At 35.9% G+C, this 72,089-nt stretch overlaps 2 protein-coding genes, 2 non-coding genes and 1 pseudogene across 9 annotated transcripts; 1 reads left to right on the top strand and 4 right to left on the bottom strand.

Annotated features, from left to right (window-relative positions):
• Positions 1 to 25,007: 25,007 nt before the first annotated feature.
• LOC148766447 (uncharacterized) lies at positions 25,008 to 30,543 on the bottom strand. Its single transcript, XM_088827289.1, has 3 exons — positions 30,438 to 30,543; positions 27,587 to 27,692; positions 25,008 to 25,399 (listed from the first exon to the last, which is right to left on the bottom strand). The coding sequence occupies exons 1-3, from the start codon at positions 30,541 to 30,543 to the stop codon at positions 25,027 to 25,029; spliced, it is 585 nt and encodes a 194-aa protein (XP_088683415.1). The 3' UTR covers positions 25,008 to 25,026.
• A 13,369-nt stretch (positions 30,544 to 43,912) lies between these two features.
• Positions 43,913 to 44,012, bottom strand: LOC148766446 (small nucleolar RNA SNORD96 family). Its single transcript, XR_016035153.1, has one exon. It is a non-coding gene; the product is annotated as a small nucleolar RNA SNORD96 family (small nucleolar RNA).
• A 590-nt stretch (positions 44,013 to 44,602) lies between these two features.
• Positions 44,603 to 44,691, bottom strand: LOC148766445 (small nucleolar RNA snoR116). Its single transcript, XR_016035159.1, has one exon. It is a non-coding gene; the product is annotated as a small nucleolar RNA snoR116 (small nucleolar RNA).
• Positions 44,692 to 46,113: 1,422 nt separating this feature from the next.
• Positions 46,114 to 46,722, top strand: LOC148766444 (uncharacterized; annotated as a pseudogene).
• A 7,624-nt stretch (positions 46,723 to 54,346) lies between these two features.
• On the bottom strand, positions 54,347 to 65,818 carry MLH3 (MUTL protein homolog 3). 6 transcript variants are annotated; one of them, XM_012995305.2, is made up of 25 exons: positions 65,530 to 65,818; positions 65,237 to 65,362; positions 64,624 to 64,675; positions 64,318 to 64,365; positions 62,826 to 62,980; positions 62,551 to 62,608; positions 61,653 to 61,710; positions 61,428 to 61,520; positions 61,094 to 61,259; positions 60,996 to 61,011; positions 60,672 to 60,895; positions 60,229 to 60,298; positions 57,980 to 59,386; positions 57,762 to 57,894; positions 57,595 to 57,689; positions 57,303 to 57,376; positions 57,010 to 57,219; positions 56,468 to 56,512; positions 56,345 to 56,398; positions 56,132 to 56,238; positions 55,880 to 55,928; positions 55,173 to 55,232; positions 54,998 to 55,070; positions 54,767 to 54,852; positions 54,347 to 54,685 (listed from the first exon to the last, which is right to left on the bottom strand). In XM_012995305.2, the coding sequence occupies exons 2-25, from the start codon at positions 65,360 to 65,362 to the stop codon at positions 54,533 to 54,535; spliced, it is 3,612 nt and encodes a 1,203-aa protein (XP_012850759.1). In that variant the 5' UTR covers positions 65,530 to 65,818; the 3' UTR covers positions 54,347 to 54,532. The 6 variants fall into 6 exon arrangements, with proteins under 6 accessions (XP_012850759.1, XP_012850762.1, XP_012850761.1 ...); XM_012995308.2 differs by having other exon boundaries at positions 57,010 to 57,201; XM_012995307.2 differs by having other exon boundaries at positions 57,980 to 59,380.
• Between the last annotated feature and the right edge of the window lie 6,271 nt (positions 65,819 to 72,089).

The raw sequence follows: 72,089 nt of genomic DNA, 5'->3' as shown, positions 1-72,089 counted from the left end.
ATTTTTTTGTTTAAATTATGAATGTGTTTGTCATTCTCCTTTTTTTTTTTTGTTTTTTTTTAATCTCAAAAGGCCAAATCTCATTAATGGTTCCTCATCTTCACGTTTAGTCTCACTTTAGTCCCTCATGTCTTAATTGTCTCATTTCCATCCCTCATCTCTATAATCCATCTCATTATCATCCCTTGGTGTATAAACATGTTAACTTTAACGGATTTTTTTTCATAAATTATGACTTTTTTAATAATAAAGTTTGTAATTTAAAAATAATATTTGCAACCAACAAAAATATAACTTTTAAATATATAACTTAAAAAGCTACTATTTTTAGGAAATGTTAATTTATATTAATATAAAACGAATCATTTATTTTGTGAATATACGACTTGAATTTAAAAACATATTTAAATAATTATAATATGTCATCTACATATATTCTCTATCAAGAAATTATTTATATTTTTTCTAATCTTATGTTAATATTTTAAGAACTAATTCAATTATATACGTTTTTTTTAGTATTTTTTAATTTATATATAATTTATTACAAATAATTATGAGAATAGAATATTTCATCCAATAAATAAAAGATTACGTTAAAGTTAACTAAATTATACCCCGAAGGACTATATTGAGATAGATTGTAGAGTTGGAGGATGATAATAAGACAATTGGGATATAAGGGCCTGAAGTGAGACTAAACACTAAGATGAGGGGGCTATTAGTGAGATTTGACCATTTGAAAATCTATAACTTTTTTTGCATCAACTTCCATTATAGTTGTTTATGAGACCTTAATATAATATTTATTTATTGCTAGAAAATGAAATTCACGGATAAGTTCGTATAAATTTGGGTATATGTCCTATTTGAATTGTTTTCGTCGTTTGAATATCAATTATATAGTAATTAGTTAATACGATTAATATTTCATATTCTTACTTGATTAGTAGTATCTACAAATATAAGTATAATATACAAACACAAATTTGTACGAATACTTTAGTACCAATTATATTGAATATAAGTTTAAATATTGTATTAGTTTCAAATATTTATAATTCATTCATGTTGCACTTTAGTATCAACCATAAAATTTTATATTTAAATAATAAATAATTTAGCTTTCGCGCTTCGTTTTGGTATTATTTTCGGAAAGTGAAGGAAAAAAAGTTCATATTAAAATTTTTATCTTAAATTTCTTTGGTAGCAAAAGATGTAACATATAGGTATGCATCATGCTCTTGGAGATGCTCTAAGGGGCAACAATGATATGGTTATACAAAAATTATTCAACTTCTATTTGAAAAAAAAATATTGATTAATATTATTTTAAACTAGTTAAACAATTTTCAATTTTTATATTAAGGTTAAATACACTTTACACCCTTAACGTATACCATATATAACACTTGCCCCTCGAAGTATCATTTGTAACACTTACCCTCTCAAGCACCATTTAATTTGTATTTTAAATTTTAATACCTTAAAATTTTCTCTTTTATTGAGAGGAATAATAAAAAAAAAAAGAATCATTATATTATATTATTCAAAGTATCTAAAAGAAATTAAATATCTATAAAAAATGCAATATTTTAAAATTTAAAAATATTATCTTGCTTTGGGTAATATTTAATAAATAACATTTAATTATTGTTGGAACAATTAATCATAAATTTTAATAAACTCATATATATATATATATATATATATATATATATATATATATATATATATATATATATATATATATATATATATATATATATATATATATATAAATATAATAAGTTAGCTTTAGTTACTTTGTAATTGTATATGATCCAATAATTATTATAATGTTATGTTATTTATTCTACCTATGAAATATAAAATTTTAAATATTCTATTGATTTTTCAATTGATATCTTTGATAAATTATTTTTCAATTATTTCATCCAATGAAAGCAGAAGTATATCAATATTATTATTATGTTTTAAATTTTAAAATATAAAATAATTGATGTTGAGTGGGTAAGTGTTATAAATAATACTTGAAGGGGGTAAGTGTTACCTAGACTATACTTCAGGGATACAAACTGTATTTAACCCGATATACTATTATTGCATAGTCTATTAGTTTATTAATCAAATTAGATCAAGTATATCGTATTTTTTTTTAAATTTCTAAAATATTATAACAAATTTAATTGATTGAACAATATGATCATGGAGGAGCCATCTTTAATTGAGAGTGGACTTCAAACCATTTTAGTTTATTTTTTTACATTATATTAAACTATAACTTTTAGTTTTTTTGTTTTTTTGAAAATAAATGTTCTTTTATTAGGCAGAGCTTGCCAAATTCAACGGAATAAACGATCCACCGTTACATTCGTGCCCATACACTATAGCAATGTTATGTGCTAGCGTATTGCCGTTCGGTTTAATAAAATGAAAAGAAAAATGAGAGAAACAACTAGATAACTGTAAACAATCTTCAATGAGTGCCCCATATGGTGATAAAGATGATTCTCCTTTCCGAAAAACTCAATGACATGGATATGTCAAAAATATAGTGTATATTTCATTGTATTTCTTTATAGGCTTTAGGTTACAATATATAAAGAGATGTACTCCTATTCTAAGACTCAAATTTTTCTATGATTATGTGTTGGGTGCTAAATACCAACACGCAAGTGTACGTATCGCAAACAAGTAGTAAAGTAGACTCGTGAGAGTCGGATGTCGATCCCACAGGGAATACGCAAATTATTTAATCCTAAGTACCAAATCCTAACAATTGTGATTTTTATCCAGCCTACGCAAGGTTGTCAAATTAATTAACTAATAAAATTAAAATAATTAAGAAAACAAGTAATCACGAGAAAAAGTCAATAATAAACGGATCTAGGATTTTATCTTCCCCCTATGCGATAATTCTTCACCCAACTAATCTCCTATTATGCAAGTTACGATTCCCGATTATTAACCCAAGACACGAAATTATTCATAAGCAGCTGTCGCTGCGCTATAAACCTATTATTCATAAAAGATTCACTATATGTCTATGCAAACCTAATATAAATAAAGCATTAAATAACAAGTCTTGCAAACGGCTACCTAAGGTATTATTTGTATGTCTACGATAATACATGCAATCAACACACGCATTCGGTGAAAAACTACTCGAAGGCTCTTCTATCCATGTTCTAATTATTAAAACGATCTGTCAATCAATTCTAACAATAACAAATAGCAACATAAGTTAGCTACGCTCATGCACTAAATAAGATCAAGATAGAAGAAATAATCGAAAAATTAAACTTGCATAAAAGTCGAATAAGAGGTTCGAATCACCACATAGGGTTCCAATAAAATCCTAGAATAAAAACTTAGCTACTCATGTTCGTAATGAAAAGCATAATAAAAATACGAAAAATCATAAAAACAATAAAAGAGGAGAATTATGATGAAGAGTCGTCAAGTCTTCGTCTTCGTTCTTGCTCCTTGATTGCGTGTCGAAAGATAAAAACTAAAAACTAAAATAAAGATGAAAGGTAAAAAGATCCAAGATAGGTCTAATTGTGTGCTTGTGGCCTTTAAATAGGGTGCAAAACTATAATAGGGCGGGTTTCCTTGTATAATTGAGTTCCCTTCACTGCGCCATCACGTCCACCCGGACGGCCGTGTGAGATTTTGAACTAAAATCCGCACGGCCGTGCGGTCTTTAATTCTCCAGATTTCTGATTTTTTCACTTTTGGCCCACTTTTTCTCTGAATTTGCAGTTTTCACCCCAAAAGTTGCCAATTCTTCAATTTGCACCTAAAATACAAATAATAGCCATATTAAGCACCAATTATCGTAAAAACACATCAAAAGCTCCAATTAAAAGGTACAATTAAGTGTATAAATATACACTTAACACACCCCCAAACTTGAACTTTTGCTTGTCCTCAAGTAAAATCAAATAAAATAGCACAAAATAAAACCATACATCTCATTACATAGATCGATGGGTCAACTTCGCGTTTTCAGAACTTGCAATTATGATGACAATTCATAGGTATTCGCAAGCTTAACATTCAACGGCACTTAGTCACTCATTATTACCAAAAACCACAAATCATACAATTGCTTCAAGTATCCAATATTTGCAAGTTAAAGAAAGAAAGAATTTATACTTACATGCATATATTTGACTCCAAATACTCACCAAATTATTCTACTCAACTAATATTGAACAATAAGCTCTTGGGATCATTGGGACTTTGTGGCTTTCAATTGTTAGGCTCTTTGGTCCGAGGTAGGTAATATGGGAATGTGTGGCTAATTTTCTTGAATTGAGGTGATTACGCCAAAATTTGAGAGATAGGCGTTTGAAACAATGAATTCACCTCTAGGGACTTTAATAAACTCGATTCTCCAAAATTCACACGTCAACACTTTTGCCTTGAGGCAATGACTCGAGTTTTCAACACAATTCCTCCACTAGTCCTTATTTCTCCCTTCTAATCTAATCTATTCTTCTTCTTCTTCTTTTTTTTTTTTTTTTTTTTTTTTTTTTTTTTTTTTTTTTTCGAATCGAGGAATTTAGATATATATATATAAAGATGCACATATATATCTATTTCTCTTTTTATCTATTTTTTTTTTTTTTTTTTTCGAAGAAGAAGAAAGATCTTATAAAACATTTCGACCGAAATCCAAGGGATAATTATTCAAAAATCTCCACTTTTCTACCTTCTACATATTGGCTAAAAGAAAGAACACCTTTTTTCTCCGAGGCTCAAATCAAGGTTCTAAGGATAAAAATTTAAAGGTAGGCTTGAAAGGCTCAAACGGTTCAAAGAAGGCCCAAATCATCTCCCAAATCACTTACTACCCAACACTTCGTATCATAGATGTCCTAAGGTGAGATTTAAAACCGAACAAAGCATGATTGAGCACAAATAAATTCCAAATTTAAAATGCAAAACATTCAACCAAAGCAAAGCACAAGGTGTGATTCCTAGCAATAATTCACTTCTACGTTCCGTTGAATCGAAAGCTAAGCAAATACATACTCCTTATCAACATAAAGCAAGTAGTTTCATCATCAAACATTGACCATCTACCATCATCGTAATTCATCGATGCATCGAACAAAATTTTTTTTTTTTTTTTTTTTTTTTTTAAAACGAAAATAATAAAACGGCAATTAAAACAAAAACTAAAGCATGCAGAATAAAAAAAAAAAAAAAATAAAGCACATAAATGAAAACAAGTAGTTAACCACCCCCAAACTTAAAATTCACATTGCCCTCAATGTGATTCGCCCGGAGTTTAAGGATAGAAAACACCTGTTTTTAAGCGTCCGGACCATCGTCGGGTTGCGCTCCAACTCCACCATGTGCAAGAGCATCACCATCATCTTCCTCATCCGAAAGCTCGGGTACCGGCTCAAGGATCGGTGCGGGCAAAGGAGCCGGTTCGGCGCACTCGGGATTGCCGCACGCCAAATGTCGCACTATGGCTTGGAGCATCTTCCCCGACCACCGTTGGAGGGACTCGATCGTGCTCACCTTGTGCTCCACCGTGGCAAGCCGATTTCTCGTGATCACCAACTCGCGCTCCATTCGTCTTTGAAATCGCCGGTCCGAACTTGTGCTTGGACCCTCGGGTGGAGTTATTGGTTGGTTCTCGACTGGTTGCTCGCCATCTTGGATGGGTGCCTTGTATTGCCGGGCCGCAAGGTCATTCATCGGATTCCGAATTGATGTGAAAATGTCCGTCGGTTTGGTTGGGACCTTCGCCTTCTTGCATAAGCCGGTAATGAGGCAAGGGAAATAAAACCCCTTGGAGTTGTTGACCATGGAGGTCCAAAATCGGCCGGATATGATGACGCCAATGTTGATCGGGGTGCCCTTGAGGATGTAGTATGCCAAAGCACACCGTTCGGGGTCCACGCGAGTCCATGAGCGGGTGGGAATGAGGTTGGCACATATGAATGTGAGGCACGCCTTGCCGACTTGGTTGATGCATTTCCACTCTAACTCGTACTTTTCTTCGGTAGATAGTTCGGACCAAATGGGGGGTCCATCGCACAACACCTCGGCGATGTGATCTCGTGTGACTGCAAGTTGCAGTTGCCCCCAATTGAATGGTGTCATGTGTCGGAGGTGATAGAAAGAATTGATGTCGTAGGCATTCCACTCGACCCTCTTGCCTCGAACAGTGCTCACGGTCCGCTCCTCTGTGAGGTGGATATGGTTGTTGGCGTAGAACTCGCGGACCAATGATAGGTTGATTGAACCCTCCGGTTCCAATAGTGCTTGCCACCCTCGTCGTAGGAATTCTTGATGTAACGGGGCAAATTGTGGAAGGGTGATTTCGTAGGCACGCTCCGTCACTAGTTTCTTCCCCTTTTGCTTCTCGAAGCGAGCACTAGCGCCTTCGACACAAAAAGCGTCGTCGTCGGGAGTCGGAATTTGGTCGGTTTTCTTGCCCTTCCCCTTGCCCTTTGAAGTGCTTTCGCCTTTGGAAGTGCCCTCTCCGTCACGTCTTCGTTTCCCCATGACTTGAGAATGTGTGTAGAAGGGATTAGGAGTGGATTGGTGTGCAAAAATTCCCCCAAACTTGACTCGGGCAATTCGTCGAACACCTTGTGGGCGTTCTTGGTGGAATGGGTTTTTGGAGAAATTTGTACCCTTCTTGAAGCCTCCCTGCGCAAATCAACAACAAATCACCAAGATTTCGTAGTATGTGTGTATAGTTTGTGGAATTTCGGTGAAAATTGCCAAAGAAAATCGAAAATTTTGAAAAGAGGGGTTAGGGTTCGAAGTGGGAGAGAAAGAGGGGTTGGATTTGTGAAAATTGGGTTTGGAAAAAACCCTTTTAATCTGCCACGTTTTTCCCTTTCGGACGGCCGTGCGGGATTTTGGCCTAGAATCCGCACGGCCGTGCCAAACGTCGAAATTGGGCAGTGGCCCGTCTTAATTTCGGACGGCCGTGCGAGATTTTAAGTATAAATCCGCACGGCCGCACCAATGTGCGTTTTTGTCCAGTAGCCTCCTCCGTTTCTCGGACGGCCGTGCAAGATTCCAGGTCTTTTTCCGCACGGCCGTGTGACAAGTTTCCATAATTGCATTTAAGGCCCTGAAAAATAAAAACTTCATATTAGTGCCCCTGAAACTTTTTTTTTTTTTTTTTTTTTTTTTTTTTTTTTAATTTAAAAAAAAAACTAACACTAACAAGATAAATAAATAAAAACAAAAATTAAAAGAAAATAAAATAAAAGAACGAAAAACGAAAGCTCGGGTTGCCTCCCGAGAAGCGCTAAGTTTACAGTCTTCAGCCGGACTTTGTCTGCTTCTTTGTTCAAGCTAACGTGACCGAAGTCACTTGGCGATTGAATTCCCCTCCATGATAATGCTTGAGGCGTTGTCCATTGACCTTGAACGATTTTTCGGTCTCGGGGTCCAATACTTCGACTGCGCCATGCGGAAATACGTCGAGTATAGTAAACGGTCCGGACCATCTTGACTTGAGTTTTCCCGGAAACAACTTTAGACGGGAGTTGTAGAGGAGAACCAATTGCCCCTTTTGAAATTCTCGATGCAATATCTTGTTATCGTGCCAACGCTTGGTTTTCTCCTTGTATACACGATTGCTTTCATACGCATTCAATCTCAATTCATCGAGCTCGTTGAGTTGCAGCATTCGTTTCTCCTTGCACGCTTCAATATCGAAATTCAGCTTTTTAATTGCCCAAAACGCATTATGCTCCAATTCAACCGGCAGATGACACGCCTTGCCATAAATCAAACGAAACGGTGTCATCCCAAGTGGAGTTTTGTAAGCCGTACGATATGCCCAAAGTGCATCATCCAATTTTTTCGACCAATCTTTCCGGGTAGGACTCACAACCTTTTCGAGGATGTTTTTGATTTCACGATTCGTTACCTCGGCTTGCCCGTTCGTCTGAGGGTGGTATGCCAACGCGACTTTGTGCTTTACTCCATACTTGGCTAAGAGTGCTTCGAATTGTTTATTGCAAAAGTGAGTGCCTCCATCACTAATAATTGCTCGTGGCGTTCCAAAACGAGTGAAAATCTGTCTTTTTAAGAAAGCACAAACCACTGCAGAATCATTAGTAGGAAAGGCGGCCGCCTCAACCCATTTAGATACGTAATCGACGGCCACTAAGATGTATAAGTTATTGAATGATGGGACAAAAGGTCCCATAAAATCTATCCCCCATACATCAAAGGGCTCTACTTCGATCATTGTATTTAATGGGAGTTCGTGCCTCCTTGAAATATTACCAACTCGCTGGCATCTATCACAACTTGAAACAAAATTATAGCAATCTTTAAACAAAGTTGGCCAAAAGAAACCTGATTGAAGCACCTTTCTCGCCGTGCGCTCTCCTCCATAATGTCCCGCATAATCCGAGCCATGGCAGTGGAAGAGTATATCTCCTTGCTCGCTTTCCGGCACACATCTTCGAATGACTAAATCACTGCATTGTCTAAACAGAAAGGGTTCTTCCCAAAAGTAGAAATTCACATCGTGTAAAAACTTCTTTCGTTGATGAAAAGTGAGCTCGGGTGGTAGTACATGGCTAACTAAATAATTCACAAAATCCGCATACCATGGTACTTCTTGATTATTAATAACAAGCAATTGTTCATCCGGAAAATTTTCATTAATGCAAATTGGATCTTTGACTTCCGTTTCTAGCCTAGATAAGTGATCGGCTACTTGGTTTTCGCTACCCTTACGGTCACGAATTTCCAAGTCGAACTCTTGCAACAATAACACCCACCTAATAAGTCTAGGTTTTGCCTCTTTCTTTTCTATCAAATATTTTAAAGCCGAGTGATCCGTGAAGACAATGACTTTGGTGCCTATAAGATATGATCTAAATTTTTCGAATGCAAAAACAACTGCTAGCAACTCTTTTTCAGTGGTGGTATAATTCAATTGTGCATCGTTGAGAGTTTTACTAGCATAGTAAATTGAATGAAAAATTTTATTCTTTCTTTGACCTAACACGGCACCTACCGCAAAATCGCTGGCATCACACATAAGCTCAAAAGGTTCATTCCAATCGGGCACAACAATAATAGGGGCAGTTACTAACCTTGTTTTCAAGTCGTCGAAGGCCTTGAGGCATTCGTCATTGAAATCGAATTTTATATCCTTCTCCAACAAATTGCACAATGGTTTGGCCACCTTGGAGAAATCTTTGATGAACCGCCTATAGAATCCCGCATGTCCCAAGAAACTTCGAATTCCCTTTACGGAAATTGGTGGCGGTAGTTTCTCAATTGTCTCGATTTTTGCTCGATCGACTTCTAACCCTTTCTTTGACACCTTGTGTCCCAGCACAATCCCCTCTTGCACCATAAAGTGGCACTTTTCCCAGTTGAGCACCAAGTTTGTTTCTTCACACCTGCGAAGAACCTTAGCCAGTATTTGGAGACAAGTGTCATACGTATCACCGAAGACAGAAAAATCATCCATAAAAATTTCAAGACCACATTCAACCATGTCCGTAAAAATTGCCATCATACAACGTTGAAAAGTAGCAGGGGCATTGCACAAACCAAAAGGCATGCGTCTAAAAGCAAAGGTACCAAAAGGACAAGTAAAAGTGGTTTTGTCTTGGTCCTCGGGAGCTATGGCAATTTGGTTATAACCGGAATACCCATCTAAAAAACAATAAAATTCTTGACAAGCTAGCCTATCAAGCATTTGATCAATAAAGGGCAACGGGAAGTGATCTTTTCGAGTGGCTTTATTCAATTTTCTATAATCCATGCAAATTCGCCAACCCGTTACTGTCCTAGAAGGGATTAATTCATTTTTTTCGTTTTTTATAACAGTCATTCCCCCCTTCTTGGGTACACATTGTACTGGACTAACCCACGCACTATCGGAGATAGGAAAAATAATACCTGCGTCTAGCCACTTGATGATTTCTTTCTTCACAACATCCTTCATGATGGGGTTCAATCGCCTCTGTTGTTCCACCGAAGATTTATGGCTCTCCTCCAATATGATCTTGTGCATGCAAAAAGTTGGACTTATGCCCTTGATGTCGGCGATTGTCCATCCAAGTGCCAGCTTATGCTCTCGCAATACCTCCAAAAGTCTCTTTTCCTGTAGACCTGTCAAAGATGAAGAAATAATAACAGGTAAGGTCTCATGAGCTCCAAGATACATATATTTTAAATGAGATGGTAAAACTTTAAGCTCAAGTTTCGGAGGTTCGATCACTGAAGGCTTAAAAGTGACAGATAACGGGATCTCCGTCTCCAAACTCTCAAAGCGTGGTCTTGACAGCGGTTTTGCCGAATCCAACCAACATAATTGTTCCGTCACTTCTTCTTCTTCAACTGATGTTCCTACACACAAAGATGCTTCCAACGGATCCGCAATTAAAGGTTCAACAAAATCAAAATTCAATTGATCTAACACATCAAAAGCAAAGCATTCATCAACCTCTTGAGGGTGTTTCATTGTACGGAAAACATCAAATTTAATCGTTTCATCCCCCAAAGACATAGATAAAATTCCTTTATACACATCAATTATAGTTCTACCCGTTCTCAAAAAAGGTCTTCCCAAAATCAAGGGAATTTCTTTATCTTCTTCCATATCAAGAACTACAAAATCTGCAGGAAAGATGAATTTATCTACTTTAACTAACACATCCTCTACTATTCCCTTTGGGTATATGAGTGATCTATCGGCTAACTGTAACGTCACAGATACCAATTTTATATCTCCTAATCCCAAACTTTGAAAAACCAAGAAAGGCATGAGATTAATACTTGCACCTAAATCTATGAGAGATTTTGCAAAGAACTTACCTCCGATAGCGACTGGAATCGTAAACTTACCCGGGTCTCCAAGCTTTGGTGGAATTGGGCGCGTAAGAATGGCACTGCATTGTTCGGTTAACGCTATCATCTCATGTTCACCGAATTTTCGTTTCTTTGATACCATGTCTTTCAAAAATTTCACCCAATGAGGCATTAGTTCAAGCGCTCGAGTAAAGGAATATTAATATGTAATTCATTCAATTGCTCAAGAAAACTTTTGTAATACGACTCATTTTTCGCCTTTATCTGGCGTTGAGGATAAGGTACCTGAGGGGTCGGCTTAGGAGCAACGACCCTTCATGAGCTAGGCCGCTGAATAATCCATTGTTTTGGAGCATAGTGAGGAGTCCCGCTCGAATTTCAAAATTTTTGGCTTCAATGGGGGGCTGCTGGATGCTTGATTGAAACCCATTGAGCGTTGGAACGGTATACTCATGCAGTGCTCGTTGACGAGGTGGTGGATTAATTAGCAGGCGTTGGTTTTGTTCGTTGATGATTTCTCCTGCCGCGTTCGGTGGACGCCTTTGGTCACCCTCCCCACGATTAGTCTCTTCTTCCATCGTTGCGGGAGTGTTTTGAGCTAACCGTTGATTTCTCCTAGCTTGTCTGAACGTTCGCTCAATTTCAGGATCGAGAGGTAGCAAGCTCGTATCGTGTCCTCTTCGCATAAAAAGTACCTAAAACAAAATAAAAAAAAATAATTAAGTAAAATAAAAAAAATTGGCTGAAGTAAGAACAATTGCTTAAATTTAATATTAGGATAAATAAATAATTTAGCCGTATTCCCCGGCAACGGCGCCAAAAACTTGTTGGGTGCTAAATACCAACACGCAAGTGTACGTATCGCAAACAAGTAGTAAAGTAGACTCGTGAGAGTCGGATGTCGATCCCACAGGGAATACGCAAATTATTTAATCCTAAGTACCAAATCCTAACAATTGTGATTTTTATCCAGCCTACGCAAGGTTGTCAAATTAATTAACTAATAAAATTAAAATAATTAAGAAAACAAGTAATCACGAGAAAAAGTCAATAATAAACGGATCTAGGATTTTATCTTCCCCCTATGCGATAATTCTTCACCCAACTAATCTCCTATTATGCAAGTTACGATTCCCGATTATTAACCCAAGACACGAAATTATTCATAACCAGCTGTCGCTGCGCTATAAACCTATTATTCATAAAAGATTCACTATATGTCTATGCAAACCTAATATAAATAAAGCATTAAATAACAAGTCTTGCAAACGGCTACCTAAGGTATTATCTGTATGTCTACGATAATACATGCAATCAACACACGCATTCGGTGAAAAACTACTCGAAGGCTCTTCTATCCATGTTCTAATTATTAAAACGATCTGTCAATCAATTCTAACAATAACAAATAGCAACATAAGTTAGCTACGCTCATGCACTAAATAAGATCAAGATAGAAGAAATAATCGAAAAATTAAACTTGCATAAAAGTCGAATAAGAGGTTCGAATCACCACATAGGGTTCCAATAAAATCCTAGAATAAAAACTTAGCTACTCATGTTCGTAATGAAAAGCATAATAAAAATACGAAAAATCATAAAAACAATAAAAGAGGAGAACTATGATGAAGAGTCGTCAAGTCTTCGTCTTCGTTCTTGCTCCTTGATTGCGTGTCGAAAGATAAAAACTAAAAACTAAAATAAAGATGAAAGGTAAAAAGATCCAAGATAGGTCTAATTGTGTGCTTGTGGCCTTTAAATAGGGTGCAAAACTATAATAGGGCGGGTTTCCTTGTATAATTGAGTTCCCTTCACTGCGCCATCACGTCCACCCGGACGGCCGTGTGAGATTTTGAACTAAAATCCGCACGGCCGTGCGGTCTTTAATTCTCCAGATTTCTGATTTTTTCACTTTTGGCCCACTTTTTCTCTGAATTTGCAGTTTTCACCCCAAAAGTTGCCAATTCTTCAATTTGCACCTAAAATACAAATAATAGCCATATTAAGCACCAATTATCGTAAAAACACATCAAAAGCTCCAATTAAAAGGTACAATTAAGTGTATAAATATACACTTAACATTATGCTACGTATAAATTATAAAGCAAAGAATATATTTCCTTTCCTCAAATCCTTAACTCGCGCCAACACTCCACCTCAAGTTGATGCATACGGATCCCTCATGCACAACTTGGTCAGTGAGTTGTGAAAAACCTTGCTTGACACGGCCTTAGATAGTATGTCTGCAAGTTGATCTTCAGATTTGACGAAAGGAAGTTGGATAGTATTGGTTTCAAGATTATGTTTGATGAAATGTCGATCTACCTCCACATGTTTGGTACAATCATGTTGAATGGTATTATGCGATATATCTATAGCATCTTTGTTATCACAAAAAAGATTCATTCCGGATATCAGAGCAAAACCAATCTCGGTTATTAGCCAAAGAAATTCACATAACTCCTTAGCAACTCCTCTAAATTCCGCTTATGCGCTAGAGAGTGTCCCTACCTTCTGTTTCTTGCTTCTCCACGTCACAAGATTTCCTCCAACAAATGTGAAGTACCCTGAAGTTGATTTTTTGTCATAAATATCCCCCTACCCCCCCCCCCCCCCCTAAAATCTGCATTTGTATACGATTCTTTGTCAATTGATTTTTATTCTGGATATATCTCAAGTTCATGATTTTGAATAATTGGAGTATTCAGAGGTTTGCAATCCAAAAACTCAACTTCAGAGAGAAGATCCAATATATACTTTCTTTGAGGAAGATGCCTCGGGCTGATCTTGCAACTTTTATTCTAAGAAATTATTTGAGGCCTCCAAGATTTTTCAATTCAAACTCACTTGCTAACTGCTCTTGAAGACGTGTTATTTCTTGAACATCATCACTGGTAATGATCATGTCGTCAACATAAATGATTAGTGTTGTTACTTTGCCTTGTCGTTTTTTTCAAAAACAATGTATGATTTGCATTACTTTGCATATATCCATACTTCTTCATTACCATGTTAAATCGCCCGAACCGTGCCCGTGGTGATTATTTTAGCACGTATAACGCTCGCTTCAACTTGCATACTTCCCTAGTTCTTGAGACCAACGAGTATCCTGGAGGAATATCCATGTAAACTTCTTCCTCAAGATTACCATGAAGGAACGCAGTTTTCACATCAAATTGATGCAAAGACCAGTCTAAATTTTCTGCATTTGATAATAAAACTCTAATAGTATTCAACTTAGCTACTAGAGAAAATGTGTATTGATAATCAATAGCGTAGGTTTGGGTGTACCCATTTCCACAAGCCGCGCTTTATGTCTCTCGATAGATCCATTAGCGTTGTGCTTGATAGAGAATCTCCATTCGCACCCTAAAGTATTTTTCCCTTATGGTAATGGAATTAGGTCCCACGTCTTGTTTTTCTTCAGCACCTCCATTTCCTCTTTGATGGCTTGGGTCCACTTTGTTGACTATATTACTGTGGTTCAGTACAATCTTCTTCTTGTGATGCTACCATTGTGTCAAGTAAGTTTGACCAATTTAGTTATGTCCAGTTCGGTTCTTCAATACTCATCATCTCCCCCTGAAGAGAAGAATGAGGCGGAAACAAAGTTTCGCTCTCCACAAATATGACATCCATAGTAACAAAAGTTCGTTTCGAAATTGGATCAAAACAACGATAACCTTTCTAGTGGAATGCATACCCCAAGAAAATGCATTTGCAAGGGCTGGGATGGAGCTTTGTTCTTTGATTTTTATGGAGATGGACATAAGCGACACATCCAAATACTCGAGGTGGTAACATGAGAAGTGCATGTACCAGGGTAAACTATGAAAGTGTCCGTAATGGAGTTTGAAACTTCAAGTCTTTAGAGGGCATCCGATTGATGATATGTACTGCAGTGGTTACTGCATCAGCCCAAAATTCAATGGATTGGCCCCAATTAGAAGCGCTTTAGCAGTCTCAAGGATATGTCAATTCCAGCATTCAGCGATCCCATTTTGTTGGGGAGTTTGTGGGCATGAAGTTTCATGGATGATGCCATGGTGTTGAATGTACTCCTGAAAGTGTAGACTCATGTATTCCCCACCATTGTCGGATCGCGGGACTTGAAGTTTAGTAGAAAACTGAGTTTAGACCATAGCATAAAATGCCTTAAGCACACGCAAGACTTCATATTTATGTTATAGCAAATATAACCAAGTCATTCACGTACAATCATCCACAAACAAGACAAACCATTTAAAACCAGACACCGTAGTTGTTGGGTTTCGGGCACGCATACGCAGCGGAAAACAAAAATTTAATGTGATTTAAACGACTTTAAAACACACAAGTACATGCCCGATAATATTAATCAATTAATTGCGTACCTTTGCGCTTCCAGCGAAATTAAACAACAACATACATGCTAATTATTTAATCGAATTTAAACCAATTAACATGCTCGCGTTTAAACCAAATAACATGCTCGCAATGATTTAAATCGATTTCACATAATCACATAAAATCATACGAGACAAACATGAATACATATACATAGGTTTAAACGAAATTCAAATCGAAACTAGGGTTTCGATTATTTACCTCTTGAAGCGTGAGGTAGGAGCGTTTAGCAAGTCGAGATTGCTACGGAAACCAATCCGTACAATCGGGGCAGCAGCAAAGCAGCGGCAGCAGCGGCGGATCAGCCACGGCGGCGCGTGAGTTTCACGCGCGGACTTCCGGGGCGGCGCGTGGGGCAGCGTGCGGCTTCGGCTCGTGCGTTGCTCCTCGATTCTTCGATCTACAGTCTTCCTCCTCTCGGATTTCACCTCGTATACTTCGATCTACTAAAACGTGGCACTAGACACGAAGTAGTTAGAATAAAACGGAAGAAAAAGAGAAGGAAAAACAATACCGAAACAATCGGCCAATGAATGGCCGATTCCGGTGAAGCTCCGGCGACGGCGGCGCGGTGGCCGAGGAGAGAGGGCCGAGAGAGAGAGTGTGTGAGCGGCTAGGGTTAGGGTTTTTGTTGTGTGTGTGCAAGACCTATAAATCAAGTATTTATATGTCTTGCATAAAACCCTAACGGGCTTAAGTTGGACCGGGCCCAACAGCTTAAGTCCGTTAGTACTTTCACTTGCTCGTCTCTCTTAATTCAATGACCGAAAAATTGCAACGATTACATTTTCGGAATCATTATAATTTCCTCGTCATTACGAGTGCCATCTTTCATTTTCCAACTTTCCAAAAGTGGAAACCCTAGTTCAGTGCACTTTCTAAATTTGGAAACTTCCCGATTTAGAAAGTTCACTAACACGTTCGCCTATTCTTTTCCTTTTCTTATTCTCATTCATAATTCCAAATTACGAATGTTGGACTCAATCATATTGACTTCCAATCATGCAAAGATAAACTATTTTATCTCTGACCGTTTATTCAAAGATCTCATGTGCACGAGCAGTGTGACCCTCGATGGTTCAGGTGTAAGCTAGCCGTGGGCCCACAACCCATTGTGGTCAAAACTCGTCCCCTTCGAGTTACGATTAAGATGAAGCTCGTTTCACCTCAATCACCCAACGAATCAAGATTGGCGTCTAGCAACTACGCGTCATGATTCCCTAGATACAAATGAAGTGCCTGCAAGAACCTTCAGATATAGTTAACGTACAGTACGGTCCCTTCGATTCATATGTCCCGATCGAACTAGAGGCATTGGTTCATCGAGACCTCTTTATATGTTCGATGACGGTGCGATCGTTCTAAGTCTTGTAATCGTCACGTGCATGACTTAGAGAATCGAATTCTCTAATCATCACTTAGTCAGCTCTGGCCAGAGACTTAGAATGATTACAAACTTTCAGAACACACAGGACATCCAAGACTATTCTAGCGATCGAATCCCCGACTACAATGCACAGACCTCCCACTAGATTTCGGACTGCACGAACACTGGCCCTTGGGATGGTCCTCGGTGGAACTCAGGGACAGGTCACGATACAGCTGGTCCTCTAGTGAAGTCACGGTGATGTCTAGGTCATAAGGACTAATGGTGTACAACTATACCATAGATATCCCTACTCGATTATTGGGAACCACTTAGAGATTTCTAGGGTGAGGGAGTTCAGTGAACTCGTCAACTTACGAGCACCCACTTATGCATGCCGATATCACAATACCGTTTACTGATGAGATGCAGTACACATACACTAAGTGCTAGTCTTAATGGGAAAGGCCGATATCCTCATTAGTGGCGTAACCCTTCGACTAGGAACACGTTTAACAGTTATAATACTTAAGTAAATATCTCACGATCCTAACGATCAATTACTAGTACTTGTAATAACTGTAAGGACTATATCTATGCTTGTGACAAAGGGACAAAGATATAGAATGCCAAGGTCTTTTATCATTAATACGAATAAAGGTTCGTTTATTACCATATTAAATACGAGAGACCACAACCATATGTTGGCTTGTTGGTCACCTACTCTAACAATCTCCCACTTGACCTAAAGCCAACTACCCATGAATCGCAATCCCATCGACTCTCGATGTTTCTCATGGACCGATCTCGGTAAAGGCTTCGTGAAGGGGTCTGCAACGTTCTCTTCCGAGGTGACTCGTGCTACTTTAACTTCACCTCTATCAATGATCTCTCGAATCACATGATACTTTCTCAGAATATGCTTCAACTTCTGATGAGATCTCGGCTAATTAGCTTGCGCCAAGGCTCCGGTGTTATCACAGTACAACGGTACTGGATCACTAGCATTAGGAATGACACCCAACTCTTGGATGAACTTCCTTATCCAAGTCCCATCTTTTGCAGCATCGGACGCTGCAATGTATTCCGCTTCGGTAGTGGAATCAGCCGTCGTGCTCTGCTTGGAACTCTTCCAACACACGGCACCACCATTAAGCGTGAATATAAATCCAGAATTCGACTTTGAGTCGTCTACATCCGATTGAAAACTAGAGTCAGTGGAACCCTCTAATTTCAACTCGGCACCCCCATAGACCAAAAATATATCCTTAGTTCTTCACAAGTACTTGAGGATATCTTTCATGGCTTTCCAGTGAGCCGGGCCGGGGTTAGACTGATATCTGCTTGTGACACTCACAGCATATGCAATATCGGGTCTCGTACATAGCATGCCATACATTATGCTTCTTATGGCAGAAGCATAGGGCGTCCTTTTCATCTCCTCGATTTCACTAGGTGTTTGCGGACACATAGATTTCGATAGACGAACCCCATGGGACATTGGCAAGAATCCTTTCTTGGATTCTTCCATGCTAAACCGTTTCATAACGGTGTCTATGTACAGGCTTTGGGATAGACCAAGCATCTTTCTCGCTCTATCTCTATAGATGCGTATTCCTAATACATAAGATGCTTCTCCCAAATCCTTCATTGAGAAACGTGTGGACAACCATGCTTTCGTTTGCTGCAACATTCCTACGTCATTCCCAATGAGTAGAATGTCATCAACGTAAAGCACTAAAAATATCACTTCCCTCCCACTAACCTTCTTGTATACACAAGGTTCCTCCGGATTCTTCTCAAAATCAAACTCTTTGATAGTTGAGTCGAACCTAATGTTCCAACTTCGGGATGCTTGTTTCAATCCATAAATGGATCGCTGGAGCTTGCAAACCTTTTGCTCACTTCCAGAAGATATGAAGCCTTCCGGTTGCGCCATGTAAATTTCTTCCTCAATATCTCCATTAAGGAAGGCGTTCTTCACATCCATTTGCCATATCTCGTAGTCGTACCACGCAGCTATGGCCAGCAAAATCCTAATGGACTTCAGCATCGCGACTGGCGAAAAGGTTTCATCATAGTCAACGCCTTGCCTTTGATTGTATCCTTTCGCTACCAATCTAGCTTTATAGGTCGACACCTTTCCATCCACTCCAATTTTCTTCTTATAGATCCACTTGCAGCCTATAGGAACAATTCCTTTGGGTGGATCTACCAAGGTCCATACCTTGTTGGAGTACATGGAGTCCATTTCGGATTTCATGGCAGTTAGCCAATGTCCCATGTCCGCATCCGATACGGCCTCATTGTATGTTCTCGGATCTCGTCCAAGATCAACATGATCTTCATCATTTTCGAGGAGGAATAACCTATCCGGCATTTTCCGAACTCTTTCGGATCTACGTACCGTAGGTTCAGGAGGTATATCAGTGGTTTGTTGTATTGGTTCGATTACTTGTTCTTGCGTTTGAACTTCACTTTGTGGTTCTTGAACTACTTCAAGTTCTATCATGTTGCCCTTTCTATCGGATAGAAACTCCCTTTCCAAAAAGGTGGCATTTCTCGAAACAAACGTCTTTGCTTCTTTGACATAGTAGAACTCGTATCCCATCGAGTCTTCGGGATACCCCACAAAATAGCACAAGTCGGATTTACTATCCAACTTATCTCCCACTAATCGCTTCACATAAGCGGGACAACCCCATATCCTAATATGTTTGTAATTGGGTTTCCGGGAATGCCAAAGTTCATAAGGTGTGGATTTAACTGCTTTGGTGTTAACTCTATTCAGCAAATACGCGGCAGTACGGAGTGCATGACCCCACAAGTATGCCGGTAAGTTTGTGAACCCCATCATTGATCGAACCATATCTAATAAAGTTCGATTCCGACGTTCGGATACTCCATTAAGTTGAGGAGTTCCCGGTGGAGTCCATTGGGATTGTATCCCATTCTCTTTTAGATAGTCAATGAACTCGATGCTCAAGTATTCTCCACCACGATCGGATCGCAGCTTCTTAATACTTCGTCCGAGTTGCTTTTCTACTTCATGTCTAAAATCTTTGAACCTTTCAAATGTTTCAGACTTGTACTTCATCAAGTACACATACCCATACCTAGAATAATCGTCGGTAAAGGTGGCGAAGTAGTTATATCCACCCTTCGCACTAACACTTAGTGGACCACATACGTCTGTATGGATCAAATCCAAAAGACCCTCGGCTCGTTCCATTTTCCCTTTGTAGGGTGACTTGGTCATTTTCCCTTTAAGGCAAGATTCACAAGTTTGTAGTGATTTCACGTCCTCCAAAGAGAACAATCCTTCACTAACAAAATCGTTCATCCTTCTTAAAGAGACATGACCTAATCTAGCGTGCCAAAGTTGTGCGGGGTTTTGATCTATCTCCTTACGTTTTGCTGAATTTCGCCTTAGGGGCCCCCACTACCTTCACCCACTTTGAACTTGCTGTTTGGAAAAGGAACTCTTTCATTTTTCTTCTTTTAGGAAGAACTCTTCTTTCTAGAAGTAACAGCAATGAGAACAGACTTCTCTTTCTTAATGGTGGACTCGAAACTGACCAACATGTTCATTAACTAATCCAAGGGAGGATCTAGTTTGTTCATGTTGAAGTTCACTATGAACAATTCATAGGAACTAGGAAGAGACAACAGGATCAAATCCAACGAGAGCTCGGCCGGGAGGGTGACATCGAGATGCACTAGCTTTTCAAGAAGAGTGATCATTTTGAGACAGTGCTCGTGGACTGAAGTCCCTTCGCGCGGTCTCGCTGTGATCAACTCCTTTGTAGCAATGTACCTCGATGCCCTAATATTCTCACTATACATGCTATCGAGATGAGCCTTTATATCGAAAGCATGCATGTGAGACTCATATTTCCTCGCAAGCGCGGGCTCCATGGCGGCTATCATATAGCACCTAGCATGTGTGTCATCTTTCTTCCAAGCTTCATAAGTTTCCTTTTCAGCACCAGTCGATGTGGCAGGTATAGTGGCGGGAAGCCTCTCGTTCAAAACATAGAGACGCCCCTCAACTGTTAGCACAAGCATAAGACTACGCAACCAATCCAGGTAATTAGGGCCATTGAGTTTATTGTCGAGGATTGACATTATGGGATTCTTAGACATGATTATCTGAGAGGTATAGGGAAGAGGATTATTAGAGATTCGCGTTAAATGATTGTTACAATTAAATGTTTGGACTTATGTTATTTAATTGTTCTCCCACTAATTTTATCGAGTTCCACTTCCCTCTAGTAGACAAACGAGAAAACTGATTTTTCTTAATGGGCTTTAGGTCCAATAGACAAATATAACCCGTAGTTAATCTAGCCCGATTATATTTGCCCAAAGGTAGATCACAATCAATCATATCCACAATATGACCCTAAATTAATTTTCCTCACACTTGATAATGACCTAAGTTAATCTCGCGAATATCAAAATCGTCGTGTGTCAAGTCTAACCTACCAATCAAAGATGCTCATAGAACTCGATTATGCCAAACTAATGCAGTCCCTAGTTAATCTAGCCGACCACGTTAATTCAACATAACCCTTTTCTATGGCTACCTTCATCGTTATGTCAATTGAATTACAGCTTACTCTACCATAGCACTCCCCGCTAACACGGCTTACTGCACTATAGTAAAGGGCTACACATAATCCAACCGTTGGCAGAAGGAAAGAAATAACTCAACAGATTGGGTTTTTCTTTATAGCTTGAAATGATTCTTAATTAAATTAAGAATGAGGGATTTTTATTAAAATGTTTTATCTCATCAGAAGGTTTTGGATTGGTCTATGTGATTCCTACATCTATGTTCTCTAAAGGTATATGGAAACGCATATTATCCTAAGAGGAACATACGACCTAACTATATAATTAATTACATTAATTAATTATCGGGTTTTTCAAAATAATTATAGAACCTCAACTAGCATAAATCATTCAAATAATGTTGAGGTACTACTAATTAAGTTGAACTATAATCAATATTATATATGTGTTCTATTAATTGAAATCAATTTAACAATTTAAATTAATTTAATTAATCTAACACCTATTTACTAAAATAGATGATTGTCGATCCAATTATCTAATTGGGATTAATTGAAAATAATTTTCCGAAAATTAAAATCAATTTGTTTTAAGTTTAATTTTAGAAATCTGAATTTTTTATTTTTTTTATTTTCAGTGAAACGGTTCGGCCGACCGGTCTGACCGGTTCGGACCGAAACGGTCCGATTCTGCCCGGTCCAATTGACCCAAATCAGTGGGCCGGGTCAGTCGGACCGAGAACCGGTCTGACCGACCCGAATCCACTAGGATTCGGTCAACTAAATCGCACACAACCATCGAACCGGCCGGTTCGACCGGTTCGATCCGAACAACAAAAACCGACGTTTTTTAAAAAATAATTTCAGATCCGATTTTCCAATTTTAAACAATTTTAAAGCTGGAAAAATTCCAAACAATATTTCAAAAATATTTTAAACTTACGAAAACTCCCAATTACATAATACGACAATCACTACTTCAATAAATCGAACATGCATAAAATCATAGCATATTATACAACGCAATTAATTACGCAACGAGCTCTGATACCACTGTTGGGTTTCGGGCACGCATACGCAGCGGAAAACAAAAATTTAATGTGATTTAAACGACTTTAAAACACACAAGTACATGCCCGATAATATTAATCAATTAATTGCGTACCTTTGCGCTTCCAGCGAAATTAAACAACAACATACATGCTAATTATTTAATCGAATTTAAACCAATTAACATGCTCGCGTTTAAACCAAATAACATGCTCGCAATGATTTAAATCGATTTCACATAATCACATAAAATCATACGAGACAAACATGAATACATATACATAGGTTTAAACGAAATTCAAATCGAAACTAGGGTTTCGATTATTTACCTCTTGAAGCGTGAGGTAGGAGCGTTTAGCAAGTCGAGATTGCTACGGAAACCAATCCGTACAATCGGGGCAGCAGCAAAGCAGCGGCAGCAGCGGCGGATCAGCCACGGCGGCGCGTGAGTTTCACGCGCGGACTTCCGGGGCGGCGCGTGGGGCAGCGTGCGGCTTCGGCTCGTGCGTTGCTCCTCGATTCTTCGATCTACAGTCTTCCTCCTCTCGGATTTCACCTCGTATACTTCGATCTACTAAAACGTGGCACTAGACACGAAGTAGTTAGAATAAAACGGAAGAAAAAGAGAAGGAAAAACAATACCGAAACAATCGGCCAATGAATGGCCGATTCCGGTGAAGCTCCGGCGACGGCGGCGCAGTGGCCGAGGAGAGAGGGCCGAGAGAGAGAGAGTGCGTGAGCGGCTAGGGTTAGGGTTTTTGTTGTGTGTGTGCAAGACCTATAAATCAAGTATTTATATGTCTTGCATAAAACCCTAACGGGCTTAAGTTGGACCGGGCCCAACAGCTTAAGTCCGTTAGTACTTTCACTTGCTCGTCTCTCTTAATTCAATGACCGAAAAATTGCAATGATTACATTTTCGGAATCATTATAATTTCCTCGTCATTACGAGTGCCATCTTTCATTTTCCAACTTTCCAAAAGTGGAAACCCTAGTTCAGTGCACTTTCTAAATTTGGAAACTTCCCGATTTAGAAAGTTCACTAACACGTTCGCCTATTCTTTTCCTTTTCTTATTCTCATTCATAATTCCAAATTACGAATGTTGGACTCAATCATATTGACTTCCAATCATGCAAAGATAAACTATTTTATCTCTGACCGTTTATTCAAAGATCTCATGTGCACGAGCAGTGTGACCCTCGATGGTTCAGGTGTAAGCTAGCCGTGGGCCCACAACCCATTGTGGTCAAAACTCGTCCCCTTCGAGTTACGATTAAGATGAAGCTCGTTTCACCTCAATCACCCAACGAATCAAGATTGGCGTCTAGCAACTACGCGTCATGATTCCCTAGATACAAATGAAGTGCCTGCAAGAACCTTCAGATATAGTTAACGTACAGTACGGTCCCTTCGATTCATATGTCCCGATCGAACTAGAGGCATTGGTTCATCGAGACCTCTTTATATGTTCGATGACGGTGCGATCGTTCTAAGTGTTGTAATCGTCACGTGCATGACTTAGAGAATCGAATTCTCTAATCATCACTTAGTCAGCTCTAGCCAGAGACTTAGAATGATTACAAACTTTCAGAACACACAGGACATCCAAGACTATTCTAGCGATCGAATCCCCGACTACAATGCACAGACCTCCCACTAGATTTCGGACTGCACGAACACTGGCCCTTGGGATGGTCCTCGGTGGAACTCAGGGACAGGTCACGATACAGCTGGTCCTCTAGTGAAGTCACGGTGATGTCTAGGTCATAAGGACTAATGGTGTACAACTATACCATAGATATCCCTACTCGATTATTGGGAACCACTTAGAGATTTCTAGGGTGAGGGAGTTCAGTGAACTCGTCAACTTACGAGCACCCACTTATGCATGCCGATATCACAATACCGTTTACTGATGAGATGCAGTACACATACACTAAGTGCTAGTCTTAATGGGAAAGGCCGATATGCTCATTAGTGGCGTAACCCTTCGACTAGGAACACGTTTAACAGTTATAATACTTAAGTAAATATCTCACGATCCTAACGATCAATTACTAGTACTTGTAATAACTGTAAGGACTATATCTATGCTTGTGACAAAGGGACAAAGATATAGAATGCCAAGGTCTTTTATCATTAATACGAATAAAGGTTCGTTTATTACCATAATAAATACGAGAGACCACAACCATATGTTGGCTTGTTGGTCACCTACTCTAACAGTAGTAACTGGTGACGAACCCCATACATCATTGAATTAAACAAAATGGAGTTCAGTGAAATATAGTTCGGTGACTTTTAGCCAAAATACATGTCTCACATTTTAAAGCATTTATTGGTAATTTGGAGAGCAAATCTGGAAATAATGCCGCATATAAGAAAATGACGGATGACCTAAACGATTGTGCCAATGTCGAGCCTCATTTTCCCAGACATCTCGGTAATGTGTTGCCTGGTGTGCACATACATTAAATTCATCCGTATAATAGAGATCCCTCATCTTAGTACCAAGCCCAATAATCTCATGTGTCACAATGTCCCGAATAAGACAGAATGTGGGGTACATAAGCAGAATACAGTTGAGATCACTCGCTTCTCGACTTACAGAAATAAGCTTGTGTGATAAAGATGGAACAAGTAGTGTATTAAGTAGAGGTAAGGTAGGCAAAAAATTCACTGTGTCCGCGTCCGTGACTGAAGATAGTGTTCCATTTGCATTGGCAATACAAAATCGTCGAGGTAATGATTTGCTCGAGAAATCCGCAACAATTAATGTCAAATGGTCGGTAGGTCCAGAGTCTTGCGACTAAGGATCTGCAGAACTTGAATCAGATGAAGTAGAATAAACAGAACCTTGTTTATCTGCTTCTGGAATATATGGTAATGGAGGTGTGAAAGAAAGATGTGGAGATGCGTTCGCAACAGCAGCACGACCTGTTCCTTCCTCCGATGATCCACCATCTCGTCGTTTCTTGGCTTGGAGGTCATGCCACCAGTCTGGGTAGCCATGTAGTTTAAAACACACCTCCTTTGTGTCCTTTGAATCACCACAGTGAAATAATTTTACACCGTTAGTGCAGGGGTGTGGCTTCGTCTTAATTGGGCGAACAACATTTATGGGACCGAGTTGAAGACCCTTATTGGCGAGAACAGTACCAGGTATAGAAATTTCTGAACCACTATTGTGTTGGGAATCGGACACGTGTACGCAGCGGAAAACAAAAATTTTATGTGAATTAAAAAAATTTAAAACACATAAACAAATGCCCGATAATTGAAAACAATTAATTGCCTTTGCGCTTCCAGCGAAATTAAAAACAACATACATGCGAATTATTTAATCGGAATTAAATCAACTAACATGCTCGCGTTAAATCAAATAATCATGCTCGTAGTAAATTATCAATTTCATGTAATCACATAAAATCATACAATATAATTACTAAACGAACATGCATATTTAATTTAAATAAAACCGAATCGAACGACAATGGATTCAAAACTCTACCTCTTGAAGCGTGAGGTAGGCGCACTAAGCGAAGCTAGATTTCCACGGAAACCAATTCGTGCAATCCGGGAGCATCGGTGGTGAGCGACGGCGACGGCGGCGCGAGCGGCGGTGGCGACGACGCAATCGACGGCGGTGACGATCGTGGGGCAGCTCCTCGATTCTTCGATCTTTCTCCTCTCAGATTTCACCTCGTATACTTCGATCTACTAAAATGTGGCACTAGACACGAAGTAGTTAGAATAAAACGGAAGAAAAGAAAAGAGAAAAAAAAAACTACCTATAGGATCGGCCAAGGAGTGGCCGATTCCGGCGAGTTGGCGGCGACAGCGACGGTGTTGGCCGCAGGGGGGGAGAACGGCCGAGAGAGAGGGAGCGGCTAGGGTTAGTGTGTGAGTTGTGTGTTTGTGCAAGACCTATAAATCAAGTATTTATAGTTTCTCGTATAAAACCCTAACGGGCTTAAGTTGGACCGGGCCCAACAACTTAAGTTCGTTAGTTCTTTTACCCGCTCGTCTCTCTCAATTCAATGATCGGAAAATCGTAACGATTACATTTTCGGAATCATTATAATGTCCTTGTCATTATGAGTGCCAATTCTCAATATCCAACTTTCTAAAAGTGGAAACCTTAATTTAGTGCACTTTCTAAATTTGGATACTTCCCGATTTAGAAAGTTCACTAAGATGTTCGCCTATTCTTTTCGTTTTCTTATTCTCATTCATAATTCCAAATTACGAATGTTGGACCCAATCATATTGACTTCCAATAATGCAAAGATAAAACATTTTTACGTTTGATCGTTCATTCAAACATCTCATGTGCACGAGCAGTGTGACCCTCGATGGTTCAGGTGTAAACTAGCCGTGGGCCCACAACCCTTTGTGGTCAAAACTCGTCCCTTAGAGTTACGATTAAGATGAAGCTCGTTTCACCTTAATCACCCAACGAATCAAGATTGGCTTCTAGCAACTACGCGTCATGATTCCCTAGATACAAATGAAGTGCCTGCAAGAACCTTCAGATATAGTTAACGTACAGTACGGTCCCTTCGATTCATATGTCCCGATCGAACTAGAGGCATTGGTTCATCGAGACCTCTTTATATGTTCGATGACGGTGCGATCGTTCTAAGTGTTGTAATCGTCACGTGCATGACTTAGAGAATCGAATTCTCTAATCATCACTTAGTCAGCTCTGGCCAGAGACTTAGAATGATTACAAACTTTCAGAACACACAGGACATCCAAGACTATTCTAGCGATCGAATCCCCGACTACAATGCACAGACCTCCCACTAGATTTCGGACTGCACGAACACTGGCCCTTGGGATGGTCCTCGGTGGAACTCAGGGACAGGTCACGATACAGCTGGTCCTCTAGTGAAGTCACGGTGATGTCTAGGTCATAAGGACTAATGGTGTACAACTATACCATAGATATCTCTACTCGATTATTGGGAACCACTTAGAGATTTCTAGGGTGAGGGAGTTCAGTGAACTCGTCAACTTACGAGCACCCACTCATGCATGCCGATATCACAATACCGTTTACTGATGAGATGAAGTACACATACACTAAGTGCTAGTCTCTTAATGGGAAATGACGATACCCTCATTGGTGGCGTAACCCTTCGACTAGGAACACGTTTAACAGTTATAACACTAAAGTAAATATCTCACGATCCTAACGATCAATTACTAGTACTTGTAATAACTGTAATGACTATATCTATGCTTGTGACAAAGGAACAAAGATATAGAATGGCAAGGTGTTTTATCATTAATACGAAAAGGTTTGTTTATTACAATAATAAATGAAAAGACCACAGCCACAAGTTGGCTTGTTGGTCACCTACTCTAACATATTGTTTATGACACCTTGACGAGTTGCTTCACGACGAACGTGAGCATATGCTTCCGCGACTGTCGGAAATGTTTCATTTGCAAAACGTCCCCCCGAATCTTGTCAAATCTATCATCGAGCCATCCAAGAAAATATAAACACGTTTTTCTTGAATAATCGTGTTAAATTTATGGATGTCCACTTCGCACTCCATAGGGTTTTGACGTCGAAGATCGATCTCTCACGATAGGCCCTAGAAGATCGTTTTAATAGTTTTCAAGTGACCCCCCTCCTCGCTTAAGGTGGGAAACAAGACGTCGGAGGTCATATACTTGAGACGTGTCACTCCCGTCAAAGTATGTGGTAGTAATTGGATCCCACACTTATTGGGCGTCGAGAAACAAATGAAATTTCCAATTAAAGTGTTATCCATAGAATTAATCAGCCATCCTTTGACTATGGCTTTGTCTGTGCGCCATACGAAAGGATGGATTTGTAGAAGATGGTTGGGGAATATCCTCGTTGATATATCTCAATTTATCCTTACAGGAGATATACATCTTCACCACTTGAGACCAAAGAGCATACTTGGTCCCATCCAATTTTATTCCAATCGGAGCAGCTGAGGGTTCATTAGTCAGAGATGGGGTTTGTACCCTTGTGAAGGCCTCTTCAACTCTTGTTGTAAGGGTCGTAAATATCCAATTCATAAGCACCGGATCGGGGTGCACTTGGGGGTTCTTACATGGGTGGGAAAAAAAACATTGATTTAATTGTGGCGGCTGTGATACCATGTAAAAAACGTAGTGTATATTTCATTGTATTTCTTTACAATCTTTTGGTTACAATATATAGAGAGATGTACTCCTATTCTAAGCACAAATCTCGAGGTCTTAGCAAGCGGTACCCTTGTGTTAAGTCTAATTGTCGGGAAAATCCTTGTGTTAAAAGTATTAGCATTTACCCCCCTACAAAATTTAGTTAACGACATGAAACCCCCTAATCCATGATCGTGCAATGCACTCGCCACTTATGCGACTAGGGGTGTTTTTTCAGCTTGAAAATACATAAATACCCTCTTAATCATAAATTTCAAAAATTATACATTCACCCCAAAATTTTTGCAAGTCCCAAATGAAGTTTTCAAAATTTTTAATTCAGTCCCTCATAGTTTCAATAAAGCCCTCTCTCCCATTGAAACTCAAAACACACAGTAACATTCTTTTTTCCCCTATCCTTTTCTCATCGGCTCCGTTCATGACCGGAAACCACTATTCGGACTTCTCTGTCCTTCATCGCTCCTCCCCTCCCTTCTGTAGCAACCCCAAGTCGCCGACACGGCGACACCGTCGGTTAATGTCATCTAAAAAGTTACCGGGGAAGCGAGGCCATGATTATCTCTAGAAACGAGTCCTTGAAACCCCAAACAGTGGTTAAGATTCTGTTCAATCCTTAGTTCTTTAATTTGACAATTTTTTTTCTCGCCGAAACGTAGAAGAATGGGGAAGAAGTTGCAGAATAAATTTCGTCGATTAATGGCGGAATCAAAGCAGAAGGCTTCAATTGAACAGGAATTTGTCATTGATTTGAACCATTCCTTCGAGCATAGAGGAGAGACAGAGAGAGAGAGAGGCGGCGGAGATGGTGAATGGCTGAGGAGGAGCAGGCTTAGGATGGGAAACGAGAAGATGACTTTTTTTCTTACTTTTTCTTTTTTGGGTTTTATATTTAATATGTTTTTTTTGTTTTTTTTAATTTATATTTGAGTTCTTTTTTATATATTTTTTTAATTTTTTTTATAATTACAAATTAAAGAAATATATAATATTTATAAAAATAAAAATAAATATATTATAAATTTCGTTACAAATAAAGTTTAAAAAATTGTTCGAAAAAATACAAAAAACATTTATAACATGAAATAATTAATATGACATCTTTAAGTTTTATTTATATTTAATACATATTTTATTTCATAAACTTCCAACTAAAAGAACTAAAAATTAAAATTTATTAAAAGATATAAAATAAAAATAATAATTCAGAAATATAAACATAAGAAATTGGTTTTGGGCATATTTTTTTGGGTGGAGATTTTTTTGCTTTATCTTTTTTAGGGGTAGTTTAGTTGTTTCACAACAGTCGGGTTTGATATGGATAAGGGGGCGGTAGGCTAAATACAATCCATCAGAGGGGGGTATATGATATTTTTTTTAATACATGGGCTTTTTCGGCAATTAGACTTTTCACATGGGGTGTGTGCAATTAACTCAATATAATAAAGTTAAATAGCACCTAGCTCCATTTTTGTTTGACCATTTTGCACATGTATGCTTGCGTATTATATAACTAGTATTTCACCGGTACGATGCACGATGTCAAATACAAAACTAATATTAATACTAATGTTGTACTAGTATTGATATTAATACCGATTCTCATATTGATACTAATATTATTATTCATATTGATAATCATACATATTCTCTATTGAATATGTTTGAGTAGTTTAGTAGTTTCACAACAGTCAACGACTTTTATATGGATAAGGGGAGGCTAAATACAGTCCATCATAGGGGGATATATGATAATTTTTTTAATACATGCACTTTTCCGGTAATTAGACTTTTCATAGGGGGTGTGTGCAATTAACTCCACAAATCTCTCTATAATTAAGATATAATTATGCTACATATAAACTATAAAGGAAAGAATATCTTTCATTTTCTCAGATCCTTAACTTACATCAACATGATATTGTCTCCTTCAATCATAATCGATCTCCAACCCTTCGTAGTTGCATAATCCAGTGCATTACTATTGCCCGAGCTTCACCATCAGTAACTTGTGTCCTGCCAAGATACTTCCGTGCTTTCCAGTAAATGAATTTCCATTCCAGTCCCGCACCACCAGCGAGGTTGAGAAATAATCCTTGTCTTCGGGGAAAGCGGCATCGACATTAACCTTCATGACTCCCGTCTGAGATGGAAGCCAGGAGCTCGGGTGCGTTATTTCTCGACCACGGTAGCTGGGCTTTGCGCGTTGCGGAAAGCCTTTGTGAAGGACATGCTCCAGCTAGTCAGCTCGCTCGTCAATGGCAGATTGTCACCATGTACTTCGATGTTTCTATTATTCCATGCTTACCACATGATAATCACCGCGAGTGAAACAAGGTCCGAGCTAAGATGATGTTTGAGATAGTCAAACCAGCACCACATCGATCCACATCTACACAACTGAAAATATTGGAAGGAGGAGCTTCCCAAACCTTACTAAGATCTCTGCATTCATTAACGTGTAATGTAGTCTCACTACTTGTCCACACGGAGGGCATTGAGGAGACTGTATAACTTTCTGACTATAAAGCTCTGCAAAATTAGGTAAGATGTATAAACATGCTCTCGACATGAATAAACGAACATTTGGGGGAATAGGAAGTTGCCAAATCTCTTTCCATTCACTATGTGAGTTCCACTATTCGATTTTGCACCTCTATTTCTCATTAATTATGTCTGCTGCCGCATTGCCAAAGTTAAATGGTAGCCAGTCTGAACAGAAAAATATCCGTTCGTCGTATATTGCCATATCATCTTGTCTTTTGCATATGTACTGCCAGTTGGGACTGCAAGGATCCGATCTCTATCGATTGGTCAAAATGTAGAATTGATCAGCGAAATATTCCAAGAGCGAGTTGGTTGATCAATTATGTCTGACACTTTATAAGGAAAACCATTATAAATCGGTCTTCGTGTGATCACCTTGAAAGAAGTCTCATCCTTAAGCCATTGTTCTTCCCAAATTGAGGTACTAGTCTCGTCTCAAATTCTACTTCGAGTACCTTAAATACGGCATAGCCGTAAGAATACTTCACCAAGTGGCAAAGGGTCGAGTTCCAATGCTCGCCGAATAAAGATCCCCCCTGTGGAACATACTTTTCCTTGAAAACTCGAGTGAATAGAAGATTCGGTTGCATCACCAATCTCCATGCTTGTTTTGCCAAGAGAGCTAGGTTGAAACTGTGCAAGTCACTAAAGCCCATAACCTCAATAGCCTTTGCCTTACACATTTTGTCCCATGACATCCACGCCATTCCACGAGCTTTCCCATCCCCACGCCAAAACCTTTTTATTGTTGATTATAAATTTTGAATAAGTCCTTGAGGAATTAGAAAACAACTCATTATGTACGAAGGAATAGGCTGGAGGATGGATTTAATTAGCACTTCTTTTCCCGCCCTAGACAATTGCTTCTCACCCTAACCTTTGATTCTCGCCCACACTCGATCCCTGAGAAAACTAAAAACCGCCTTTCGCGTTCGGCCCATGGAAGCTGGCATACCAAGGTATTTTTCGTTGCAATCAACGACTTGGAATCCTAAATTATGATGAATATGATTCTTTACCTCCGAAGAAGTTGATGGACTAAAAACCATCGTCGATTTCTCAAAATTAATTTCTTGCCCAGTGGTTCGTGCATATTCGTTCAAAATATGTTTCAGTACACCCGCATCCACCCTGTTAGCTTCACATAAAAAGAGGGTGTCATCTTCAAAACATAGGTTAGTAACTACCGAAGCCAATGGGACGATTTTGACTCCATGTAGTCGTTCCTCACCAGCCGTTCGTTGTACCATGGAAATTAAAGCTTCAGCAAAAATGATGAAAAGATATGGGAAAAAAGGAGTGCCTTGGTGAAGACCTCTTATTGGGTGCACATATCCAAACTGAGTGCCATTAATCAAGAAAGAGTAAGAAACTAATGAAATATATAGCATGATAAGCTCAATATAATTAACAAGTAAGCCAAGTCAAATTAAAGTTAATTTTTTTCAAAATGAGTCATTCGATCCGATCGTTTATTATAATTTTTGTTAGTTCATCCCAATTAAAATAAGTATTGCCATTTTCAGGGCCCTAAGAAAATTAAAAAGATATGAGTCTCTCTTACTTTAATATTATTTAATTTTATTCATTGTATATATGTTTATACATATATCTTATTAGTTAAATGAAAGAATGATTAATTTACTAAAACATCAACAAAATTTCCGTAATGGCGAGAATAAAAATTTATAAATTTCTCACCAATTGGTTTTTAAACATTACATTTCCAACATTTTTTTTTTAAATCTTATATATATATATATATATATATATATATATATATATATATATATATATATATATATATATATATATATATATATATATATATATATATATATATATATATATATATATATATATTATTTTCTGCTAAAATCTTAAAAACCTATTAGGGGAGCAGCCATCAACCTATATGGACTCTAATTTTAAATTTTAGCTCTTTCGTTGAATATTACTAAGGGCTTTTACAGTTAACTATATCAGATTAGTTTTGATTTAGATAAGATTGGATTAATTCTTTACTAATTAGTTAGTTAATAAGATGTTCAATTCAATGGATTGGATCTTGTATAAAATCTTTTAAATTCTGGTACTATACGTGATTTGTCTATAAAATATTTTATATAACAAAATTAACATGTAGGTTGAAGAAAAAATTATATTTTATTTGTTTAGTCCTCCCCTATTAAATTAATTTTAGGGGATGAGTGCTACTAATGTAATGAAATAATAGCATTTATGAGCGGACTTTAATTTTTGTAGCGGATTTGAATATATATGAATTTTGTCAACCTAACGTGTTACTAACCAGTAATATTTAGTGGTAGAACTTTATAGTGGTACTTGAACGAGCTCTTATGACGTTGGACTAAAGTGAATTTACTGATTGATCTCTATATTTAATTTCTGAAATGCTATTCATAGAATAACTTTTACCGGCTTGCAGTGCGACTTTATTTCATTTGTAACTTTTCTTAAGAAAATTCAAAATTCTCTCAAACCCTATCCAAGGTTCTTCGAGTTCTTGCGGATTAAACGAGCAATTCAACAACGATTTAAGGTAAAATTCGAACTCGAAATCATTGATCCAATGTTTTTATAGTAGTATATTAACAAATTTCGTCGAAAATCTATACGTTTTGAGTATTTTGAAAACATTCGAAAGTTTTCGGAAATAAAGTTACATTTCGTGTAGAAACTCACGAAATTAAGGGGCTAATTTCGTGAGTTTTTACACGAAATAATCGTATTTGTTTGTTTTTCTTACGTTTCGTGTACAATTACACGTACACAAGCTTACATTTCGTGAGATTTCTCACGAAATGTAAACTTTTGTTTCGTATAATTGTACACGAAACGTATGTGTTTTGGCTGTTCACTGTCATTTTGTGGACAAGCACACGAAATTAGTGCTTGTATTTCGTATGTTCTTACACGAAATGGAGGCACTAATTTCTTGTGTTTGTCCACGAAATGACAGTGAAATAGCACGGTTCATTTTTTTTTTTTAAGATTTATTTTATTTATTATTATTATTTAGACTGATGTTAATAGTGTTTTATTTAACAGATGGCAGGCAAAGGGAAATCAAGTGCAATTATGCGAGCAGTTCGTGAAGAGGCTGAACATCAAGAGCGCGAGCGCGAGCGCATGACTATGTCTACACGACGTAGGTGAGAGGCTGAGAGAGCTGGTGAAGCCAGATCATCAGTTCCACATCCCGATGTTGGGTCTTCTCGTGCTATGGAGGAGGAGGAAGAGGAGGATGCTGTGGACCCCGTTCACGAGACTGAGGTTGTAGCTCGTGGAGGTCGTAGAGGTCGTGGAGGCCGAGGACGGGGCCGTGGAGGTCGTGGTGGTCGACCTCATACTCGATTCAATCCGGATGTGCTAGATGGTCCATTTCCCGGTGGCCCGCGGGATCCGTCTTTGATACCGAGTTTCAAGTCGCACGTAGCGGCATATATTTGAAGGGGAGAAGTAAGTTAATTACTTGTTTTAATTTTAATATTATAATTTTTGTATCTTCTATTAAAATATTTTTATAGTTGATTAATTAATATGTTTTCTAAATAAATGATTCCAGGAACGTCCGGTTGGACGAGTGGAGTCCCGTATCAACTCCCTGAACCAATTCAACTACGAGAAGATAGCAGCTGCCCTAGAAGGCATAGATGTATCCGTAGACAAGCATTTTCTGCGGATGACCGGTTTGTATCCCCTAGCCCAATGTTATTTACCGGGCCTAGATACTCCGCTGTTGTTTGCATTCGTGGAGCGGTGGCAGCCGGAGACGAACAGCTTCCATATGCCGTGGGGAGAGATGACTATCACTCTCCACGATGTCCAGATGATTCTAGGTGCCAATGTGGAGGGACGGGTGGCCGCGCCTAGGTACGACGAGGTCATCGAGCGGACAAACTGCGTGTATTTGCTGTCCGAGGCCTTAAACCTCGAGTTTGAGGAGATTGACGAGTCATGGAAGCATGGGGGCCCCACATGGAGGATGTTACAGGGACAGTTGTTGATGCCCGACACGCCCATGAGACGCCGAGTTCAGATATACCTGGTGTTTCTCCTCGGATCTATTTTATTCCCCGACAAGACATGTGATCGAGTGAAACTGTGGTATATGCACGTGCTCGAGGATTCAGTGCTTGATCAGGTCGGCACGTATTCGTGGGGTTCGGCCTGTTTGGCCAATCTATACAGAAAGTTGGGTATATGCAGTCGAGCACAGTCGAGGGGCTTGGCGGGTTGCACCACCCTTCTTCAGGTAAATTTTAATATATTTTGAACTTATTTTGTTCATTTTAATATATTTTAATAAATTTTAATATATTTTGTAAATTTTAATATATTTTAATAAATTTTAATATCTTTAAATAAAATATTGCAGTGCTGGATATACGAGTATTTCCCGAGATTCCAGTCGCCGGAGGAGAGCGAGCGCTACCGTGAGTTTCAGCCTCGATGCAAGAGGTGGAACGCGCCGCCAAAAGCGGGCACGCTCGAGCATATTCGAGGTTTACTCGACAATATGACAGCGGATGATGTAAGTCTTTTATATTTATGTATTTATATTTGTAGTTTGTTTAAATATGAATTTTTTGATTTATGTATTTATATTGTTTTATTTTAGGTCGAGTGGCTACCGTATGGTCGGGATATACACGAGAGTATCCCTCGTACGTTGTATCATGGCACGATCCAGTACATGTGGGTCGTAGAGCCGTATATGCCTGATCGTTGCGTCCGACAGTTCGGGTGGGTTCATGATATACCGCGCGGCTTGATTCCATCAATGGAGCCATGTTCACGCGGTCCCAAAGGAGGTACATCGTACAAAGTCAACTACCCATTTCCGGGTGGGATGTGGGACATGGTCCAGGCTCATTCCATTTGTGCCAACGCATACAGGACGGCACGACAACGGGGGAAGTCGACGAGCACTACATGGAGTGGTACACCGATCGGACCCATCCGAAGATCAACAACCCCGACGTAGGCCCGGCTCCAGTGCATCGAGAGAATGTGAGGCCACCAGATCAGTCGGCTTATTACCAGATAGTACGTGCACTGTACCCAATCACCAGGAGCACTGGACAGGACTGGATGCAGCAGTTTGCCGATCTACGTGCCGATCTTGGAGATATTATGCAGCCCGCCGCCCGATATATTGGCATCGACCATGACAACGACAACGACGACGACGATGACGACGACGATCATGAGGTGCAGCCGCCGAGGAGAGCGAGGCGGTAGTTTATCGGTCTTTTTTGCCAGTTATGTATTTTTATGAACTATTTAATTTTAAAGTTTATTTTATTATTATTAGGACTATGCATTTTTATTATTGTTAGGAACTATTTAATGTAATAATTTATTTTTATTTTTATTATAAACTAATTATTTTACTAATTTTTTTTATTATTATTACGAACTATTTAAAATTTACTAGTTTGTTGTTTTGTATTTTAATTCACTAGTTTTATGATTTGAATTTAGAAACTACGTACAACTGAAGCAATTAAAGTACATATTTAAACAACCTTACAAATTTAATCATTCCAAAAACATAGGTTAAACATATAAAATGCAAAACACAACGTTACAAATTTAAATATTCCAAAACATAAGTTTGAATGCAAAATTAAAACAAATACAAATTTAAACATAAGTTAAACTTTCAAATACCCGGCAGATGGTTATGATTACCATTACTCACACTCAATCGCCATAATCCATCCTCCGTTGATTTTTTGCCAATTAACCTGAACGGACAAGAATGTTTCTTTAATAGTACGTGTCGTCCAGATTGATATGTTGCACACGTTAAAACATGATATTTTTCTGATTTACAATGATTAATCAGTCGATGATTATGACTAATTGTTGTGTCTTTTGCCCACATAATTAACGCTTCTCTACTATCACACACAATACCACGTTCAAAGAAGTGACTATGATCGTGAGATTGTTCTCTTAGTTCCTGCATAAATATTTAAAATTAAAAGACAATATTTAAGGGATTTCGTAGAAAAACATACGAAATGTAAGCTACATTTCGTGTAAACACACACGAAATAAGAACTTGCATTTCGTAGTTTTTACCACGAAATGAAAGCTTGAATTTCGTATGATTGTATACGAAACAAACAACAAACGATTTTAATACATATTTCGTATAGTGTTACACGAAATGAAAGCATATATTTCGTGTGTTATAACACGAAATGTGTAAAAAACGTTGGAAACGAACAAAAAACGTGTATTTTCACCTCAAAATCGAAGTCGTTGTCATCCATGTCGATAATACTTGTGCTCTAACTGATATTGGTCGAAAAATTACTAAAATTGATAAATTTTAAGAATAAAAGGTTGAGAGTGTTTGAGAGGGTATTTGGATAAGATTTGGAAAAGTAAAAAAAATGAATATTTTGCACTGCAACTGGTAAAAACCGCACTGACAATAGCAAGCCCCTTTAATTTAAGCAAAATTTACTAAAAAACGCGTCCACGGTTAAAAGGTAGTTAAATTAGTAAAATAAAATAAGAAAAACGTGGAGAGGTAAATTACGAATAAAAACTATTAATTTTATGTATGATAGGAACACTTTTGGTCTTTAGACGTGACCTTTTTTTTTTTGTTTTAAAAAAAAAAATTAGACATGATTTAACTGCTGTATTTTTCTTTTATGTTCTCCAAAAATATGAACAAATATTACTATGCTTCTCAAAAAAGTTACCCAAAATATTGTTCATCGGAACAAAATGAAATTGAGCCTCAAAACGCTTCGAAACATTGTACGAATAACTAACCACATGTACTGCACTGACACCTCTAGATGGTGAAGACTCCTCGTATTCGACACCCTGGACACTCGGAAATGCCTAGACACGGCTCGGCCACCGATGTTGGCCCGTGTTATAATTTCACTAAAAGTAGGCCACTTGTGTCGGGCCGTATCCGCAATTTTAAAAAGTTTGAACACGCTTGTTTTACGTTTTAAAATAAATCCTTAATAAAAATTATGCGATCTCTTTTCATTGTATTATGTAAAACATGTTCCTTTGTCTTCTTTGAGATTCCACCCAAAATTCCAAACCCCTAGCGGCGATGGAGACGGGAAGTGGCTACGTGCGACGGCGACAATGACTAACGACACGAGAAGCAAGGACGAGTGGTTTTATTCTGCGATTTGGTTAGTTTCTTCTCCAATTTTACTTAGCCTTTCAATTAAATTTCATTGAATAATGAAGCCTTTATGTTTTATTCTTTTCTTTTTTGTTATTTTTCATCGCATGGGCTAGGGTAATTTATATTTTTTTTTCCATCGGTAGTGGTCCTAATGGACTAATGGGATTGAGCATGCTAATTTATTTTCTTGGAATATGACTACTGATTAGAGAATACATGGTGATTTGGTGTATGTAGAGTGTTACTTTTTCATTTTGATTGTGCAATGAATTCTTCTTCTAGTAGTCTTAATTCCACATCCACCATCAGTACAAAATATGACAGGTTACATATTTCGCGCACCTCAAACGGGATATGAATAGCTTCCGTCTGGCGAATACCTCCAAAATAGCTATAATATGCCGTCACTTTGTTCAATCTGTGGTGGAGATCATTACACTAACCAATATTGGTATGCACCGAAAGCGAATAATTTCATAGATAACACCAACGGCGGTTATTGGAACACATACACCAACACGCCACGAGAACCCACTGTTCAGGAGTGTTATTTGAACTCCGTCCTTGAAGAATTTATGAAATCCACTCAAGCATCTATCCGAAGACTGGAGTTACAGTTCGAACAATTCAAGCGCCAAAGGTCTCTTGAAAATATTTCAGACGATATCGAGAATGGTTGCAACAAAGAAAATCCGTTTGAAATTTGTAGTGAGAAAAATCCTTTAGACCAAGAAAATAGTGTCGATGAGAGGGAAAAAGAAATTATGAAGACACTTAAGGATGATGAATCTGACAATGCAATCGAGCTAAACTCCAAAGATGTCTCGGAACAAGAGAAGAAGGAGATGGATGTGGTTAGTGCAAATATTCAAATTGAGGATCTTATCATTGTTCCCGACGTGGCTTTGAAGGCATCAATAGAGGTTGATGAGAAAACGAATGTGTTTGCAGTGGAGGTTATACGCGGACGTGAGGTTTTTGTGTACCAATTTGAGGGAGCGGGTGATGAAGATCCCATCTTGGCTTCATACCGATTGATTACAACCAAGAAAGATTACAAGCTAAAGTGGACCCTGACATTTTGCAATCATATCCCTGTATCGGTTGCAATTGAAGTTACAAAGTTCATGGATCGATGCGCAATCTACAAGGCTTTGGATTGGACATAACAATTTCAAGAAGCAAAGTCCGGCTGAAGACTTAAAATTTAGCGCTTCTCGGGAGGCAACCCGAGCTTTATTGTTTTTCGTAGTTTTCTTTAATTTTTCGTTTCGTTTTTATTGTCATAGGCATGCATTCTAATTAGTTTATTTGAATTTTAACTTTTCAGGGTCGAAAACATGATCGGGGAGTCCAGACGGCCGTCCCAAAACCAGTAAGAAAAAAAAACTTCGGACGGCCGTCCGAAAATCAGCACAAAACCGGGACGGCCGTCCGAACATTTTTAGGGCGTTTTAACTTTAAAAATTTTGATTTTTCCCCCCATTTTTTCTTAAGCCCTCCTCTTTCATTCTCTCAAACTCCCACACACAAATGGAGGCTAGAGAATCGAACCAAATTCTCCAAAATCTACTCTTTCAAGGCACGCCCACAAGGTGTTCGACAATTTGCTCCAACCAAATTTTGAGTTCGATTGTCAACCAATTCTCACCGAATCTATTCCAACCGCTCTCCCAACTATGTCATCCAACAAACGAGGCCGCACGAGCAAAGTATCATCTTTCAAAGGGAAGGGAAAGGGAAAGAAAAGTGCCAACGCCCAATGAGGACGAGCGTGAGAGAGCTAGGGAGGAGCACCCCGATCACATCGACTCCGACTAAATCAGGTGTTTTCTATTCTTAAACTCTGTGCTAATTTCGTTGAGGGCAACGAAAATTTTAAGTTTGGGGGTGAAAAACATGTTTTTGTGCTTATTTGTTTTAGTTTGCATGCATTAGGTTTTATTCGTTTTTATTGCTTTTTCTCGTTTTTCCGGCATATAAAAAAAAAATTGCTTGAGTCGAATGCATCGATGATTTATGATGATGAGAGATGATCAATGTTTGATGATGAGATTGCTTGTTTTGTGTGATAAGGATTTGATGTTTGTTTAGCTTTCGATTCAACGGAACTTAGAAACGAATTATTGCTAGGAATCACACTTTGTGCATTGCTTTGGTTGAATGTTTTGTATTTTAAATTTGGAATTAATTTGTGCTAGATCATGATATGTTCGGTTTTAAAACTCACCTTAGGAAATTTATGATACGAAGTATTGAGTATTTAGTGATTTGAGATATGATTTGGGCCTTCTTTGAACCGTTTGAGCCTTTCAAGCCGACCTTTTTATCGAAATTATCCTTAGAACCTTGATTTGAGACTCGGAGAAAAGGTGTTCTTTCTTTTAGCCAATATGTAAGGTAGAATAGGTGGAGATTCTTAAAAATTAACCCTTGAAGTTCGGTCGAAAAATTTTATAAGGTACTTCTTCTTCTTCGAAAAAAAAAAGAGATAAATATATATGCTTCTATATATATATATATATATATATATATATATATATATATATATATATATATATATATATATATATATATATATATATATATATATATTATAAAAAAAAAAAAAAAAAAAAAAAAAAAGAGAAGAAGAGAAGAAGAAGAGACTAGAAGGGAGAAATAAGGACTAGTTGTTGAATTGTTTTGAAGGCTCGATCCATTGTCTTAAGAGCAAAAGTGGAGACTTTTGAACTCTTAAGAATCGAGTTTATTAAAGTCCTTAAAGGTGAATTCATTGTTTCAAACGCCTATCTTTCAAATTTTGGCGTAATCACCTCCATTCAAGAATAATAGCCACATATACCCATATTTCCTACCTCGAACCAAAGAGCCTAACAATTGGAAGCCACAAAGCCTCAATGATCCCAATAGCTTAATGTTCGATATTAGTAGAGTAGAATAATTTGGTGAGTATTTGGAGTCAAGCATATGCATGTAAGTATAAATTTTTTCTATCTTTAATTTGCAAATATTGGATGCTTGAAGCAATTGTATGAATTGTTGTTTTTGGTAATGGTGAGTGACTAAGTGTTGTTGAATTTTGAGCTTGCGAATGCCTAAGAATTGTCATTATAATTACAAGTTCTGAAAACGAAGTTGATCATTGATTTATGTGATGAGATGTTATAGTTGAGTTATTTGTTTATTGGTAGATTACAAGTTCTGAAAACGGAGTTATTTTGCTTGAGGACAAGCAAAAGTTCAAGTTTGGGGGTGTGTTAACTGTATATTTTTACACTTTATCGTATCTTTTTATTTGAGCTTTTGGTGTGTTTTAACGATAATTGGTGCTTAAAAGTTGATTTATTGTATTTTAGGTACAAATTAAAGAATTGGAAAAGTATGGGGTCAAAACTGCAATTTTGGAGAAAATATGGGCCAAAAATGAAAAAATCAAAATTCTGAAGATTTAAAGCTCGGACCCCCGTCCCAGTTTTAGTTCAAATTGTGGGACCCCCGTCTGAGACTCCGAAGCTGCGCAGTAAAGGGATTTTAATTGCACAAGGAAACTGCCTTCTTCCCCAAGTTTTTCACCATATATAAGACCAACCCAAGCACACAATTGGGGATATCTTTTTACGCAATTTGGAGAGCAACAAAAGCAATAACGAAGACGAAGAATTCGAAGACTCTAAGCATAGATTTATCGTTTATGACTTATTTTATTTGTGTTTTTGCTTTAATCATGAGTAGCTAAATTTCTTATTTCTAGGATTTTATTTGGAACCCTGTGTGGGATTTATGAACCCAGTTCTATGATTTTATGCAAGTTTTAATTCCGGATTATTTCTTCTACTTGTTTTATTAAGTTCATGAACTTGATCAACTTATGTGCTTTTATGTTAGGGTGGTGATATACGCAGGCCAAATTAAACATTCAGGCACTTTTTTACCATGATTTTTTACCTTTTTACCATAACTATTTATCTTTTGTACTATTCCTACCCAATTAAAAATAAAAAAAATAAAAAAAAAAAAAATTAAATTTTTGTGCTCGTGCAAAAACACACGAGCATTTCAACAGTGCTCATCTGATTTCACACGAGCACTGTTGAAATGCTCGCATGTTTTTGCACGAGCATCTTATAAATCAAAAAAAAAAAAAAAAAAAAACTAATAATAATCTGCTCGTGTAAAAACACACGAGCGGTTGCAAACTGCTCGTGTGATTTCACACGAGCACTTTGCAACCACTCGTGTGTTTTTACACGAGCAATTAAAAAAAATAAAAAAAAAATAATAAAAATGCCTGCTCGTGTGGATTTACACGAGCACAGTGGATGCGCTCGTGTAAATTCACACGAGCAGGCCAACGTGTGATTTTTTTCGTTTTTTTTTTCCGGATTCGTAATCTACATAACAAGAGGATCGTAAAAACGTAAAAATTACCTCCGATCTGTTGACGATTTGCACGGGCTTTGCGAAAGAAAATCGAAAGGTTGAGAGAGTTTTGAGTTTTTTTACTTTTTGTTTTTTGAAAAATGGTAAAAAATGTGCCTGAATGTTTAATTTTGGCCTGCACAAATCATTTCAGTTTATGTTATTGTTAATCGCATGAATCGGAAGATCGGGTTAATAATTAGAACTGTGGTAGAAGAGCCTTTGTGGTATTAACATAGGAATATAGTTAATCTCTTAGGTAGCCATTATTGAGATTTGTGCTTAATGTTGTGTTCGAGAATTAATTGCATAGGAATATAGTAATTGAATCTAGAGTATTAGAATCGTAATACACGCGGAAACGGGTTATGATTATTTTAGCATCTCAGGTTAATAATCCGGGTTAATTGATTGCATAATTGAAAGAATTGGGGAAATAATAATCACATAGGGGGAAGAATAAAATCATAGGCTTGTTTACTCTGATAAACCTTCGTGTTTAATTTGCTTTCTTGCTTTGTCGTTTTAATTTGCTTTTTAATTTAATTTAATCTAGTTAATTCTTCTAAATTCGACTGTGTATGGTGGGCTTGATAACAATTGGTAGAATTTAGCGTTTAGGATTAGATAATTAAATATTCTCTGTGGGTTCGATATCCGGACTTTTAGTCCACTATATTATTTGTACGATACGTGCACTTGCGTGTAGGTATTACACCAAGTTTTTGACGCCGTTGCCAGGGAATATTTTAATTATTTATTTTATTCTAGCTCTAAATTTGAACAATTTTCACGATTCACCCAAATTAATTTTTTCTTTTATCTTTACGTTTTAATTTTTTTCTTTAGTTACATGTCAGGTTACAATTTTCGCGCACCTCAAACGGGATATGAATGGCTTTTGTCTGGCGAATACCTCCAAAATAGCTATAATATGCCGTCACTTTGTTCAATCTGTGGTGGAGATCATTACACCAACCAATGTTGGTATGCACCAAAAGCGAATAATTTCATAGATAACACCAACGGCAGTTATTGGAACACATACACCAACACGCCACGAGGACCCACTGTTCAGCAGTGTTATTTGAACTCCGTCCTTGAAGAATTTATGAAATCCACTCAAGCATCTATCCGAAGACTGGAGTTACAGTTGGAAGAATTCAGCGCCAAAGGTCTCTTGAAAATATTTCAAACGATATTGAGAATGGTTGCAACAAAGAAAATCCGTTTGAAATTTGTAGTGAGAAAAATCCTTTAAACCAAGAAAATAGTGTCGATGAGAGGGAAAAATATATAATAACCACAATCAAAAATATATATATTAAATAAGCCTCAGAATTGCAGAATAAAATCAGCAAGGACTTCTTACGAAGGCCATTAAGTCCCGAAAGATGGTGTGTTTTATATGTGTTTCTCATCACAGGCTAAAATTCATCAAACAAATCAATTCATAAAAATCAAATCATAAAAAAAAAATGAATTCTAGAGAGAGAAAATGTCTTTCTCATGGCCAATCCCAAGAGATCATAGCCGCAACCGGCTACCCAAGGCGATAGGATATGAGGACGCCTCCAAATAATTACCTTCGGAAATTCAAAATCTCGACGAAGAACAAATACAGAGGCTTTTTCTAGCGACGATTTCTTCACAATTGAGTCATACGAACACAAATTCAGCTCGCCTCAATACTTTTTGTGAATCACCGCAAATTACAGAAATATCCAGAGCCGCCAATAATAAACCCTACGTAGCTTAATTTACATAATTAAATTTATAAAAATTCGAAATTAAATTAATAAATTAAAAAAAAAAAAATGAATGTGGGAGCATATGAATGCACAGGCAAAACAAGAGAGAAGCCAATGCCAGAATATCAGCACCAATTCAATCTCGGCAACGTACAGCGCTATTTACACCATTATTACTTTTTGGCGCATCAGTGACTCTAATTTGTTGCCTTTTTATTCCAGATCTTACTTTTTCACAATAATTTCAAATTAAATTAAATAAAAAAAAAAGGCTCAGGAATTATGTTTTGTTTGCATCAACAAGCCCCATTAATAATGCTTTCAAAGTTTGATGGCAATAATTATGACATCACTGCCTTTATTTTTCTATTTAAAAAAAATGAATTAAATATTAAATATAATTTTTAAAAAAATATAGATTTGGAAGGAAGAGACCTCAGAAATAGCAGAACTTTATACATCAGTGAGTGTAAAGTATTTTGTAGAGAGAGAAAAGTGTGTGTATTTGATAGAAAGCTTCAATCGGCTGAGTGCTAATGGAGGAGGATTTGATGTGTTTATAATTTAATATATGTTGGGAGGTGTTTGTGTGTGTATATATAGGGAGACGGTGAAACCCTAATTCTGGATTTCGGAGTTGTGAGCTGCCGCTTTCGAGTTTTCATTATTTGTGTATTGGCCCAAGTAATGCTAATGTATTGCGTTAATAGGTTGTTAGATTTTATCAAGGTTCTAAAAGGCGGTTATCGGGTACGTGGCGGTTAGGGACCGCCACACGATAAATCGGCGCGGCGGTGATTTATCGGAGATAAATCGGAAATATATCGATTTTTAAATATAGTGTAATATATTTCTAAATATTATTTGTAAACACTTAAAATATATGTAAAAGAATATTTAAACATAATTCTATCCTATCATTCATATGTTATTATATAATTCTAATTACTCAATAAATAATAAAAATTTAAAAAAATAATAAAATCATAATATAATAAAAGATTCTTACGAAATACAAATACTACGCAAGTCTTTCGCATCAACAATTAATATAAACACAACAAAGCATAAATTGCGGAGTAGTACTTGATTTAGTTTTGGAAGTTGAAAGAATTGGAGAAAAACAAAAAATCAAAACATATTTTCATTTTAATTTTAATTTAAAAAAAAAAAAAAAAAAAAAAAAACCGATTTGTTGACCGATATATCAGTTTGACCCGCCAAAAAACCGCCGCAAACCGCCTCGCCGTAAAAAACCGATGTTCCAAACCGCCTCAACAAAACCGTAAATGTTTATAACCGATACCGATATGGCGGCCGATATATCGACCGCCACGACCGCTATTTAGAACACTGGATTTTATTAGGAGCATTAGGTCTGAAAAGAAGATTAGAATCGTGAGTGATGGTTGGAGTGATCCACAAATGAGGCATTTGGTCAATATTATTGTTGTTTCAGATTGTGGTCCGTTGTTTACCAAAGTTGTTGATTGTTCTGGTGACGTAAAAGATAAACACTTTATTGCAAAGCTATTAAAAGAACTCATCAATAAGGGGGATGGAAAAAGGTTGTCCAAGTTATTACTAAGGCTGCTGGTGAAATAATAGAAGGCTTGTATCCCCTCAGTTATTGGACTCCTTGTTTTGTTCATACTCTAACTCTGGCATGGAAAAATAAAGGTTCAGCTAAAAATATGGAATCTAATCAAGAGACATATGACATGTGTAGTTGGATCAACATTGTTCATGCCGATGTTGTGCAAATAAAAAGAAATTCATAATGAATCATTCAATGAGGTTGGCTATGTTCAAACAATTTATCACTTTAAAGTTGCTTGCAATTGTCGAGACTCGATTTGCCTCTATTCTTATCATGATCAAAAGACTTAAGCTAATCATGCGTCCTTTACAAGAACTGATTGTGAATGATCAATGGACAGACTATCATAAAACAAAGCTAAATTCGTTCGTGATATAGTGTAAGATAAAGATTGGTGGGAAAAAAATTAGTTACATTCTAGCCTCACTTCGCCCATGTGTGACATGCTTAGAGTTTGTGACACGGACAGGGCATGCCTTCGTTTGGTTTATGAGATGTGGGATTCTACTATTGAAAGGTAAAGAACACTATTAATGACCATGAAAGAAAGCAACTTAATGAAATTTCAGAATTCTACGATGTGGTCCATCGATTTCTTGTTTCTTGATGGGCAAAAAACAATACTCCTCTTCATTGTTTGGCTAAATCATTAAACCCAATGTGAGCTTTTAATTATATACTAAACTTTTTTCTATGCTCTATATTTTACTTTTTATTTTTGACTTCTGGCTTATTTTTTCTTTTTCCTCTTGAAGGAATTACAGTGAAAGATGGCTTATGGAAAAATGATTTCCGGCTTATTTTTTCTTTTTCTTTTTTCGCGAGCTGGTGTATTTTTTTTAATTATATATATTATATATTATATATTATATATTATATATTATATATTATATATTATATTATATTATTATTATTATTATTATTATTATTATTATTATTATTATTATTATTATTACTACTATTATTATTATTATTACTTCTATTATTATTATTATTATTATTATTATTATTATTATTATTATTATTATTATTATTATTATTATTATTATTATTAATATAAAATATTATAATAATAATAATAATAGGAAAATAACATAAAAAAAATTAAAAAAAAAAATTATTTTATAATTTTTTCATTATACTATAAATATTTTTTAATAAAAAAATTAATAATTAAAAAAAATGTGCTCGAGCTCTAGCTTGCCAAAACACTTGAGCTCGGCTCGTTCACATTCCTAGATATACATATTTATTTTCTTAAGATACAATTTCCTTTAATTTTTCATTGCCTATACATAGAAGCTTATTGAAGTGTATTGAACCATCCATTTATTCTTCTTTGATAAAATACGTGTGATGTTTTTTTTTTTTTTTGTTTAAGGAAATCAAAAGAAATAATTGGAATAGTTAAAAGTGCAACTTATAAGAAAGATAAAAATTAAATGATAAGAGAGAGAATTTTCAAAGGGTTTAGGTTGTATTAAGGGCAGGATAGGAAAATATGTCATTAATGGCTTATTGGGATTGTAAAGCGACAGATAATATGAAGGAAAAAAAACTCTCTACAACAACAGATAATTTGAAACGGAGGTAGTATTTTTACAATATTAAATAGATAATTAACGTACAGACAATTCAACTATAGTATAACCTCCATAAATTTAATAATCTTGCTTAAATAATATATTTTTTCCGATCCCAACTTGGAAACAACAAGTTAAATTAATAATTCGTTAAATCTATAAGATAATACACCTTCGAAAATTTTAAGAAGTTCATATTATAAATAAATAATGTATAAAAAAAATCTTTAATTTACATAGTATGATACATATTTTATAGATCTATGAATGCTTAACAAAATATAATTTCATTATTGTTGAAAACCATTGTTACAACACTATCAATCCTGTCCCTCAAATTTCTTAACGTGGTTAGGACTTCTGATATAGTTTTCTCATAACTCAACAGAAAATTGTTGAAAACCATTGTTGCTTGCTTCCGTTCGAGAAACGGGCTCTGTAATACATTGAACTAATGGTACAATGAATAATATATACGTAAAAAAAAATTAAAAAAAATGTATTTGTTGAAAATAATATTAAAATAATTTCATAACTTAATTAATTAGGGGTTTTTGTGCATAAGCCCCAAACCAAGCATCTTTATTATTCTAGGTTTAGGGGTTATATCTCTTTCACCAATAAGCCCATCCCTTTAATATTTATTATAATAAATAAAGGAAACATTCATGTATGTCAATATTACCCCCAACCTTTTATACCCAATTCTTAATTGTAACCCCAATTTAACCAATTTTGTCCATAAAAATCCAATTTTCACCACAAAAATCCAATTTTGACTTTTTTTTTCAAAAAAAAAAATATTCAATTTTTTTTTCCGCCGGTCTTCGGCATTGACTTTTCGATTTTTTTTTATTTTTTTTTTTGTTCCGGATTTTTTCGCTGGTTTCCTCCGTTGACCTTTTTTTTCTTCCGGATTTTTTCGCCGGTTTCCGGCGGTGACTTTTTTTAGTGTTTTTTTTAAGTGTTTTTTTCTTTCTTTTTTTTACGTCCGCCGCTAAACGTTTACCGTAATTGTGCTGTCACTGGCAGTAAATTAACGTAATTATACTGTCAATGACAGTTAATTAACGTAATTGTACTGCCGTTGACAATACATTTATGTAATTGTTCTGCCGTTGAAAGTAAATTAACGTAATATTTTTATTTTTTATTTGTTGTTATTTTTATTATTTTTTTATTTTGATTTGTTGACAAGTCAACGTAATTATATTACTGTCGTTGACAGTAAAATAACTGTAAACACAATAATATTACTGTCAACAACATCAATATTATTTTTTTTGGGATTTTTGTTTTGTTTGAGTTACTCAAGGAGTAGCGTAATAATATTACTGTCTGTAATATTACTGTGGTTGACGGTAATATTACTGTTGTTATAGTAATATTGCTATCAACCACATTAATATTATTATTTTGTTTGTTTGAGTTATTTACGGAGTAACGTAATAATATTACTGTATAATATTGTAATATTATTGTGGTTCACGGTAATATTACCGTTGTTATAGTAATATTAGTGTCACTCACAGTAATATTAATTCTTTTGGCTTTTTATTATGTTTACATTTGTTGAACGGTCAACATAGTAATATTACTCTATTGCTCAATAATAATGAGTTTTGTTGAGTTAATATTACTGTGCTAGAGATTAATATAGCAATATTACTGTGTTAAACTGTAGTTTAGTTAATTTTACTGTGTTTAACAGTAATATAGTTAATATTACTGTCAATCACAACAATATTGTTGTTTAAACAAAAAAAAAAGTTACAGAAAGAAAGAAAAGAAGAAAAAAAATCGAAAAAGTCAACGCCGGAAACCGGCGAAAAAATCCGGAAGAAAAAAAAAATTAAAGAGTCAACGGCGGAATCCGACGGGAAAAAAAAATTGAAAAAAAAAAAAGTTTTGGGTCAAAATTGAATAATTTGTGAAATTTAAGGTCAAATTGAGGTTAAATAAAGTTAAGGATGAAAATTGAGCATATTAAAGTATGAGGGATTATTTTAGTCTTTTACAAAAATTTGGATCATGTATGGACTTATTGGTAAAAGAGTTTTTTGTCTGGATCTTTTTATGAATAAATACCCATTGATAGACTTATTTGTAATGACCCTTATTATTTAATGTATAAATTAATAAGTATCAATTTATCGATGAGTTTATATTTCGCTAAATTAATAGGACTTTGATGATCCCAACTATATTAATTTATGGGCCCATTAGATATACACCCCTCATATGGAAAATATATAGGGATAGGTCCACCCCTAAAAATCTTCCTTTGAGATACCCCTGGAGAGGCAAAAGTACTATTGTGCCCTTATTTGTTATTTTCGCCCAATTGTATTCAACATTTTCACCTACTGCATTTATCATTTTGGACCTGCATTTCGTATTTTGTACTGCATATATCATCATTTTTATTTTTAATTATTTTTTTATTACTGTGTATATATATTGTACCTTTTTTATTATCATTGTATTTTTTTATAAAATAACTTTTTCAATATTTTGATTTTTTTAATTTTTCGATTTTTTTAATTTTTCCGATTTTTTTAATTTTTTTTAATTTTTTTTTTAATTTTTTTTTTTATAAATTCAAATTTTGGTAAAATTACTGAACTAAAAGTATATACTACACATGACTACAGTTTACTACAAGTTCAATAGTCATGTATATATATAGTCATGTACTGTCTTTTTACCCCAAAATTCATATACACCAACAAAAAAAATTCATAATTTATCTTGATATTATAAATCAACTAACAAACAAACAAAAAAAAATACAATCACATGCATATATTCTTCATACATGAACAACTATTACTGTACATTAAAAACCTATAGCATACATATAACTGTATGTTACTACAAGTGACTATAGTTATTTACAATTACCTGTAGTTATATATAGTGGCATAAAGTCTAGACTACTGTAGCATGAATCCAACTTGACAAAGGCACTTCATCGAATCTTATTATCTGCATGTCATAAAATTATAATAAAAGCAAAACATGCGACAAAAAAATACGAGTTAAATAGCAAAATGGAAAATGCGAGTTAGATTACATGAAAAATACAAAAAAAAAACACAATTTTTTTTTTTTTGATAAATTTACTGAACTGAAATCGACTACAAATGACTATAGTATATACAAGTCTTATAGTCATGTATAGTTATATGTAGTCATGACTATACATGGCTACATATGACTGTATATGACTAAATATAATTGTATTATCAGCTGACTCAAATCACCAATGTAAGTTGAAACACGTGGATTATTTCCACATTGTGTTTTTAACTTTCTTATTTTTTAAAACTAAATTTTAGTTATGGAATAAGTAGTGCTTAGTGGGTTAAGTATAGTGCTTAGTGGGTTAAGTATAGTGCTTAGTGGGCTAAGTAGTGCTTAGTGGATTTTATTGTGGATTTTATTCTAACTTTCTAACTAACCCACTAACCCATTTTCTTGAGTGCTCTTGTGGTTGGTTTTCTTGCAGATCATGGGCTGAGGAGTGGAAGCTTGAAATGTCTATAAATACCGATTTCAATACTCAATGAATTTTATCGATTCTACGAAGTAAAAAACCGAGAGCTGAAGAGAATACACGAGTGTTTTAGAGTGGTTTTAGAATCGGTCATTTGTACTCTTCATGAGTATAATCTTTACGTACTCCTTATGAGTACATTCTTTACGTACTTCTCATAAGTACATTCTTTGTAGTCTAGATTGTTTAGTATATATGTTTCTAGACTTGGTTGTAAGAATGATCAAGATAGTGATTCATTCATAAGTTCTTTACGTACTCCTCACGAGTACATCTTTGAAATCTAGAATTTTTAATATTTTTCTTTTTGTATCTAGATTTGAATGTAAGAATGATCATGAGAATGATTCATTCATAAGGAAGAAGTTTTCGCACCTCTTCTGTTTGTATTCTTGGAATACTGATTTTAATATATTTTTCCGTCCTGTAAAGGGCAAGTTCACAAGTCTTTACTTGTGAACATTTTTAATTCTGAGTATTGTTCTTTTATCTTTATATTTCCGCTGCATGTTTTCTCAAGTGTCATAACACTTCAGATAACATCTCTGTATTAAACGAATTCGGGACCATAAATTCTTTCATAAGTAATCACAACTAGTTAAATTTATATTACAGACAAACAAAGTTCTCACACTTTAGGCATTTCGAATCATCTTTAAATAAATACAAAAAATAAATTACATACGATTTATAATAAAAAATCAAATTACATGAAAAATACAAAAAAACATGATTTTTTTTTTTTTATAAATTTACTGAACTGAAATCGAGTATAAATGACTATAGTATACCACAAGTCCTATAGTCATGTATAGTAGTTATATGTAGTAGTGACTATACATGACTACATGTGACTGACTATATATGACTGTATATGACTAAATATAATTTTATATTCACCTGACTCAAATCACTCATGTAAGTAACCACTACTGGTTAAATTTCCATTACAGACAAATAAAACTCTCACACTTTAGGCATTTCGAATCATCTTCAAATAAATTATAATATGATTTATAATAAAAAAATCAAATTAATCCAAAGAAAAATATTTAAATATTAATTGTTCACAGATCTTCAAAAACATAGTAGATCAGTGTTTTTTTTTATATAAATGCAGTAAATATATACAAATCGAACACCACCAATTCCAGATCTGAAATTTTAGATCTGACTACACATCGTCGGATCACAATTAAAAATTTTGAATTTAATTGATTTTCATAAAAAGAAACAATAAAATAAGGTGAAATAGTTAAGAGAATTCAGATCTTAAAAAATAAATTAAAAATGGATGGACATTCATAAATTAAAAAAATAACTTAAAAAAGTGAAGTGAATGGTTTAGTACCGAGTTCAAGGCGGTGGGAGGAGCAACGACGGTCGGCACAAGGCCGTGGCGGAGCAGCGACGCAAGGCGGCGGCGGAGCAGCGACGGCGGCAGCACAAGGAGGTGAGGGGAGCGACGGCGGTGGCGGCGCAAGGAGGTGGGGGAGCAGCGGCGACGGCGCAAGGAGGTGAGGGGAGCAACGGCGGCAGAGAGCTGTGGGTAGAGAGAGAGTTAGAGAGAAAGAGATGAAGAGAGAGAAAGGAAGAAAGAGAAGAGAGAGAGAGAAAGAAAGAAAGAGAGTGGGGGAGTGGGGAGGGGACGGCTGATAGAAGTTGTTGGGGGGGGAAAGAAAAAAAAGCTAGGGTTTAGGGTTTTAAATTGTAATTAAAAGGGCAAAATGAGTATTTCGATTTGTCTAAGGGGTCTATCAAATTAAGATTAGAATTTGGGTTTTTGATTAGGAAAGAAAAATTTATAGGACCTATCCCTATATATTTTCAAGATTAGGGGATTATCCCACATTTCCACTTAATTTATAGATGTTTAACAATTAGATGTTGGCATGTTGCAGCTCTTCGTAGTCGTCATCTAGTAGCGCATATTAACTCTATGTAATAATTATTAATTTATAAATTTTTTCATTAAACTATTCATTTATAGATGTGTAAGCTGTAGCTTAAATGAAAATGATTAGAATTAGAAAAACAAAATCAGTAGAAAGATTCCATATGAAACCACAATATCCGACATACACATTTTTAAAAGTAGTTCCAAATGAGAGACGTAAATCCAAAATCTGAAATGATTTACGCGGCAGTAAAATTACGAATGTCGTTCACAATACATTTCCTTTCTCTCTCTAAAAACTCCCCAATTCACTCAAACCCCAAAACCACAAAAAAAACCCCAAATTTCACAAAAATCCTAAATCCTTCTCACAATCCTTCCAAATCCGAAAATCTCCTCAATTTGAAAGGTAATTACTCATCTAAACTAGTTATATATATTGAATTTGTTGTTAATTATATGAAAATCGAAGAAAAATCGCGATTTGGGGGTCAATTTTGAATAAAAACTGCGCATCTTCCACGCCCAAAATGGGAGTGTGAAAGCAGTTTTCACGCCTAAAACAGGCGTGGAAACTGCTTTCACACGCCTGTTTTGGGCGCGGAAAATTGGTTTGGGCGTTCGGTCCGGACGCCGGTTCTGGACCGGTCGTCCGGTTCAATTTTTTTTTTTATCCCTGTATAAATGACATGCTATAATATATTTAAATAATTATCAGTTAATGAACTTGCCCTGGCCTAGTTGGTCAGGCATCTCGTTTTTTCGCAGTAGACCCGTGTTCGAGTCTTTCCTGCAGCGTATATTTATTACTTTTTTGCGAAGTATAACGAAGTCTATAAATACAATTCAATAATAATTTATTATCAAAATGGCTCTAGCCTTGTTGGTTAGGTAAGCCTGTGCTTCTGAAAAAATGTCCCGTGTTCGAATCCTTGTGGCAACATAATTATGTAATTTTTTTTATTAAATCTCAGTCACAGAGCGCGCCCAAACCGGGCGCCGAAAGCTGTGTTGGGCGCCCAAATCGGGCGCAGATAACACTTTTACGCGCCCAAACCGGGCGTGAATCGGACTTTTTAGCTCCCAGTTTGGTCGTGGGTCGCGTTTTCACGATTTAAAGAACAAAAACGAACAAATTTTACCTCATTAGATTCCATATCTCGATCCTCATTCGATGCACTCATTTTTTTTTGCAAATGGCTACAGTAACATGAGTTTTGGAATGATTTCTAATATAAAAGCTAAAATTGTAGAGAGAGAAAGAAAGATAGAGAGTGGATTTTTTAAAACGACATTCGTAATTTTGCTACCGCGAATAGCACCTCCCATCCAAAATTCATTATGAAATGAATTCATCAAAACACATTCAATAGATTTACTATTATAGATTGAATTTATTTATTTTCCTTTTTAATCTAATACGGAGCCCCGAATATTTCATCCAACAATATTATGATTTTTATGCACAACGTTAGTCAAGTGTAGTTACACTGTAGTAATGTGGTCCCATATGCTAAACTAAGACTATATACACCGATTTATTTAGAGCATACACAACGACTATCTAGACTTTAGACGCTGGGCACTACGCTCCAAACTGAGTTTATGCCGTCGTAAGCCATGCCACGACTCATCTAATAAAGGCTTGTCAATCTTATTATGCAATAGATTCAGGTTCACAAGAGGTACAGTGGTTGGTCGCCCGTGAGCACACTGTAAGAACAAAAATTGGGAACATATGAATCCACTTTTAAATGAAAGAACCTCCAATTTCGTCACCGTTATCAAACTCACCTGGAAACAAAGTGATGTTCGTTTCAGTTCTTCAACAAGGAGTGAACATTCTGAAGGCAACAAAGTGTCTCCAAACATAATTGCACCTGCGCAATTTTTTTTATGAATTTAATAACCAGTTAACAATTCCTTCATTAGTCTTCCATCTTATTTATGCATATTTTTATCCTTTATGAAAAAAATTGCAACGCAGCCTATAATTTAGTTAGTATTTAAGATGATAGAATGCACCTCTGCATGATTTGCTATTCAAGATGCGATGAACGGAAGGAGGTATGACTGATGACCCATCTGTATCTGCAAGCTGCAGTATGCACAGATAATTAAAGCGATTGATGTGCAAATTAAAGAATCGTAACGATGAATTAAAAATTATTGTAGCTCAAATTCAGCTTAAATTATTTACCTGTTGAAGGAATTCTAGAAGATCAATATCAGTTAGATTAACACCCAAAATGCACGGTACCTGAAATTAATTTTGAAGATGTTGCTTTCTAGTTAAAATTGTACAAGAGAAAAAGATAATGTAGAACAAATATTGAAGAAATTCTTTGAAAGAGTTCAAGTCAAAAACTCTCGTACCAGTCAGCTTATGCTGACAGGCATTTAGTCATATAGACAGAAATCTTACAATAAGAATATTGTATAGTTCCATAAAAACGTCATATATCGATTTAATTAAAGTATATGATTTAGAGCTTAAATTTCATAGAATTAATGTAAGGGTCCATTTGGATAGAATGATTTGATTTGGGGAAGGGATTTAGAGTTATGATTTGAAATGACTCTAATTTGGAGTCATTTGAAATCCACATCAATTGCTCCATTTATAACTAAAAAGGAGGAGTGGGGATTTGAAATTCATCCCAAAATCCCTCAATCCAAACAAGTCTGAAGGATTTGTTATTATGAATTTGAAATCCCTCCTTCAAATCCTTCCATCCAAATTATATTTCTTGTTACTTGTTTAATTTTCATGAATTTCTTAGTGCTCAATGCTTTCAAAGACACTCAAAAAACTAAATTATCATATATCGTCAGGCAATAAGAAAAACACGAAGGATGTTGAACGGTCAGGTAAAATTAAAACACTGAAAGAAGTTGGAAGTTTACCGCAAGAAGTTTAACAACAGTTGGCTGCTTGTGTAGAAAATCTAAATGCCTACAAGCAAATATATAATAGGAGGGTAAGAATAGTCTATCCATGGATATCAGGAAACTATGCAACAGTATAGGCCAATGTAGCAATAAGTAATTATCGAGGACTATGGTGTGATAAGTGGTCAAAGGTTAATAATTTGTTTCCACTAGAAAAATATTCAAGTAAGACATTTGGAATATTATAACGACAAGCATGATGATTACGTTGTAAAGGAATTCATATCCTGCGAATGAATGTTGCAGATCCAACCCCAAGTCTGCATTTGTTCAGCATAATTGTGCAGTAACTGATAACCAATTTCAGGTAAGACCTGCATGAAATTTGGAAACATGAAAATTTATTAAAGAGGAACTTAGGGAAGAGAATTTGAGTTATATAAAAAATGATAATCCCCACACGAGATGAAAACTACCTACCAATTCTTGCTCTGCATCCAGATATGTGATTGTCTTCATTTCCCCAGATAACACCTGAGAGTTTCAGCGCATGAGTCAATCGCACTAAATTGCACCAGCAAAGCACTGTTAAGACAATTTTACCTTGTGACGTAATTCTTCCAGTCTAACCCTTTCATCAGCAGCATGCTGTAATGTTAAATACCATACGTTATGTCAATTCATCAAAAACTTTAAGGCCGTTTGTAAGTGCAGATGTTTATGCTCAATTTGTTCATATTTAGCAACCATTGTGTATAACTCTTTGATGCAGAGGACTTGTTGAACTGTCTAAAGGGTGTCCTAAGTAATACTCCATAAAGATAAGGGAAGGCAAGAAGATTAGGAAAGCTAGGTACTTTGGAAGCTTTCCAAACCCGAAAGAAGAACTTTTAAATTTCTTCAAGGCATTCTTAGATTTTTTACCAGATGTAAATGGAGTCTCAAATTCGCAAGTGCACGCACCCTTCTACCATCTGAACAGATAATACTTGTATACTTTGGGACACCTCATTATACCAGGATGAAGAAATGCTACATACATATTTTTTAGACTAAACATATGTTGCAAATGCAGTGTTGAGGAAAAATTAGCGCGTCTAAGAAGAGATGAGATTTTCATAAGTGGTTTCAAGAAATAGATTAACCTGATCGACCATAGCAAGTGTTTTTCCTGCCACAATTGCAATGAATTTCTTATCAACCTGATTGAGAACTATGGCGTCCTCAAGTGACGTCCTGTCGATGGATTTTGGAACCAAGGAATCACAATGCAACATGTCTGAGGAGATGTCAAGGATAACATCCTGATTTTTTATATCATCAGACACGCTTCCACCCTGCATAGTCAAATGAAGCTAATTTTACTAATATCAGAATCAAAGAACCTGTAGAAACTGTGCTAATAATTTATAATTTGACAGCTGATAAGGCACGTAACTGTCGTCGGGGAACAACAATTTCGCCATTTCCACCCAGAGTCAACTGAATCATTAATTTCCTTCAAATCAGGACCTGAAGAAATAGAATTTGATCATTGCAAAGGCATGCAACGGATATTTTTTATTTTTCTATATTTCATGCACTAATAATTCTTCATACAAAAGTGGAGGTAATTGATCCAAGAAAAGCTACAGGGATTCCAGACAAGCCAAATTCTACTTTGCAAGTAGGCATATCTTCATTAGAAGCGGAAACGAAAGAAATATTTTCTACATAAAGAAAAATCTTACTTTTAGATGATATGTCGATTAATTTCCCTTTATTTTTTGTTGCTCCATTTGGATTTGCAACAACTTCAGGTTCAGGTGTGATTTCATAACATGATCTGCAAAAAAATTAATTAGAGAAGACTTGAAATTTGATCTAATTCTTAGAAAAATGTCAAAATAATCTAGACCTTTCGGGAAATGAGCAAACCATGACTGATCTTTCAATTGGAGAAGGGTGGTATTGACCGAATGATCTCTTTGAATATTTCAAATCCCTACTTCTTCTTTCATGAAGTTCTCCTTGACTGGTACTAGTAGGTTCTGCACAGTATAGAGTTTATTATCCCTCTTATATTTTATATCATGTATCTGAGTCAATGAACAAAAGTTGGCATTGAGAGCAAACCCGCATATGATGCTACACGTGTCCTCTGGACTTCGCTTTTTGCAGACATAGTGGAAGAATAAGTCAAGTCAAAATATCTTTTCCTCCGTTTGAAAAATGGTGGAGCTGAATGGCTTCTTTTGAAGCTGTTCTTTCTGTTAGGCATAATCTCATGATTCCTACTACCAGGTCTTCCACATTCATGCTCTGCTGGATTAGTGTCATATAGTGATGGCACTGAGTAATTACTGGTACTCTTTTCACCGGACAAGTGTAAAGGTGACAAATCTGTTGCACTAGATCTTTTGAAAGGCTTAGGAGAGAACATATTTTCAACACGTCTCCCATGAAATTCACCAATTTCACTCTTATTATAAGGGGAAAAGTTCATAATGGAGGAGGTTTGCTGCAGCCAACTCTCTTTACTGTTTAAATTGAAATCTTCATTGTCTCCCTTCGCAGAATATCCGTGTCTGGTACCAAATTCAGAGCAACAGTCAACATTTTTTTTGTAAATAGCAGCATCATCATCATCACGAAATTTGATAATTTCTTCTGATGGTGTGGGAGACCATCCAGACCTGAAAGACTGCCAATTGGAAGTGCATTCCCCAGCCCTTTTAGAGGAGTGAGAGAGATTATTTCTAAACACTGACGATGACTTCACCCAATCTGTTACTGGAAGCTCTGATATTTCATGCATGTCATATTGACTCATTGGAAAGGACTGAAATGGTGATGCCCCACTGCACTGTAGATCTCTTCCACAGATGGCGAGGTCAATTTCATCTATCATGCTATTATCAGAATCGATCCACCTTTTTCGATTTCTGACATGATCAGTAGCAAACTCAAAAATTTCATCTCTTGCAGGCGATTTTATTTCATGAAGCAAGCTCCTTTCAAAGGAGCAACTTCGTAGAAATGATTTGCACGGTTCCTGGTCAATATGAATATCATCACTGAGTTCAAGACAATCAGTTGAGACCTCGCTCACTCTTGATATGTCATCTATTTTATCATCATATTCCGGTAAGATAGTCCCCAATGCTGAAGATGACATGACATACTCTTTTTCACTAAATGGATATGCGACATGAACTGGAGAGAAAACAATGCGAGGAGGAGATAGAAGGTTTCTAATCTCCTCTTTTGTTGTCACGTTGTAACCGGTAAGAGATACATCTCGTGATTGGCTCAGGTAGTCAATTTCAGATGTTAAACCTGCCTCTGTCTGGTGCTTTTTAAGCTCAGGAACTTTTCTTGAAGGCTTTCCAAATGAAGATACACACTCATACAAAGATGGCATGTTATCATAATTTTTGCATAGCTTCTTCCTTTGTGGCGAGCGAAAATCTAGAGGAGTTTGGCAGTTCTGTTTCTTGCACCTCTTTTTTCCACTTTCAAAAGTATCTGATATATCTATTTCTGAGATAAGTACAAAATTAATCGAGAAGAAAAATATAAGTAAAAGAGAATATGGCACACAATATCTACCAGTATTTTGTGGTGATGTTAGTCAGTGCCAAGTTATAAAAATTTAAGCTCCCATTGCTTCTATTTATTAATATTCCCAAGTCATACAAATCGCGGATCCTCAAAATATCCAACAGATGATAGTTGTTTATGCTAAGACTAAAATGCATATTTTAAACTTGAACTTCGTGTAAATCTAAGAGCAAAAGGGTTTTCGTTCAATCAGAGCAGGACTATGCACTAGGAGCCAGAAGAACTTGTACCAAGATCATATATTGAGATCCTACCCAGAAGTTCAATATTCCAATTAGATAACCCAAAAGGCGGTTGATATTAAAGACACGTTTATCTTAAGTGTTAAGTAGATTAACTGAAGAGTGCCCCTGGAAATTTGTGCAAACGAGATGAAAAGTGGAATTGAGTAGAACTCATGCAAGATATGTAATGATTTGACAACAAAAATCGGCACATAAATTAGGTGTGGTTAAAATGATAAACTGATAAAATGTTGAAGTAGGTATTTAGATGGTATTAAAGGTATACCTAGGAGTAGTAAACTAAGATTACATAATTATGAAAGATATGCACTTTTGTGGTTTCACTTCAGAAAACATTCCAGATGGCACTGAACGATGAAGATGATATGAGTATAATTGGTTAACCCTAAATAAGCATGGGACATGGATTTGTAGTGAGAATTGGAACAAAAAATGCCACGGCAAATTTTCTTCGAATACACCACATAAATTTATGAAAAGCTTAGAATATGTGTGAACAGATAAATCATCCATTACCATGAGAGATATTTCCTGTCCAATGACGCATGACACCATTCTCGATGAGAGTAAATACAGGACCCCAATCCTGATAAAGAAAAGTGCACCGATCATTGATATATATCAGATGTATACAATGGAAGATAAAATTGTGAATGAAAAAGAAGCAGTGGTGATAACAATTGAAAGTGATTGGCTGCAGTTTAACAAAAAAAACATGTCTATAGATGGAATTGTCTTTCCGCTTAAAACTATACAATTGACTTGAAGTGCATTGCCAAGCCGATAAACAGAAAGAATTTCTAAATAAACTAGTATGTATGATGTCACAAATGTATAATGGATTGCTAATTTTATTTGCCTTCCAATGGCAGAATTGCTGGAAAACAGAAAAGCACCACTGTTTTTGCAGTTTATAAAAAAAATGATAGAGATTTCATGACTATACTTGAAAATACTACCTTAAATTCCACCGAGGTCCTTGATCGGTCAGAAGTAATTATATCATAATACGATCTTGGGCAGTGAAGATTCAAAATGAATGTTGGACACGTGTCATACTTATTTCTCTTCTCGTTTTCGGAACTAGTGGCAAGCTGCCAGGAACCCAACAAATCAAATTTAGCAGCCAACTGATTCAACAGTTTATGAATTGGTCCCTTGCAGATAAATCGTGAGTTGATATCTGCATTTACAATTAAGTAATACAAAAACACTAATATATTACGTCTTCCGAATACGCTTTTAAAAATAACAGCTCTAAAGACCACCACGGACATGGATACAAACATATTGGATTGCCTGCATACAAGCAAAGAACAATCAGAGAACAGAAGCTATTTTTCATATCACATGGTCAAACACCAAATCCATGATACCATACCTTCAGAGAGAGAAATTCACGAGGATCAGAAATATATCCAGAAAGTTTCAATTCACCATCAGATAAATTCAATTTGTAGAAAGTGGTTGAATTTCCAATCCCAAAATGACTAGAAAGTATTAATAGAGGAGAAGATGATGGTCCTGTATGAAGCAGCTCATCCGTGCTGTATTATAAGGAAGAAAACATGAAAAAATAGCCTTAAAATAATTACAAGTAAGAGGACAAGAAGGAAGATTCAGTATGAAGCAGCTCCACTGCACAAGATTTCAAGGAACAGAAGGTCAAAAACAACCTCAAATAGTAAATAATTGAAGGTGAAGAAGGACGATACCTATCGACATCCAAAACTTTGAAAGAGACATTAATATGAACAAGGGCAATCCTGAGCACACTCATTTTGATCGAGTCCAACACCTTCTTCGGACTACCATTTCAGATACATGCATCACAACCACCTCAAGTTAGTGGAAAGCACTTACGAGCTAACTCTAAATTGCTCAGGTATTGTCACATTTGAGATTTTGCGAAAAAAGAAGATTTTGTCCGCCAAATGGACCTGGATTTCATATGCTTCCTTCGAACTGGCTGATTGTAAAATATATCACGGACAACGACTGCAAATAGCAAAACCAAGAATATAGACAACGTAACTGAAACTACTTCATGTGGCTATAAATTGCATATGATAGATGTTTATATAGTACGAAAACAAGGGAGAACAGTCCAAGTCTTATTGCCTTTTGGGCACCTTACTGGTAGACTTGGGATAAATAGTTGAAACACATCAACACGTTTAAAATTTTACATAGGACCAGAGCAGGTTTATTGAGCATAATGAACTTTTGCTTCCACGTGTTTAAGTGCCAGAACGCTCATGTTGTTGCAGTTACACGGGTCTAATAAATAGGTATTCATATAATATTAAACCAAGGGAAAACAATATAAGCATTATATCCTTTGGCCTCGTTTGGTTGGGAAGATTAGCCATTATCAACTAAATAATTGGACTTTCTTTGATGTTTGGTATCCCAAATAACTTGCCAGGTCGGCCAGCAAATATTATGTTATTATAGTTTATCTTGATTCTTAGGCATGTATTTTAGTGGACCTTCCGAGGCCCAATAACACAATTTGGTTTCATTAGATTATTTAATCTTATCTTGGCAACCAATAGAGACCTTTGGGTTTTTTATCCGTGAATTCAGCAGGACAAATGTGAAATGGCTGATCCATGTTTAAATAGTTGATTTCTTCTTCTCCTTTCACTTTCATCGAGATATTTAACATTTAACGAAGAATCTTCAACATATTTTTTGTTTTATTGTTATGTAAGTGTCAGTAAATTTTCATTTTGATACAACATTTAATGAAATTAAACTTACAAGTAAATAATAGCAATCGGAAAAAAAATGAAGTTAGCTATTAACTAATCGTGATGAACATAAGAAGATTACCTGTAGTACCTGCATCTTGTCTATCGTCATTGATTCCAAGAAATAAACACTTACCGTTCTGCAAAGAATAATAAGCTAGTTAACCACATAAACAGTTGCATTAAGGTGGTGTTTGCAAACGCTTTTCCAAAATAATTATGATTTTTTTTTTTGGCTCAAATCAGTTTTTTTTTTAAGCATTAAAAAACTCATAATCACTTTGGAAAAGCATTTGCAAACACCACCTAAATTAGCATTTATAAACTGTAACTATGATAGCTTGATAATCCTTGTACCTTCATTATCTTTCTGTATCCATTTGGCTTTCCACGTGCTTTTGTCACAATCTCCAACGAAGAAATGTCGGATATTGAGCACAGGGCTTCCCCTTGAAAGTCAAAGTTTTCAGTACCACTATCCACTAGAGTTAAGTGGTTAACTTTTGACGTTGCTGTTTGCAGAATAAAGTAAGAAATTGGAATTATATAGGGGTCAGAGGATAAATAACAAATCTTAAGAAGATTAATTAATGGTATGGGCTCAATCCTACATCTTTATGAGAACGTTCTTTAACCAAAATCCAGGGCCAAAATACAGAAACACTAAGGTGCCAATTTTCTGCTATTTTAACTGTGTTGTAAAGATCTTTAAGCACTTTTATATCTCAAAACTGCTATGGGCAGCTTGCAATCATCCTTTCCTAACACTGCAAACTGAAATTTGCAACTATATTTATCTGAAGCAATCAGGCTATGTAGTATATAGCACAACTGATTGGATGAGTACACAGTCTAGAAATGTAAACATATGGAAATATTGCGGGTTACATTCAAATAAACTTAACCTAGTAAATTTCGATGCTTTGTGAAGTGAGAAGTACCAAGTTTCTCTGAAGCACAAAACTTAACCTGAAGCTTGACGCCTAAATGTTTATGATGGAGTCAATTATGGCCATTCTAAAAACTAGTGGAAGTACTCATCAAGAGTGTTTTACATGTATTAACGCATCTAGTCGTTTTTTATCCAAAATGTTGAGCTTTAACTCTTGCATAAAAATTTATGTTCATTCAAATCAAGAAGAAGATAGTACCATTTAAGAGTTATGAACAGATAGCTCATCCATGAAGACCTAATGAGAACTACTAATGGATCATGATCCAGGTCTGAGGAAAGAATAAAAATAGCATGCAAGCAACCTATATTGCGTCAATGTATAAAGATTTGCTAGATCACGCAACTCGCAGCTAAGAACAGTTAATACCTAAAAAAATTGGCCTATGATTTTTATTTCATTTGAGCTGCATGTTCATACTCATCATGTACCAAATCATCCTAATGTAATCAAGATAAGCTGGTAATCATATCTCTATCCAAATACCAAGTACTGTACAAATCACACTATACACATTCAGTGGAAAATAGAATCTTAAGTAGAGAGATTGACAATGATATACTGATATTTAAATGCATTCTACCTGCAACCAATCATGATTCAAGTGTTAACAATGTTTCAAATAATTACTTAGGATCAATTTCACTTCATTCGACAACCCCCAACTGTGTAATGGTATATTAGTTTCCTCATTAATCATAACACACAAGTATATCCGATTAACTCACCAACATATTCACATACAATATGAATTTGGTCATTCATAAGCATCATTGCATAGAACAATCTGTTCATTTGCTAAATGTCAATCTTGTTCGCAGATGCGAAGTTACTTTTGTAATTTTACAGATGCACGAACCAACACGAATGAGAAAGTTATATCTGTAAGACATTACCATATCGCTCTCCCACCAAAACCAGTTCATCCCGTGTAATACCAGATCCTGCAAAGAGATATAGATCAACAAAAGTGACAGAATTGCTAACAGTTGGGTGGAGAAGAAGGGAAAGATAGCCATATTTATCTTGTAGGAGTGGACTAACAAATTTATTTGAAAATAGAAATAATACAATTAATTGAGCACTCTATATATACTCATCACTTTTACCTGTTGGAATAAAGAGATTTCTAGTCTCCATTCCCTTCGTTTCCCAGACCTAGCCCTTACATTAAATGGAGCAGAAAACGAAATGGAACTTACCGTTATCCAGCACTTTAACATAGCAGCTACCAACGCCAACAGCCACAGAAACCTAGTAGGCCAACTGGAGTTAGATTTTAGCGTAAAACGTTTCTTAGGGGATGATAACATTATTATGAGAGCCTAATCACAGAATTGCAGTTGCAGTGGCACTTTTATAATGTCCTACCAGAATTCTTATTTCCATATTATTATCCCGATGGTTTAGTGGCCACTGTGCTATACATATACATGTATGCGGTATGCAGAGATGGGAGGGAGCAGGGCATAACGAACACAGTCTTGCCTCTCTCTTTTCTATTAAGGAACTTGTTTATGATCCTAAAGGAACCCCAGTTTCATCCTAACCAACATTTTGTTGTGGAATAACAATAGCCAACTCAGTTTTCTAGTCGACCAATTTTATCGACCCACATAGAAATACACAAACAATCGAAATTTCCCATTACAAGCAATTTCTATTCTGACCAAAAAAAAAAAATGAGGAAATAAAAAATATAAGAAACAAGATCTCAACTGCAATTATTTTACCCATATCTGGCACTTTTCACCCTAACAGAAAATCAATAAAACTTTCCAGACATACAAACATGATACTTGCAACAAAACTTACCTTTGTAGCACCTGAATCAATGCTGTTGAAAACAAGCTCATCAACAATCCGCGTCAAATCACATATTACAACCCCAGAACGCACAGAGCTGCGGATGGCTTCAGGCAAACGTTCAATGCTCTTCATCTAACAATTCCCAAAGAGAATAATCGAACACATTGACATTTTCAGAGTAAATTGAAAAATTGCAAGGCAGTAGTATGTATATGCTTTCTGTCATGGCTGAATCTTCCGACTAATCATGAATTATTACAAAACCCCAATCGCAAATATTTGGAAACAGAGAATCGTACCTGGGTAGGCTGCTCATTCGTTGAGTCCAAAAGAACACGAATCGTGTGAACTGTAGGAGAATCAAACGGGGGTTGTGGGTTTTAATTTTGATTCTGGAAGGGAAGGGAAGAGCAGTAAAAGCCGAACCCAAGGAAGGGTTCAAGGTTTGATTTTCAAAAATGAAAAATGGCGGTTGGGTGCGCGCGTGGTGAGTCAAATCGGCTTCCGCGATGCAACACCGGTTTATTGGGTCGCGTGGGTGGGTCTCTTTATGGCACGTGTCTTTCTTTAGTTCAGTTTCAATTCATTATGTAATTTAATTGTATTTATCCTTTTGAAAATGGAACTATTAACCATTTTTGTCATAACCGGACCGGTTGAAAATGGAGCAAAACTGTCGGCTCGACCGAAAAAACTGGAAACCGGTGGAAGACCCCGGTTTTTATCCAAAACGTTGTTTTGGTAGCTGTGGATGGCCGGATTTGGGCTATAAAGACTGATGACAGCCGGATCATGTCGATAAAGACCGATGAATGTCATGGGCAAAACTGGATCTAGTCTCTATGTCGCCGAAAATGGAGAGAAAGGGGTATGCTTGTGAAGGTAGAGAGGGAAATTGTGAAAGGAGGCTGGGAGAGAAAGAATGAGGTGGTTGTGGCTAGACATGACTACGGTTCGATTCCGATTCCGGTTCCAATTTTGGAGTAATCGAAACCGAACCGAACCGAATATTTCAAGTTCTTTGTGGTTCGGTTATTTATGGTTCCCGATTCGGTTTCGTTCGATTCCCAATAGAACCGGCCGGTTCTGACTATATATATATATATATATTTTTTTTTTTTATATATAACTTTAAAAAATAGTTAATTTAAAAAAAAAAAAAAAAGAGTGGAAACTGGAAAGAATACTTTGACGACTTAAAAAAATTATTTTTTTTATAAAATACTTAAAAAAATAATTTTTTTACCTTTCATTTTTTTTAAGGAATTAGTTTTAGTTTTAAAATTTAAAAAAGGAAAAGGAAAAAAATTGAAAGGGCTTGCACTTAAATTTTGTATTGTTATTTTTTTGAAAATCCGACCGTTTGGAGCTGCCACCGTGGAATTTCATTATTATTATTTTTTATTTTTTTTAATCTGACCGTTTAAATAATTTAATTTAAAAAAAAAAAAATCGGTTCGAACTGTTAGAACACGGTTCTAACCGTCAGTTCTCGGTTCAAAAATGGGGAACCGAAATCGAACCGGTTTTCTCGGTTCTGGTTCCGATTCTGGTCAAACCGGTTCCGGTTCGGTTCGAAAACCGTTGACCCCAGTTCGATTTCGGTTCTAACCGAACCGGTGGTCATATCTAGGTTGTGGTTGCTGTTGAAGAATATTTCACATATGAGAGAGAGAGAGAGGTGGGTATAGTTAAATAAGAAAAAATTGTAATTAGTAAATAAAATTATAATAAATAAGGTGGAGACTAAGTGAAGTTAAGTAAAATAATATACATAAATAGAGAAAATAATATTTTTTTAGTGAGGAAGTTGAGCGCAGTATAAAAATAAATAGAAAAAATAGTATGTTTAAAGTAATAAAATAAATAAAATAAAAAAGGAAAAAACCTGGGTTTACCCCGGTTCAACCGGTCCGGTTTTGTATCCAGTCTTGTTCTGACAACATTGCTAGTAACGTAACTCACCTGTGCGATATACGGGGATATATTAGTTCATTTTTTTTAATGACTAAAACACGTCGATGATGTAAATCAAACACCTTTGTAAATGAAAAGAGGATTCTAATGCTATGCATGGGGTAATATAAAAAATAAAAAATATGTTTTAGATAAAATAATCGAACGAAAGCTTTGAATAGTTGATATATAATACGATATAAGTCAATTTTTTTTAAACAATATCAGTTCCATTTGATTTAAGTACCCAGATAAACAAAATAGATGATAAAAGAAAATATGAAATCCGAAAATTTGTGATATAAAAAATAAGATACATTATCTAACCCATATAGTACAACTATCGCGTCCAATACAATCGGATCCTTAACAGGAAACCTAATTATCAAAGTAGTATTTTACAGCACACGCATTGACATCACCTATAGCTCATCTAATACCTTGCAAGTAATATGCAAATTTTTCATTGTTTAAATGCAATAAGTGATACACATTACTGAAACACAAATCACCTATAACAAATAAATACAATTTATATTAAATTACCTTGATTTAAAAAAAAAAAACCCCAGTGGAGTCGACAATAAAATTAGCATAAAGCGCAAATAAACTTAACACGACAAAATAAATATACATATAAATAATACAACAGCAAATGTTATTTGAATCACAATTTACAATTTTTATGACGTACATTCATATTCCCTGACAAACTTCCTTTTAGACAACATTGCAAGTAGTATTGGTTGTCTATTCCGGCTTGATGACCCCAAAAAAATACTAATCTTTATATGTAAAAGAAAGAAACGTTAGGTCAGCCTAAGAAACTCTAGTGATATATGTATATATATTATTTTGCAACCATGTTTTTCTAATTACTTTTACGTCTATATCTGGACTAGTATAATCATAATCCACTATCTCTATAACTTTTTATTTGTTATTATTATTTTTATCTCTTATTTTTCAGCCTATTATCTCTAATTTTTCTTTGCTTCATTTATTTAATGATCAATTTCATATTTTGACAATTTAGTTTATAATACATTTTTTCTAAATGAGTTTGTATTATTAAATTTGTATAAATGTTGATGTTGTTACCGACATCACTAATAAATTTTATTATATAATTGTTATTATCATGTATTAAACTAATCATTATTTATCACTAATACTAATAGTAATATTAACACTAATACTAATCTAATACTAATACTAATACTAATTGCCTCGATAGGATAGCGCTGACTTTTTATTACCGTTGTAAGGGTACTCTTTTTTCTTGTGTTGGCCCACAAGTTTTTAACGAGGTCCCACTTGACTTTATAATGGAATAAAAAAGTATTTTGGCAATATATATATATATATATATATATATATATATATATATATATATATATATATATATATATATATATATATATATATATATATATATATATATATATAATACTTATACTAATACTAATAATAACACTAATACTAATATTAAAGGCTCGTTCGGTTACCACTATAAGATTCTACTGATTAAATAGTATGGGATAATAACATGTCCGGTTGGCAAGATTCATATTTTTTCAAACCCGCTACGAAAATCAAAGCCCGCTACTAAATGCTACTATTTCATTAAATTAGTAGCACCCCTCCCCCTGAGATTAATTTAATTGGATAATTAGTGAAAATCCCTCAATTTATTTACTTATACTAAGATGGATATAACCTCTTTTTCAAAAATTAGTGAGAACCCCCACCTTGTTTTAAATAAAATATTTTTTAATTAATATTGTATTTGACATGACTAATATACATAATTTGTCCTTATAAGTTATATATAAGATAATCAAACATATTTCACGTTCTTTCTATTTCTCTTATTCCCCTCTCTATTTTCTTTCAACATACCGCCGCCTCCAACCCTCTTCCATCTGTTTTCTCCTTTTCTCGCCCAGAAGGATAGAAGAACAGAATCCTAGATCTAGTTATCTTCTCTCTCAATCACGAGACAAAGAATCACCGCCGCCGTCGTCCTCATTGCAGCGAACTTATCTGCCATCGAAATCTGAACAAGGAACAACAACATCTCTAAGGATTGTCAACAGTCTAGCTTTGTTCTCAGACCCATTGGTCAACCCCTGATTGTGGCTCTGATTGTTGTAAGACACTAATTTTTTTTCAGTTTGCTGCGAAATATGAACTCTATGATGATTAATTAGCATTTAGTTTGATATCAATAAAAAAGACAGAAGTTTGTGATATTTGAAATTTAGTCCGTGGCTATTCCTTCCTGAAACTAATTTTTGGTAATATTATTTTTGCAATTAATTTTTTTTCATGTTTACAGCATGTTGACAATTTGTTCATGATTGGGGAGGCACGATGGTCGGAGACGTGGGCTGACTTGGCCGCTATCTCGGTTTTGACAAAGAAGAAGAACCGATCTTGTAACAATTTTCTCTGAAATTGAGATTTTTGGTTTTGTAGTCGATTTCAATAAATTGTAGTTGTTTTCTATATTTTTAGTTAATTTCAATAATTTTGTAGTTGATTTCAATTTATTTATAATTGATTTTGTTAATTTTAGTTGTTTTTATTTTGCTATTGAAAACATCTATTTGTTGTAGTTGTTTTACAGTTTGTAACAACTATTTCCTCGAACATGGCACCGAATAATAAGAAAGCAGAGCAAATATGCTTACATATGACTCTTACATGACTACTTAAAAAATATGCCTATATATGAATGTAATTCAAATTTATCGTATAATTCACATACTAATTATAAAGTCATACCACCATTAACACTAACACTGCTTATAACTGCACATAGGGTATACATACAGAATAACACAATTCAATAAAATCATTACAACCGTGAACCCAATATGTTTATGTGGCATAGTCACATATAGTCATGTGATACGACATATAATTTAATATATTACTTATTTATTGTTTAGTTAGTATTTTATTATTATTAATTAATTAGAATAGTTAGGTTTATTATATACATAGCCGTGAGTTAGTGGTTAGCTTAGATTTTAAGTATTTTATTAGTATAGTTAATTATGTCTCCTAGTTAGATTAGGATTCTAGGGTTTTATTATCTTTAAATAGTCGTCTTGTGCTAGGGTTTTAATATAAAGAGAAAAATATTAAAGAATAGATCTTACGTTTCGTAGGAAATATTTATGATACTCGAGAGATCGCATCAATTGGTATCAGAGCGAAGTTGCGATAACACCAACGCTTCATTAGCAAAGCAGAGATTATATCAAAGCTAAGCTGGAGCAAAGTTGAGATCACATCAAAACTTTGTGAAAATCATGATGTCCGAAACAAGACGGTTAGAGCGATTGGAGAAATCCGTAGATAGATTACGGATTGATTTTCAGAAATTGCTCGAACAAAGTCAAGGACGACGTCAACGCCATCATCGCCACCCATCACCGCCAACGCCACCGCCGCCATCACTGCCGCCGTTGCCGAGCCTATCGCCGGAGGGAGAGGAAGAAGACGACGATGATTTTTTCGAAGAACCCCAATTTTTGGTGAGTTCGCCGAAAGAAGAATTATCGGATTCAGTTGAAGTAATTTGGGATGAAGACGAGAAATTAACCAATGAGGAGATTGAAGAATCACTCGTCTTAAGTGAGATAATTTGGAACGGGCACGAGAAGTTAAGTAGCGAGGAGGACAAAGAATTAAAAAATATAGTGGAAGGATGCCACGACTTCCCGGAGAAAGGAAACGAAGAAGTGCTTGTGATTGTGAGTGAGCCAGATTCTATAAAGACAGTCGAAGAAAAAGTTACGGTGAATCTAAGGAAGACGAAACTTGAAAAGACAATTGAGACGAAGGTTGATTTATCGGGTAAGATATTGAGAAATTTCGTTCGGGCAGATGGACTCATATTTGGAAAAGAGCTCGATTTTTCATCATGCTTTTCGGAATCAATCGGGAAGCAATTCGATGAAGTCAAGCATAGATGGAAACATAGAAAAGAGAGACGATTATTGGGCAGAACCTTGAGGACAAGGTTCATTTCAAGAGGGGTGGTTTGATACGACATATAATTTAATATATTACTTATTTATTGTTTAGTTAGTATTTTATTATTATTAATTAATTAGAATAGTTAGGTTTATTATATACATAGCCGTGAGTTAGTGGTTAGCTTAGATATTAAGTATTTTATTAGTATAGTTAATTATGTCTCCTAGTTAGATTAGGATTCTAGGGTTTTATTATCTTTAAATAGTCGTCTTGTGCTAGGGTTTTAATATGAAGAGAAATAATAAAGAAGAGTTTTCTTACGTTTCGTAAAGAAATCTTATGATACACAAGAGATCGCATCATCATGATGGTAATGTGACTATATGTAACTACAGAATTAGAAACTGGTCTGTACTTAACATTTTACCAACACGATGAACATTATTCATATATATTATAAGAGGACTTTAAACACAAGGCTACAACATGACTCCATATGACTAGACCACACCATCTATTGCTGGGATATAATACCTCAACGCATACAAAACAAGTTAAACTGGCACGCATACCAAAAATAACTACTGTCCCAAAAACTGTTTGTATACAAAAGTAAATCGCCCCCAAAACACCAAAGGGAAAATAATTTGGATCTACAGGCACAATTAATATATTTAAATTTTTCATATTGTACATACAAAATGCTTCCCAAAAAATTAGAATTTAGTTACACAGACTAACCGGCGTCGAGCTTCATAATGTCACAAGGATTGGGTCCTCGTTTGCGTTTTGTGACTCTTTCTTCTTCACTTCAGGACGCATATTTTGAATATGACTTGCAACTCAAATACGATGGTGTATGACTACTGCAACTCAACTACAACAGTGTATGACTATTAATGGGCGAGGG

This window comes from Erythranthe guttata, chromosome 12 (assembly GCF_056151865.1).
Source record: "Erythranthe guttata isolate IM_541 chromosome 12, IM_541, whole genome shotgun sequence".
NCBI lineage: Eukaryota > Viridiplantae > Streptophyta > Magnoliopsida > Lamiales > Phrymaceae > Erythranthe > Erythranthe guttata.
Note: the sequence above shows the minus strand (reverse complement) of the source record. Positions and strands in the feature narration are given on the sequence as shown.

Coding starts and splice junctions, on each gene's coding strand:
- LOC148766447 (XM_088827289.1), bottom strand. CDS start 30,543: ATGAAGGTTAATGTCGATGCCGCTTTCCCCGAAGACAAGGATTATTTC. Junction 27,693..30,437: donor ATTTACTGGAAAGCACGGAA/GTATCTTGGCAG, acceptor AGATTTGACAAG/ATTCGGGGGGACGTTTTGCA. Junction 25,400..27,586: donor GTCATAAACAATATGTTAGA/GTAGGTGACCAA, acceptor CCAACACAATAG/TGGTTCAGAAATTTCTATAC.
- MLH3 (XM_012995305.2), bottom strand. CDS start 65,362: ATGAAGAGCATTGAACGTTTGCCTGAAGCCATCCGCAGCTCTGTGCGT. Junction 64,676..65,236: donor TTGATTCAGGTGCTACAAAG/GTAAGTTTTGTT, acceptor TTGGCCTACTAG/GTTTCTGTGGCTGTTGGCGT. Junction 59,387..60,228: donor GACAGGAAATATCTCTCATG/GTAATGGATGAT, acceptor TACTTATCTCAG/AAATAGATATATCAGATACT.